A 72089-nucleotide genomic window follows, 5' to 3' on the forward strand; every position below is an offset into this window, starting at 1 on the left:
TATCTATAATTCTTAAAATAATTGTTATGCTTTTTGTGAACGTTTATCGTGAGTAATTTAGTAAAATGTTAGCGAATTCCCCGGAAGTTTGCGGGGGGTATGCTAGTTCTGAACGTCACATGCTAATGTAAAAAGCTGGTTTTTGATATAAATATGAACTTGATTGAACAAAACATGCATGTATTGTATAACATAATGTCCTAGGGTTGTCATCTGATGAAGATCATCAAAGGTGAGTGCTGCATTTAGCTGTCTTCTGGGTTTTGGTGACATTATATGCTGGCTTGAAAAATGGGTGTCTGATTATTTCTGGCTTGGTACTCTGCTGACATAATCTAATGTTTTGCTTTCGTTGTAAAGCCTTTTTGAAATCGGACAGTGTGGTTAGATTAACGAGAGTCTTATCTTTAAATGGCTGTAAAATAGTCATATGTTTGAGAAATTGAAGTAATAGGATTTTGAAGATTTTGAAAATCGCGCCACAGGCTGGCAGTGGATGTTACGTAGGTGGGACGAATTCGTCCCGCCGGTCCCATAGAGGTTAAAGTGAGTGTGGAAGAGGTGAACAAATTATTGTTGTCTATCAACAATGACAAGCCACTGAGGTCTGACAACTTGGATGGAAGATTACTGTGGATAACAGCGGATGATGTTGCCACATCTTCAATTTAAGCCTACTAGAAAGTGTGTGCCCTTAGGCCTGGAGGGAAGTTAAAGTCCTTCCGCTTCCTAAGAATAGTAAAGCCCCCTTTACTGGCTAAAATAGCCGACCAATCAGCCTGTTACCAACCCTTAGTAAACTTCTGTAAAAATAGTGTTTGACCTGATACGTCCCACCTAGCCCATAGAGGTTAACGTCTCTATCTTAGTACATACATTTCACACTTACTTCAGTAACCAGTTAGGGTATAAAGAAATAAAGACAGGTGTTCATATTTAATATAAGCAATATTTAGTATACTTATCGATGTTATGGATGAGCGCGGTTGTTTGTTCTGTTCCTCTCTCTCTCCATCTCTGTAGCTTCCAGGTATGCTGGATAAGGACCCGAGCTAAGGGAATTGGGCTTACTTTGTAGTGCCTGTCCGGAATGGCTCATTAATGTAAACGGGCATATTGGAAGACACTGTCAGTAGTGATGTAATTTTGTAAATGTTATATTGTGATGTTGTTTCATAAACGTGTTGCAATGTATATATTTTGGTATGTTTAGATAAATGGAAACTGTATGTTGAATAGGTAATTGCTTAATTAATTAGTGTTAATTGTTCTGAGGGGAGGGGCTACCCCTACAAAAGGAGCCTCTCTTTCAGTTCATGGGGAGGCATTTTGGATTGAGCTGTGGGTGGGGCAGCTTTGTTTTTAAGCTGTCCCATAAGGTATATGTTTGATGGCAGTACTGTTGTTTTGTTCCGGAATCACTATGTAAATAAACACCTTTGCACAGAAGAACTTTTGCGGCTCCGCCATCTTTTTATTTTTTATAGAGGTTAGGTTTTCCAGTTTAGCCTTCTGGCCTACTCTACGTGACATATGGTGGCAGCAGTGGGATGGCGCACCGCAAATCAGTGAATTCCAACAAGAGAGGTAAAGGAATGCGTACAGGATTGCGTTCACAGCAGCAGCATCAACTGTCATAAAAGGTCATTGAAGTTGAAACTGGGTGGAATACCATGGAATCTTCTGGTGAAGAGGTTAATTATGAGAAACTAGGAGCCCGACCAAGGGGCCAAACACAACCAGAACTGTTTGAACTACCGGTTGAGAAGAGGGACGAAGACCTCAAGCAGGAGTTTCGGGGCCTACGCCAATCTATCCTCACAGCTCCTCACCAAGCGGAACTCGTCAGTGAGAGCCCAAGATTGGGTCTGCCAACACCAGGACGACAAAGGCTCGACGCAGCAGGGACTTCAACTCCACAGCAGGATCCCCAAGCAGTAATGAGGCCAGCCCCAGCACCAGGAGACCAGTCCAGCAGTGTTAACCTGTTAGGGCTAGGGGGCAGCATTGACACGGCTGGATAAAAAACATACCCGATTTAATCTGGTTACCACTCCTACTCAGTAACTAGAATATGCATATACTTATTACATATGGATAGAAAACACCCTAAATTTTCTAAAACTGTTTGAATGGTGTCTGTGAGTATAACAGAACTCAAATGGCAGGTCAAAACCTGAGAGATTCCTTTACAGGAAGTGGCCTGTCTGACCATTTGTTGAACTTGTTTTCCATCTCTATCATTTACTAAGGATCTCTGCTCTAACGTGACACTTCCCACGTCTTCCATAGGCTCTCAGAGCCCGGGAAAAAACAGAATGTCGTCATTCCAGCCCCAGGCTGAAACACATTATCGCCTTTCTCAAGTGGCCGATCAAGAGACACTGGCTTATGCGCGTGACCCCGACCGCCCCCGCCTTTGGGATTTTTTCCTCTGTTTGCCGAAAAGGAGATTCCCTGTCGGAATATTATCGCTTTTCTACGAGAAAAATGTCGTAAAAATTGATTTTAAACAGCGGTTGACATGCTTCGAAGTACGGTAATGGAATACTTAGAATTTTATTGTCACGAATTGCGCCAAGCGCGTGACACTTCTTTACTATTTCGGATAGCGTCTGGAACGCACGAACAAAACGCCGCTATTCGGATATAACGATGGATTATTTTGGACCAAACCAACATTTGTTATTGAAGTAGCTGTCCTGGGTGTGTATTCTGACGAAGACAACAAAAGGTAATGAAATTTTTATAATAGTAAATATGATTATGGTGAGTGCTAAACTTGCCGGGTGTCTAAATAGCGAGCCCGTGATGCCTGGGCTATGTACTTAGAATATTGCAAAATGTGCTTTCACCAAAAAGCTATTTTAAAATCGGACATATCGAGTGCATAGAGGAGGTCTGTATCTATAATTCTTAAAATAATTGTTATGCTTTTTGTGGACGTTTATCGTGAGTAATTTAGTAAAATGTTAGCGAATTCCCCGGAAGTTTGCGGGGGGTATGCTAGTTCTGAACGTCACATGCTAATGTAAAAAGCTGGTTTTTGATATAAATATGAACTTGATTGAACAAAACATGCATGTATTGTATAACATAATGTCCTAGGGTTGTCATCTGATGAAGATCATCAAAGGTGAGTGCTGCATTTAGCTGTCTTCTGGGTTTTGGTGACATTATATGCTGGCTTGAAAAATGGGTGTCTGATTATTTCTGGCTTGGTACTCTGCTGACATAATCTAATGTTTTGCTTTCGTTGTAAAGCCTTTTTGAAATCGGACAGTGTGGTTAGATTAACGAGAGTCTTATCTTTAAATGGCTGTAAAATAGTCATATGTTTGAGAAATTGAAGTAATAGGATTTTTAAGGTTTTGAAAATCGCGCCACAGGATAGCCGTGGCTGTTACGTAGGTGGGACGAATTCGTCCCGCCTAGCCTAGAGAGGTTAACGTTCATCTTCCAGCATTCCTGAGGAAGGAGCCAAAGATGCCCTCATACCAGCAGGGGGAGGACATTGAAAACTACTTGCTGAGGTTTGAGCGAATGGCCAAGACGTGGCAGTGGCCGGAGGTAGAGTGGGCCTGCAGGCTTGTCCCATTGCTCACGGGCAAGGCCTTAGAGGCTTACACAGCAATGGATGAGGGGCTGTCCAACGTCTACAAGGGCTTGAAGGAAGTGCTGCTGGTGAAGTTCGACATCTCCTCGGAGACCTACCGTCAACGCTTTAGAGCTGCATCGACGCCATCGGGTGAGTCACCGACAGAGACGTACCACCGCCTCAAGGGTCTCTACCGATGATGGGTTCAACCAGAGGAGAAGACACAGGACGAGATCGGTGAGGTCATCATCCTCGAGCAACTTCTACAAGTTCTACCACACGACATTCGAACCTGGGTTCGAGAGCACGAGCCCAAGGACGGGCTTATGGCGGCCAAGCTTGCGCTGCAGTACCATAATGCACGTAAAGGGGGCCCACCACGACCTGCAGCACCCGCTCCAAGGAGTCTCCGAGACACAAGGGACATCAGAGATACCCGAGATGGTGGAGGTAACTCTGGGGGTTATGTGTCTGGGAGGAGGGAGGTAAGGGATTATGCAGTTCGCTCTGATGGGAGGGGTCTGACCTGTTTTTACTGCCGACAGCAGGGGCACAAGGCTTCAATGTGTCCGCTACGTAAATCCAAGCTCTCAGGTTACTGTTATGTGCCCAGAGAGGGGGATGGTGTTCAGAATAGACAGACTGGGGAAGGGTCAGTCTTGGTACCTGTAAAAGTGAATGGTAAAAGTCTTACTGCAATGATTGACACCGGCAGTTCCCTGTCGTTGATCAGAAAATGTAATGTACCTGTTAATGACATTGATTACGGTCACCAGACACTGATCCAATGTGTCCATGGTGACCAGTCACAGCAGCCCACAGCTGAACTCACAGTGGAGATTCAGGGTCAGAAATACCTCCTCAAAGTTGGGGTAATGGAGAAGCTACCTTTTGAGATGATTTTGGGGAGGGATGTGCCTGTACTCTCTGATCTGTTGGGAAGTGTGGGGGGTCAGCTATATGAGCAGTCAGTTTGCCAGTCTGATGTTCAGGTGTCATGTTCAGTTGTCACTCGTGCACAGGCCAAAGCTGGTTTACAACCTCTGCCTGACTTGTGTGATAGTCTGTGTGAGGGGGGAACCAAAGGGCCCAGAAAGTCACGCCGCCAGCGGCGTCTTGAGAAGTATGTGGGAACCCCTGTACCTGTTGCTGATGTGTCTGGGTTAGAAGTGCAATGGGAAGTTCCACAAAATTTTGCTACACTGCAGAAGTCTGATGCAACCTTGAAAGGTTTATTTGATAAGGCCTTAGCTGGGGACAGCCAATCTTCATGTGGGGGAATATACACAGTAGACAACCACATACTCTACCTTGGGTCAGAAGCAGATAGCAGGAAGTTAGTGGTGCCATCTACATGTAGACCACTTGTTCTCAACCTTGCACATACAGTTCCATGGGCAGGCCATCTAGGGCAACATAAGACCTATCTTAGGCTAGGCTCCCGTTTCTTTTGGCCCTCCATGTATACTGATGTACAAACATACTGCAAAACATGCCCCACGTGACAGAAAACCAGTGCTGTCCGTAGGTCTGACCGGGCTCCTCTATGTTCACTGCCAGTTATCTCTACCCCATTCAAGAGAATTGCAATGGACATTGTTGGACCCTTGGAGAAGAGTAGTGCAGGTTACCAGTATATATTGGTGATCTGTGACTATGCCACCCGGTTCCCAGAAGCCTTCCCACTCCGTTCCATAACCACTCCAAAAATAATCAGTGCTCTTGTTCAGCTCTTTTCTCGTGTAGGAATCCCAGATGAAATCCTGACGGACCAAGGCACAAACTTCACTTCACGACTGATGGTTCAACTCCACCGACAGCTGGGCATTAAAGGCTTGAGGACCACTCCCTACCATCCCCAAACGGATGGGCTTGTAGAGAGATTCAATCAAACGCTCAAGAATATGCTGAGGAAGTTTGTGGCTGACACTGGTAAAGACTGGGATAAGTGGTTACCCTTTCTGCTTTTTGCTTACAGGGAGGTGCCTCAGGCATCGACAGGTTTCTCACCATTCGAACTCCTCTATGGATGGCCAGTGCAGGGACCACTGGACCTGCTGAAGAAGTGCTGGGAAGGTTCCCCAGTAGCTACCTCAGGACAGGGGATTGTCCAGTACGTTCTCCAGATGCGGGACAGGCTGGAGCGGTACCGAGAGGAGGCTAGGGCAAACCACCAGAGGGGGACCGCAATGATGATACACAACCAGGACATCCCGTGGTCATTTTTATGGTGGGTTGCAACTTGCAGAATCCTTCCAAGGTTGAACCCACCAGATGGGGACTGTCATGACTCTCCTGACAGTGGAACATTATGACTGCTGAATATTTTTTGAAGGTAAGATGGACCCCTAAGCTCCACTCTACGTTTAATTCAAAATGCCTATTTCTTTCTAAATCAATTTTTTCAAGTATACATTCTTTCCATTGCAGGACAAGGATTGTCCTCACTTTCAAAAATTCCCAAATTGCTTCAACTTGCATTTCTGATTGACTGGCAAGTTTCACCATCCAATTATTTTAGATCTATAGGAGTGCAAGTTTCACCATCCAATTATTTCAGATCTACAGGAGTGCAAGTTTCACCATCCAATTATTTCAGATCTATAGGAGTGCTAGTTTCACCATGGGGTGAACTAGCCTAGGCAGCCGATAGCAGTGCTTCATTTTTGCTGGATCCTGCCAGCACAGGATCCAGCAGCACAGGATCCAGCAGCACAGGATCTTGTCAGCACAGGATCTTGTCAGCACAGGATCTTGTCAGCACAGGATCTTGTCAGCACAGGATCCAGCAGCACAGGATCCAGCAGCACAGGATCCAGCAGCACAGGATCCAGCAGCACAGGATCCTGCCAGCACAGGATCCTGCCAGCACAGGATCCAGCACCTCTCAGTTTTGGACTGATTCGTTCCGGAAACCATTTGCCAGGATTTGCCTCTTGAGCATTGACCACAAGTTCTCAATGGGATTAAGGTCTGGGGAGTTTCCGTGCCATGGACCCAAAATATCGATGTTTTGTTCTCCGAGACACTTAGTTATCACTTATGCCTTATGGCAAGGTGCTCCATCATGCTGGAAAAGGCATTGTTCGTCACCAAACTGTTCCTGGATGGTTGGGAGAAGTTGCTCTCGGAGGATGTGTTGGTATCATTCTTTATTCATGGCTGTGTTCTTAGGAAAAATTGTGAGTGAGCCCACTCCCTTGGCTGAGAAACAACCCCACACATGAATGGTCTCAGGATGCTTTACTGTTGGCATGACACAGGACTGATGGTAGCGCTCACCTTGTCTTCTCCAGACAAGCTTTTTTCCGGATGCCCCAAACAATCGGAAAGGAGATTCATCAGAGAAAATGACTTTACCTCAGTTCTCAGCAGTCCAATCCCTGTACCTTTTGCAGAATATCAGTCTGTCCCTGATGTTTTTCCATGAGAGAAGTGGTTCTTTGCTGCCCTTCGCCTTCTTCACAACAATTGAACCGCTCTCCTTGAAGTTCTTGATGATCCGATAAATGGTTGATTTAGGTGCAATCTTACTGGCAACAATATCCTTGCCTGTGAAGCCCTTTTTGTGCAAAGCAATGATGACGGCACGTGTTTCCTTGCAGTTAACCCTAGTTGACAAAGGAAGAACAATGATTCCAAGCACCAGCCTCCTTTTGAAGCTTCCAGTCTGTTATTCAAACTCAATCAGCATGAGAGAGTGATCTCCAGCCTTGTCCTCGTCAACACTCACACCTGTGTTAACGAGAGCATCACTGACATGATGTCAGCTGGTCCTTTTGTGGCAGGGCTGAAATGCAGTGGAATTTTGGGGGGGGAATTCAGTTCATTTGCATGGCAAAGAGGGACTTTGCAATTAATTGCAATTCATCTGATCACTCTTCATAACATTCTAGAGTACATGCAAATTGCCATCATACAAACTGAGGCAGCAGACTTTATGAAAATTTATATTTATGTCATTCTCAAAAGTTTTGGCCACAACTTTATATAGACCAAGGAGTGGCCATTGCTGTGGTGGGAGAACTAGGAGATTCAGTTTCTATAATCTCCCTCTCTCTCTCTGCTCTGATAGAAACGAGCCTGCAACTCTTATCTCTCCAGCAGTTGCACTTAATCATTTATTTCCTTATAGAATCATAGCCCCGCAGGAAGGGTGCTTGAGTTGGTGCAGCACCCGATACATTAAAATACATTTGCCTAAGTGATAGATTACTTCTGTCTGTTCAGAAAGAAATGAAATCATTCAGATTACTACACCAGGAGTAGGCCTGTAATTTAGCCAGAGAGGATCAATAGCTTATTTAAAAAAATAGCTGTGGATTGTGTGTAGCCCAATCACAAGGCATGCCTACAAGTTGGGAACATGTGGCAAATCTGTCAGTGATGCAGCTACAACAGGGCTTTCGCAATATTTCAAATACAATTGCAGGTTGGAAAGCAAATGGATCCTGCTGAAAAGAGAAGATTATTCTGTCTGTAGGCTACCAAGTTATCAACTTCCAAATAGGCCTATTGAGCGAGCAGCATTGTTAAGGTAAGGGTTAAGGTTAGGGGTTAAGGTTTAGGGTAGGAATGTCCCAAGGAACCCAGACAGCACTGACCCTCTCACAACGGGATGGAATGCATAGTATAACCTAAGATGAACGACTCAAGCCGTTTACCATAGACCCCCCCCAAGGTCTCGGTCTGTGTAAGTGTTAGCACACAGGGATACCTCTGCGGGTCAGGGGCAATAAGCAGACCAGAGTGGCCCCGCCCCGATCAGAAAACATTGAGTCGGATGTCTCAGCTTCCTCTTCCGTCTCTGGTATAAGGAGCAGCAGTAATTCCACTGAGGAATAATAACTGGAAACTGCGTCCAAGATGCCTGACCATTGTTTTCAAGGTAATCTACTCACTTTCGCATGCCGATTTATGGAACGTCTATATCCAGGTTACATCTGGTTTACGGCTGAGAGTTTCCTTTTGTGAGGTGGAGACTTCGCAAACCGGAACTCCCAATTTCTAATAGGTATGGACCCAGAACTAAATCACGCAGCTGATCAAATAACGCAAGATTTTTGTTCTGGGTTAACCGAGATTTGTTTTCTGTTCACCCCTATAATGGTTAAATTGAGGATTCAGGATGCTAGAGCTGTCTTCTACACAAAGTTCTAAGGAAACAGAACTCAGATAGCCAGGCAGAGAAGAGGGTTGTATTTCGCAGATGTGGCCGGTTACATTCTGTATTACAAAACCCTTCAAAAAGTGAGACTCTCCACCTCATTAGTCTTTCATTCAAAATTATATTATTTATTTAAAACAAAGTGCATAACTTAAATCAACAAACATGTCTGTCTGATCAACAGCTGTGGGCTCATCGAGGCAGACTTTAGGGTAAACATTGTGTTCATGTTGTTTAAATGAAGATAACGAGACTCCCAAATGATACCAAACACTAGACAGATAGCTGCTTGCCTCAGTAGGGTACATGGATGAAAACAAAGATAATATGATAACTTAACATTGTTTGTCAGTTAAAGTGGTGGCTTTTCTGAAGATAATTAAGCTACATTGTACCCTGATCTTTGATCTGTATGTGCTTAGCCAACTCCTACTTTAGTCTAGATACTGTAGATATGCATGACCAGGCTAACTATGGTAGCTGGGTATATAACAACTAAAACAGCGTAGAAACCATGCATAAAAGAAAGACAATGCCCTGAAACACAAACAACGGTTACCTGTTTGTTTGCATGTTGATCAATATAACACCAAGGATAAGTTCCCATTCAGCTTTGGGAGTATTACAAGGTAAAGCATGATTGTCCAAAGAGTAACTTCCACCAGGATGGATAAATATGTAAAAGTCGTTGCTTGGCTATCTGAAAGAGCCATGTGTGATAGTGGCACGTCAACATGCATAGCCTGGGAGAACAGGTATGTATACTCACATACTCCTACACTTATCTTATCATGAAATAGCATAACGTTAAGATAACCAAACCTAAAATGTACGCTTGAAATAAAACATCAAAAGTAAATAAAAGAAAGACTACATGATCTAATCCCTGGAAAACTGAATCAGAGTGAACAGAACCCTGAGTAAAGTGACTTCTTTCGAAAGCCTGACTCACATTTTCTTGAGGTGGTGGTCACCAACCCCTGGTCCTAGGGAGCAACAGGGTGTGCAGGCTTTTGTTCCAACCCATCGTGAACACACCTGATTCAGCTAGTCAGTTCATCTTAATGACCTAGATTAGCTGAACCAAGTGTGTTAGTGCTGGGTTGGAACAAAACCTTGCATACCCTGTGGCCCTCAAAGACCATGATTGGTAACCACTGCCGTAAACAGAAGGATTCTCTGTTGTTTCTCATCTTCCTCTTAAAAGAGTCTGGTCATCATTGATTGCAGCCCAGCCTCTTCCTCCCCTCATTATCCTCAGTGGCCCAGCCTCTTCCTCCCCTCATTATCCTCAGTGGCCCAGCCTCTTCCTCCCCTCATTATCCTCAGTGGCCCAGCCTCTTCCTCCCCTCATTATCCTCAGTGTCATTGTTGTGTGCCCAGCTTGCCTTAAGAGGGGTGAGCTCTGGTGCAATCACATCTCCATCCTAAACAAATGTGAACACAAACACACAGGGATACCAGTGTAAATTTTAAACATTGGGAAAATACTCTGTGTGGTGCAGGTAAGATAGTGATAGCTAGCTGGCTTGGCCTTGCACTGTCATCTTCCCCACACAATGTAAAAACGCTAAAAGCTTGAGGTAAAATGATATATAAAGGAAAGAGCGAGGCCTCCTGACCTGAGGTTTGGAGAAGTTCATATCCATACACCACTGGACAAAGTTCTTCTTAGCTGCCTCCATGGTCCTCTCATCAGTCTTCTTACAGTAGACCCTGATAAGCTGCTCAGCAAACCTTTCTGGCAGCAGCTTGGACACCTACAGGAACAACAATTGCCTTATATCATGTTTCCAAGCTCCAAAGATTATTGGATAATTCTAAAATAGGTATACGTAAGTGCATTGAAGTAGTGACCTGGTCCTTGCTGATCTGGTAAGCTTTGGTTGGGTCGTTCTTACAGTAGAAACGCATGTTGTTGATGGGGTTCTTCTCCTTCATACCCCAGTCCATGTTGATGATCTGATGGAGAGAAAGATAGGGGGGAGAGATGGACATGCAAAGAGATACCCATTTTCAACAGAGCAACTGGTAACAAAGGGTTACCTATAGAGAAGGCGGGGGGGATGGTATGGTAAAATGTATTCAATCAGTTCCCTGATTGAGGTGAAAAGACTGGACACTCACATGGACAACAAAGTCCCCTGGCTGCAGAGTAACATTTTGAAGGTCATTCTGAGGCCTGGACCTCGCCACACAGCCTGCCCAGTCCAGGAGCTTTTCCTGGGGGAAGAGAAGACGAGGATGAGAGGCACACAGGGGCGGAAATCACGACCCCCCCATCCTGGGAAAAATATGATTTGTCCCCCCCAATATATCACTGAAACATAACTATGTCATTTAAATAATATTCATAATACGCAATGAAAGCAATTGTGCTGATTATAGACACTTAATAGCGCGTTTTTAAGTTTCAAAAGATTGCGACACCCCCGCCCTTTGCCTCACAATGGTTTGATCCATTGCCAGTTCCTTAGCTTGCTAGGTAACAGAGAGGTCGTATCTACTGTCTGAAAGGCACTCAATGCACGTAACTGCCGTGAGGTTCATCCAGTCAATCGCGTGCACACACACTAGCTGAATATGCAGAGCTAGCGCGCAAATATTAACTATTAAGCTAGCTAGTACCAATTCCATTTATGTGGCCTCGTCAAAGATGGAATCAGCATGCAGATGATGTAAGTTACTGCTTCAAAGTCCCTGTGATAAGGTTAGCGATAAACTGAAGTCCAAACTGAACAGAACTACACTCTCTTCTACCATTGTCTTAAATATATTTAATGGTCTCGTTGCAAAAGCTAAATTGTCGCAAGGGAACTTTTATTTATTTATTTTATTTCACCTTTATTTAACCCGGGTAGCAAAGATTATAGCAAACACCACTGAAACTGAATTGGTGCTCGCTAGCTTTGCAAATTCAGCTATTGTTGGAAGCCAGCCAATATGAAACAAACTATTAAAATTACAAAAGGTTGCAGCATATGTTGTGTAAATGGTGAACTCATACAGCTGTCAACTCTTGTCATTTTAATCTGTTTCACATTTGCTAGCTACCTTTTAGATCGAAGCCCAAATAGAATGATTGAAGATGATAGAAGCCCATCTCCTACTGTAAATAACCTACACACTGTGTGTGTAGCCAGCCAGCCAGCCAGCCAGGTAGAAAAATGGCAGAAAAATAAAAGACGGACATCAGAGTATTTTTCAATACACCAAAACGCAAAGTAAGAACCCTAGTAGCCTAATATCTCAGACTAGTTGATAAAATGTTCATAAGAAAGAAATGAAATTCTAATGGAAATGTTTCACAATGATGTCATTAGGCAGAGCAGGCAACAGATGGCACACAGATAGCAGAGTTGGGGACAGATATGCAGGGACAGACTGGCAGAGACAGGGAGTCTCAGGTAAGTTTGTTGAGTCTTTGTTTGGCAACATTATGAAAGGTTCTCAATTTGTTTGACTTGTAAAATAGGAACATAATTGGAAAATGCCATGGATACCCCCACTCTCAACTTAAACTGGTGACTGAACTAAGATTTGTTAAAGGCAATGGTATTGCTGTTGTGATTAGTTGTGTAGTTTTGGGTACCGGTAGTTAGGAGTACGGCAAACACCTTATTTCTTTGGTTCCTCAATATACATTTACCATATTACAATGTAGGCTATGTGTTACAGCACTACTTTTGGTGTCCCCCTCAGGAATGGCTCTTGAGAAAATCTCATGTAATTGTCCCCTCCAAAGTGGATATCAGATTTTCGCCCCTGGAGGCACATAATATGAATCTCGTAGAAAGCTCCGCTAGTAAGCCCTGGAAGGATATCCTCTCTCCAAACACACGCACACACACACCTGTGAAACCTCCACGCGCTTCTCAGCCTGTGTCTCTCCCACACACTTGTAGAGGCGTCTGCAGGTGATGTTTTGGAGGATCTCTCTGGCCTCAGCCAGCTCAGAGGACGACGAGTACAGAATCTGCTCAATCACATGGTCTACAGGGGAAGGGAGGAGAGAGGGAGAGAGACAGGGGAGAGGGAGAGACAAGGTGATAAGGAGCGTGGGAAGATGATAGGTAATCATGCAAACCAAAGCCAGCAGTAATTGTATGGACAGGAATGTACCACACAAAAAAAACAGGTATGGCAAACCCAGCCTGTTTGGACAGCCTTGACGCATAAAACTCTCAAAGCTCTGGTTGTCTGGGTAAGTAGAACAGACCAGAGCCATTGTACACTTTATATTTCTATGGGGTTGAACGGACCAGTGAGTTTAGTGTAGGCCTCCATGTCGTCTATTGCTGTGGAGATGGTGAACATCTTTCCCCCTGAACCTTGAATCTGGATGTGGGGGTCCGCCTTGATAAAGGCCTCTGTGATCCTGAAAAAAGACAATATAACATCTCATTTTCAACATATAACATACAGCAGAAAAAAAACGAAATTTCTGAGAACCTGTATGAATGTATAAAAGATAGGAAATAAAACAGATATACAGTACCAGTCCAAAGTTTGGACACACCTACTCATTCCAGGGTTTTTCCCTTTGTTTTCTACTTTGTAGAATGATAATGAAGACATCAAAATTAAGAAATATTAAACAAATCAAAATATATTTTATATTTGAGATTCTTCAAAGTAGCCGCCCTTTGCCTTGATGACAGCTTTGCACACTCTTGGATCCTGGGGTAAACGTTGAACATTGTTATACTCAGAGTATAGGAACATTAGTTACAAAGGAGACATGAGGGGTCCATAATGAAGCTTGGGAGGGATATCATGTCTCTCAGGATTGGGTTAGAGGTTAGTTTAACATGGATCCAGATATCATGTCTCTCAGGATTGGGTTAGAGGTTAGTTTAACATGGATCCAGATATCATGTCTCTCAGGATTGGGTTAGAGGTTAGTTTAACATGGATCCAGATATCATGTCTCTCAGGGTTGGGTTAGAGGTTAGTTTAACATGGATCCAGATATCATGTCTCTCAGGGTTGGGTTAGAGGTTAGTTTAACATGGATCCAGATATCATGTCTCTCAGGATTGGGTTAGAGGTTAGTTTAACATGGATCCAGATATCATGTCTCTCAGGATTGGGTTAGAGGTTAGTTTAACATGGATCCAGATATCATGTCTCTCAGGGTTGAGTTAGAGGTTAGTTTAACATGGATCCAGATATCATGTCTCTCAGGATTGGGTTAGAGGTTAGTTTAACATGGATCCAGATATCATGTCTCTCAGGATTGGGTTAGAGGTTAGTTTAACATGGATCCAGATATCATGTCTCTCAGGGTTGGGTTAGAGGTTAGTTTAACATGGATCCAGATATCATGTCTCTCAGGATTGGGTTAGAGGTTAGTTTAACATGGATCCAGATATCATGTCTCTCAGGATTGGGTTAGAGGTTAGTTTAACATGGATCCAGATATCATGTCTCTCAGGATTGAGTTAGAGGTTAGTTTAACATGGATCCAGATATCATGTCTCTCAGGTTAGACGTTAGTTTAACATGGATCCAGATATCATGTCTCTCAGGATTGGGTTAGAGGTTAGTTTAACATGGATCCAGATATCATGTCTCTCAGGATTGGGTTAGAGGTTAGTTTAACATGGATCCAGATATCATGTCTCTCAGGATTGGGTTAGACGTTAGTTTAACATGGATCCAGATAGCATGTCTCTCAGGATTGGGTTAGAGATTAGTTTAACATGGATCCAGATATCATGTCTCTCAGGATTGGGTTAGAGGTTAGTTTAACATGGATCCAGATATCATGTCTCTCAGGGTTTGGTTAGAAGAAACCACACTTTGAAACCAAGATAAATAAAATAAAAGAATGATAGTAAAAAGCTTTGGAGCACATTGAATTAAATTCTGGGAAAAAGGCAAACTCAGCACCATAATTCATTGAAACAGATGGCTCATTCATCACACAACCAACTGATATTGCCAACTACATTAATGATTTTTTTCCATTGGCAAGATTAGCAAATTTAGGCATAACATGCCAGCAACAAACGCTGACACTACACATCCAAGTATATCTGACAAATTATGAAACGACAATAATTATACTTTTGAATTCCTTAAAGTGAGTGTGGAAGAGGTGAACAAATTATTGTTGTCTATCAACAATGACAAGCCACTGAGGTCTGACAACTTGGATGGAAGTACTGTGGATAACAGGGGATGATGTTGACACATCTTCAATTTGACCCTACTAGAAAGTGTGTGCCCTTAGGCCTGGAGGGAAGTTAAAGTCATTCCGCTACCTAAGAATAGTAAAGCCCCCTTTACTGGCTAAAATAGCCGACCAATCAGCCTGTTACCAACCCTTAGTAAACTTCTGTAAAAATAGTGTTTGACCAGATACAATGCTATTTCACAGTAAACAAATTGACAGACTTTCAGCACGCTCATAGGGACACTCAACAAGCACAGCACTTACACAAATGACTGATGATTGGCTGAGAGAAATTGATGAGGAAATGATTGTGTTGTGAGACTTCAGTGCAGATTTTGACGTTATCGATCATAGTCTGCTGATGGAAAAACGTATGTGTTATGGCTTTACACCCCCTGCTATAATGGCTTTACACCCCCTGCTATAATGTGGATAAAGAGTTACCTGTCTAACAGAACACAGAGGGGGTTCTTTAATGGAAGCCTCTCCAACATAATCCAGGTAGAAGCAGGAATTCCCCAGGGCAGCTGTTTTTTCGATCTTTACTAATGACATGTCACTGGCTTTGAGTAAAGGGTTAGGGTTAGGCTTTGAGTAAAGGCAGTGGCATGCTGTTAACCTGTTGGGGCTAGGGGGCAGTATTTTCACGGCTGGATAAAAAAACGTACCCGATTTAATCTGGTTACTAATCCTACCCAGTAACTAGAATATGCATATACTTATTATATATGGATAGAAAACACCCTAAAGTTTCTAAAACTGTTTGAATGGTGTCTGTGAGTATAACAGAACTCATTTGGCAGGCAAAAACCTGAGACATTTTCTGACAGGAAGTGGATACCTGATGTGTTGTATTGACTTTAAACCTCTCCCATTGAAAAACACAGGGGTTTAGGAATATTTTGGCACTTCCTATTGCTTCCACTAGATGTCACCAGCCTTTACAAAGTGTTTTGAGTCTTCTGGAGGGAGATCTGACCGAACAAGAGCCATGGAACGGTGATGTCCCATTAGACACCTGGCGCGCTACTTCATGTTGGGTACCCTCGTTCCAATACGTTATAAAAGGCTATGCATTCGTCCACCTTGAATATTATTCATGTTCTGGTTAAAAAAGGCCCTAATGATTTATGCTATACAACGTTTGACATGTTTGAACGAACGGAAATATATTTTTTCCCCTCGTTCATGACGAGAAGTCCGGCTGGCTTACATCATGTGCTAACGAGACGGAGATTTTTGGACATAAATGATGAGCTTTTTTGAACAAAACTACATTCGTTATGGACCTGTGATACCTGGAAGTGACATCTGATGAAGAGAATCAAAGGTAATGGATTATTTACATAGTATTTTCGATTTTAGATCTCCCCAACATGACGTCTAGTCTGTATCGCAACGCGTATTTTTCTGGGCACAGTGCTCAGATTATTGCAAAGTGTGATTTCCCAGTAAGGTTATTTTTAAATCTGGCAAGTTGATTGCGTTCAAAAGATGTAAATCTATAATTCTTTAAATGACAATATAATATTTTACCAATGTTTTCTAATTTTAATTATTTAATTTCTGACGCTGACTTGACTGCCGGTTATTGGAGGGAAACGATTTCCTCAACATCAATGCCATAGTAAAATGCTGTTTTTGTATATAAATATGAACTTGATAGAACTAAAAATGCATGCATTGTCTAACATAATGTCCTAGGAGTGTCATCTGATGGAGATTGTAAAAGGTTAGTGTATCATTTTAGCTGGTTTTATGGTTTTGGTGACCCTGTCTTTGACTTGACAAAACATTACACACAACTCTTGTAAATGTACTGTCCTAACATACTCTAAATTTATGCTTTCGCCGTAAAACCTTTTTGAAATCGTAAAACGTGGTTAGATTAAGGAGATGTTTATCTTTCAAATGGTGTAACATAGTTGTATTTTTGAAAAATTTGAATTTTGACATTTATTTGGATTCAAATTTGCCGCTCTTGAAATGCACCTGCTGTTGATGGAGTGCACCACAGGTGGCACGCTAGCGTCCCACCTAGCCCCAAGAGGTTAAGGTAAGGGTTAAGGTTAGGGGTTAAGGTTTAGGGTAGGAATGTCCCAAGGAACCCAGACAGCACTGACCCTCTCACAACGGGATGGAATGCATAGTATAACCTAAGATGAACAACTCAAGCCGTTTACCATAGACCCCCCCCCAAGGTCTCGGTCTGTGTAAGTGTTAGCACACAGGGATACCTCTGCGGGTCAGCGGCAATAAGCAGACCAGAGTGGCCCCGCCCCGATCAGAAAACATTGAGTCGGATGTCTCAGCTTCCTCTTCCGTCTCTGGTATAAGGAGCAGCAGTAATTCCACTGAGGAATAATAACTGGAAACTGCGTCCAAGATGCCTGACCATTGTTTTCAAGGTAATCTACTCACTTTCGCATGCCGATTTATGGAACGTCTATATCCAGGTTACATCTGGTTTACGGCTGAGAGTTTCCTTTTGTGAGGTGGAGACTTCGCAAACCGGAACTCCCAATTTCTAATAGGTATGGACCCAGAACTAAATCACGCAGCTGATCAAATAACGCAAGATTTTTGTTCTGGGTTAACCGAGATTTGTTTTCTGTTCACCCCTATAATGGTTAAATTGAGGATTCAGGATGCTAGAGCTGTCTTCTACACAAAGTTCTAAGGAAACAGAACTCAGATAGCCAGGCAGAGAAGAGGGTTGTATTTCGCAGATGTGGCCGGTTACATTCTGTATTACAAAACCCTTCAAAAAGTGAGACTCTCCACCTCATTAGTCTTTCATTCAAAATTATATTATTTATTTAAAACAAAGTGCATAACTTAAATCAACAAACATGTCTGTCTGATCAACAGCTGTGGGCTCATCGAGGCAGACTTTAGGGTAAACATTGTGTTCATGTTGTTTAAATGAAGATAACGAGACTCCCAAATGATACCAAACACTAGACAGATAGCTGCTTGCCTCAGTAGGGTACATGGATGAAAACAAAGATAATATGATAACTTAACATTGTTTGTCAGTTAAAGTGGTGTCTTTTCGGAAGATAATTAAGCTACATTGTACCCTGATCTTTGATCTGTATGTGCTTAGCCAACTCCTACTTTAGTCTAGATACTGTAGATATGCATGACCAGGCTAACTATGGTAGCTGGGTATATAACAACTAAAACAGCGTAGAAACCATGCATAAAAGAAAGACAATGCCCTGAAACACAAACAACGGTTACCTGTTTGTTTGCATGTTGATCAATATAACACCAAGGATAAGTTCCCATTCAGCTTTGGGAGTATTACAAGGTAAAGCATGATTGTCCAAAGAGTAACTTCCACCAGGATGGATAAATATGTAAAAGTCGTTGCTTGGCTATCTGAAAGAGCCATGTGTGATAGTGGCACGTCAACATGCATAGCCTGGGAGAACAGGTATGTATACTCACATACTCCTACACTTCTCTTACCATGAAATAGCATAACGTTAAGATAACCAAACCTAAAATGTACGCTTGAAATAAAACATCAAAAGTAAATAAAAGAAAGACTACATGATCTAATCCCTGGAAAACTGAATCAGAGTGAACAGAACCCTGAGTAAAGTGACTTCTTTCGAAAGCCTGACTCACATTTTCTTGAGGTGGTGGTCACCAACCCCTGGTCCTAGGTGACCTCTGGTGTAATCACATCTCCATCCTAAACAAATGTGAACACAAACACACAGGGATACCAGTGTCAATTTTAAACATAGGAAAAATACTCTGTGTGGTGCAGGTAAGATAGTGATAGCTAGCTGGCTTGGCCTTGCACTGTCATCTTCCCCACACAATGTAAAAACGCTAAAAGCTTGAGATAAAATGATATATAAAGGAAAGAGCGAGGCCTCCTGACCTGAGGTTTGGAGAAGTTCATATCCATACACCACTGGGCAAAGTTCTTCTTAGCTGCCTCCATGGTCCTCTCATCAGTCTTCTTACAGTAGACCCTGATAAGCTGCTCAGCAAACCTTTCTGGCAGCAGCTTGGACACCTACAGGAACAACAATTGCCTTATATCATGTTTCCAAGCTCCAAAAATGATTGGATAATTCTAAAATAGGTATACGTAAGTGCATTGAAGTAGTGACCTGGTCCTTGCTGATCTGGTAAGCTTTGGTTGGGTCGTTCTTACAGTAGAAACGCATGTTGTTGATGGGGTTCTTCTCCTTCATACCCCAGTCCATGTTGATGATCTGATGGAGAGAAAGATAGGGGGGAGAGATGGACATGCAAAGAGATACCTATTTTCAACAGAGCAACTGGTAACAAAGGGTTACCTATAGAGAAGGCGGGGGGGCTATGGTAAAATGTATTCAATCAGTTCCCTGATTGAGGTGAAAAGACTGGACACTCACATGGACAACAAAGTCCTCTGGCTGCAGAGTAACATGTTTAAGGTCATTCCGAGGCCTGGACCTCGCCACACAGCCTGCCCACTCCAGGAGCTTTTTCTGGGGGAAGAGAAGACGAGGATGAGAGGCACATAATATGAATCTCGTAGAAAGCTCTGCTAGTAAGCCCTGGAAGGATATCCTCTCTCCAAACACACGCACACACGCACACGCACACACACACCTGTGAAACCTCCACGCGCACCTCAGTCTGGGTCTGTCCCACACACTTGTAGAGGCGTCTGCAGGTGATGTTTTGAAGGATCTCTCTGGCCTCAGCCAGCTTAGAGGACGACGAGTACAGAATCTGCTCAAACATATTGTCTACAGGGGAAGGGAGGAGAAAGGGAGAGAGACAGGTGAGAGGGAGAGACAAGGTGATAAGGAGCGTGGGAAGATGAGAGGTAATCATGCAAACCAAACCCAGCAGTAATTGTATGGACAGGAATGTACCACACAAAAAAAACAGGTATGGCAAACCCAGCCTGTTTGGACAGCCTTGACGCATAAAACTCTCAAAGCTCTGGTTGTCTGGGTAAGTAGAACAGACCAGAGCCATTGTACACTTTATATTTCTATGGGGTTGAACGGACCAGTGAGTTTAGTGTAGGCCTCCATGTCGTCTATTGCTGCGGAGATGGTGAACATCTTTCCCCCTGAACCTTGAATCTGGATGTGGGGGTTCGCCTTGATAAAGGCCTCTGTGATCCTGAAAAAAGACAATATAACATCTCATTTTCAACATATAACATACAGCAGAAAAAAAACTCAATTTCTGAGAACCTGTATGAATGAATAAAAGATAGGAAATAAAACAGATACACAGTACCAGTCAAAAGTTTGGACAAACCTACTCATTCCAGGGTTTTTCCCTTTGTTTTCTACTTTGTAGAATGATAATGAAGACATCAAAATTAAGAAATGTTAAACAAATCAAAATATATTTTATATTTGAGATTCTTCAAAGTAGCCGCCCTTTGCCTTGATGACAGCTTTGCACACTCTTGGATCCTGGGGTAAACGTTGAACATTGTTATACTCAGAGTATAGGAACATTAGTTACAAAGGAGACATGAGGGATGCCATAATGAAGCTTGGGAGGGACTGAGTGCAGGGAAACCAACCGTGACAGTACTGACAAGGGAAGAAACCGCTGAAGGTTCATATGACTTAGTTCCCTGCTTAGCGAGAATGACGCAATGTTTAGAGATGAGGAGGAGACTCCACCCAAAGTGGGGTCTGAATACCACCACGGGGGAAGCCATGTCTGTGTCTGAATTACAGCTGTAACGACCCTTTGGGGAGAATTCAACTTGGTTAAGCTTCTCTAGTGTCCGTGAGTTACTTACTCTGAAAAATTAGAACCTAACAGTAGTCACCTGGACTGCAATTCAAATAAAAAAGGTGTGCCTTGTTAAAAGTTCATTTGTGGAATTTCTTTCCTTAATGCGTTTGAGCCAATCAGTTGTGTTGTGACAAGGTAGGGGTGGTATACAGAAGATAGCCCTTTTTGGTAAAATACCAAGTCCATATTATGGCAAGAACAGCTCAAATAAGCAAAGAGAAACGACAGTCCATCATTACTTTAAGACATGAAGGTCAGTCCATCATTACTTTAAGACATGAAGGTCAGTCCATCATTACTTTAAGACATGAAGGTCAGTTCATCATTACTTTAAGACATGAAAGTCAGTCAATATGGAAAATGTCAACAACTTCAAAAGTTTAACCGTCAAGCGCTATGATGAAACTGGCTCTCATGAGGACCGCCACAGGAAAGGAAGACCCAGAGTTACCTCTTCTGCAGAGGATAAGTTCATTAGAGTTAACTGCACCTCAGATTGCAGCCCAAATAAATGCTTCACAGAGTTCAACATCAACAGTTCAGAGGAGACAGCGTGAATCAGGCCTTCATGGTCTAAGCGCTGCAAAGAAACCCCTACTAAAGGACACCAATAAGAAGAAGAGACTTGCTTGGGCCAAGAAACACGAGCAATGGACATTAGACCGGTGGAAATCTGTCCTTTGGTCTGATGAGTCCAAATTTAAGATTTTTGGTTCCAACTGCCATGTCTTTGTGAGACGCAGAGTAGGTGAATGGATGATCTCCTCATGTGTATTTCCCACCATGAAGCATGGAGGAGGAGGTGTGATGGTGCTTTGCTGGTGACACTGTCTGTGATTTATTTAGAATTCAAGGCACACTTAACCAGCATGGCTACCACAGCGATATGCCATCCCATCTGGTTTACGCTTAGTGGGATTATCATTTGATCTTCAGCAGGACAATGATCCAACACACCTCCAGGCTGTGTATGGGCTATTTGACCAAGAAGGAGAGTGATGGAGTGCTGTATCAGATGACCTGGCCTCCACAATCACCCGACCTCAACCCAATTGAGATGGTTTGGGATGAGTTGGACCACAGAGTGATGGAAAAGCAGCTAACAAGTGCTCAGCATATGTGGGAACTTCTTCAAGATAGTTGGAAATGCATTCCAGGTGAAGCTGGTTGAGAGAATGCCAAACGTGTGCAACGCTATTATCAAGGCAAATGGTGACTACTTTGAAGAATCTAAAATATATTTTGATTTGTTTTACCATTGTTTGGTTACTACATGATTCCATATGTGTTATTTCATAGTTTTGATGTCTTCACTATTATTCTACAATGTAGAAATAGTAAAAAACCCTTGAATGAGTTGGTGTGTCCAAACTTTTGACTGGTACTGTAGGGCTCCCGAGTGGCGCAGCAGTCTAATGCACTACATCTCAGTGCTAGAGGCGTCACTACAGACCCTGGTTCGATTCCAGGTTGTATCACAACCGGACGTGATTGGGAGTCCCATAGGGCGTCGGGCAATTGGCCCAGAGTCGTCTGGGTTTGGCCGGGGGTAGGCAGTCATTGTAAATAAGAATTTGTTCTTAACTTAAAAAAACGTACAAAGTTATGGAAACTCGAGTAAAGTGTATTTAACCTCTTAGGGCTAGGGGGCAGTATTTACACCGCCGGATAAAAAACGTACCCGATTTAATCTGGTTACTACTCCTACCCAGTAACTAGAATATGCATATACTTATTAGATATGGATAGAAAACACCCTAAAGTTTCTAAAACTGTTTGAATGGTGTCTGTGAGTATAACAGAACTCATATGGCAGGCAAAAACCTGAGAGATTCCTTTACAGGAAGTGGCCTGTCTGACCATTTATTGGCTTTCTTTGACATCTCTTTCCAAAACAAAGGATCTCTGCGGTAACGTGACACTTCCCACGGCTCCCATAGGCTCTCAGAGCCCGGGAAAAAGCTGAATGTCGTCATTCCAGCCCCAGGCTGAAACACATTATCGCCTTTGTCAAGTGGCCGATCAGGGGACAGTGGGCTTAGGGGCGTGCACTGGTCGCCCCCATCTTTCTTTTTTTTCCTCTGTTTACCGAAACGCAGATTCCCGGTCGGAATATTATCGCTTTTTTACGAGATAAATTGCATAAAAATTGATTTTAAACAGCGGTTGACATGCTTCGAAGTACGGTAATGGAATATTTAGAATTTTTTTGTCACGAAATGCGCCATGCTCGTAACCCTGATTTACCATTTCGGATAGTGTCTTGAACGCACGAACAAAACGCCGCTGTTTGGATATAACGATGGATTATTTGGGACCAAACCAACATTTGTCATTGAAGTAGAAGTCCTGGGAGTGCATTCTGACGAAGAACAGGAAAGGTAATAACATTTTTGTTATAGTAAATCTGATTTTGGTGAAGGCTAAACTTGCTGGGTGTCTAAATAGCTAGCCCGTGATGGCTGGGCTATGTACTTAGAATATTGCAAAATGTGCTTTCACCAAAAAGCTATTTTAAAATCGGACATATCGAGTGCATAGAGGAGTTCTGTATCTATAATTCTTAAAATAATTGTTATGCTTTTTGTGAACGTTTATCGTGAGTAATTTAGTAAATTGTTAGTAAATTCCCCGGAAGTTTGCGGGGGGTATGCTAGTTCTGAACGTCACATGCTAATGTAAAAAAGCTGTTTTTTGATATAAATATGAACTTGATTGAACAAAACATGCATGTATTGTATAACATAATGTCCTAGGGTTGTCATCTGATGAAGATCATCAAAGGTTAGTGCTGCATTTAGCTGTGGTTTGGGTTTATGTGACATTATATGCTAGCTTGAAAAATGGGTGTCTGATTATTTCTGGCTGGGTACTCTGCAAACATAATCTAATGTTTTTCTTTCGTTGTAAAGCCTTTTTGAAATCGGACAGTGTGGTTAGATAAAGGAGAGTCCTGTCTTTAAAATGGTGTAAAATAGTTATATGTTTGAGAAATTGAAGTAATAGCATTTTTAAGGTATTTGAATATCGCGCCACGGGATTAGACTGGCTGTTGCGTAGGTGGGACGATTTGGTGCCACCTACCCTAGAGAGGTTAAAGCAGGTGCTTCCACACAGGTGTGGTTTCTGAGTTAATTAAGCAACAAACATGCTGGGCAGGCCATTATTTTGGCTACCATGACTATGTCCCTTTAGGATAACAATGCCTACTCGGCTCCATCATTCATTGAATCAGATGACTAATTTATCACAAAACCCACTGATATTGACAACTACTTTCATTTATTTTTCATTGGCAAGATGAACAAACTTAGGGGTGACATGCCAGCAACAAACGCTGACACTACACATCCAAGTATATGTGACAAATTATGAAAGACAAGAATTATACTTTTGAATTCCTTAAAGTGAGTGTGGAAGAGGTGAACAAATTATTGTTGTCTATCAACAATGACAAGCCACTGAGGTCTGACAACTTGGATGGAAGATTACTGTGGATAACAGCGGATGATGTTGCCACATCTTCAATTTAAGCCTACTAGAAAGTGTGTGCCCTTAGGCCTGGAGGGAAGTTAAAGTCCTTCCGCTTCCTAAGAATAGTAAAGCCCCCTTTACTGGCTAAAATAGCCGACCAATCAGCCTGTTACCAACCCTTAGTAAACTTCTGTAAAAATAGTGTTTGACCTGATACGTCCCACCTAGCCCATAGAGGTTAACGTCTCTATCTTAGTACATACATTTCACACTTACTTCAGTAACCAGTTAGGGTATAAAGAAATAAAGACAGGTGTTCATATTTAATATAAGCAATATTTAGTATACTTATCGATGTTATGGATGAGCGCGGTTGTTTGTTCTGTTCCTCTCTCTCTCCATCTCTGTAGCTTCCAGGTATGCTGGATAAGGACCCGAGCTAAGGGAATTGGGCTTACTTTGTAGTGCCTGTCCGGAATGGCTCATTAATGTAAACGGGCATATTGGAAGACACTGTCAGTAGTGATGTAATTTTGTAAATGTTATATTGTGATGTTGTTTCATAAACGTGTTGCAATGTATATATTTTGGTATGTTTAGATAAATGGAAACTGTATGTTGAATAGGTAATTGCTTAATTAATTAGTGTTAATTGTTCTGAGGGGAGGGGCTACCCCTACAAAAGGAGCCTCTCTTTCAGTTCATGGGGAGGCATTTTGGATTGAGCTGTGGGTGGGGCAGCTTTGTTTTTAAGCTGTCCCATAAGGTATATGTTTGATGGCAGTACTGTTGTTTTGTTCCGGAATCACTATGTAAATAAACACCTTTGCACAGAAGAACTTTTGCGGCTCCGCCATCTTTTTATTTTTTATAGAGGTTAGGTTTTCCAGTTTAGCCTTCTGGCCTACTCTACGTGACATATGGTGGCAGCAGTGGGATGGCGCACCGCAAATCAGTGAATTCCAACAAGAGAGGTAAAGGAATGCGTACAGGATTGCGTTCACAGCAGCAGCATCAACTGTCATAAAAGGTAATTGAAGTTGAAACTGGGTGGAATACCATGGAATCTTCTGGTGAAGAGGTTAATTATGAGAAACTAGGAGCCCGACCAAGGGGCCAAACACAACCAGAACTGTTTGAACTACCGGTTGAGAAGAGGGACGAAGACCTCAAGCAGGAGTTTCGGGGCCTACGCCAATCTATCCTCACAGCTCCTCACCAAGCGGAACTCGTCAGTGAGAGCCCAAGATTGGGTCTGCCAACACCAGGACGACAAAGGCTCGACGCAGCAGGGACTTCAACTCCACAGCAGGATCCCCAAGCAGTAATGAGGCCAGCCCCAGCACCAGGAGACCAGTCCAGCAGTGTTAACCTGTTAGGGCTAGGGGGCAGCATTGACACGGCTGGATAAAAAACATACCCGATTTAATCTGGTTACCACTCCTACTCAGTAACTAGAATATGCATATACTTATTACATATGGATAGAAAACACCCTAAATTTTCTAAAACTGTTTGAATGGTGTCTGTGAGTATAACAGAACTCAAATGGCAGGTCAAAACCTGAGAGATTCCTTTACAGGAAGTGGCCTGTCTGACCATTTGTTGAACTTGTTTTCCATCTCTATCATTTACTAAGGATCTCTGCTCTAACGTGACACTTCCCACGTCTTCCATAGGCTCTCAGAGCCCGGGAAAAAACAGAATGTCGTCATTCCAGCCCCAGGCTGAAACACATTATCGCCTTTCTCAAGTGGCCGATCAAGAGACACTGGCTTATGCGCGTGACCCCGACCGCCCCCGCCTTTGGGATTTTTTCCTCTGTTTGCCGAAAAGGAGATTCCCTGTCGGAATATTATCGCTTTTCTACGAGAAAAATGTCGTAAAAATTGATTTTAAACAGCGGTTGACATGCTTCGAAGTACGGTAATGGAATACTTAGAATTTTATTGTCACGAATTGCGCCAAGCGCGTGACACTTCTTTACTATTTCGGATAGCGTCTGGAACGCACGAACAAAACGCCGCTATTCGGATATAACGATGGATTATTTTGGACCAAACCAACATTTGTTATTGAAGTAGCTGTCCTGGGTGTGTATTCTGACGAAGACAACAAAAGGTAATGAAATTTTTATAATAGTAAATATGATTATGGTGAGTGCTAAACTTGCCGGGTGTCTAAATAGCGAGCCCGTGATGCCTGGGCTATGTACTTAGAATATTGCAAAATGTGCTTTCACCAAAAAGCTATTTTAAAATCGGACATATCGAGTGCATAGAGGAGGTCTGTATCTATAATTCTTAAAATAATTGTTATGCTTTTTGTGAACGTTTATCGTGAGTAATTTAGTAAAATGTTAGCGAATTCCCCGGAAGTTTGCGGGGGGTATGCTAGTTCTGAACGTCACATGCTAATGTAAAAAGCTGGTTTTTGATATAAATATGAACTTGATTGAACAAAACATGCATGTATTGTATAACATAATGTCCTAGGGTTGTCATCTGATGAAGATCATCAAAGGTGAGTGCTGCATTTAGCTGTCTTCTGGGTTTTGGTGACATTATATGCTGGCTTGAAAAATGGGTGTCTGATTATTTCTGGCTTGGTACTCTGCTGACATAATCTAATGTTTTGTTTTCGTTGTAAAGCCTTTTTGAAATCGGACAGTGTGGTTAGATTAACGAGAGTCTTATCTTTAAATGGCTGTAAAATAGTCATATGTTTGAGAAATTGAAGTAATAGGATTTTTAAGGTTTTGAAAATCGCGCCACAGGATAGCCGTGGCTGTTACGTAGGTGGGACGAATTCGTCCCGCCTAGCCTAGAGAGGTTAACGTTCATCTTCCAGCATTCCTGAGGAAGGAGCCAAAGATGCCCTCATACCAGCAGGGGGAGGACATTGAAAACTACTTGCTGAGGTTTGAGCGAATGGCCAAGACGTGGCAGTGGCCGGAGGTAGAGTGGGCCTGCAGGCTTGTCCCATTGCTCACGGGCAAGGCCTTAGAGGCTTACACAGCAATGGATGAGGGGCTGTCCAACGTCTACAAGGGCTTGAAGGAAGCGCTGCTGGTGAAGTTCGACATCTCCTCGGAGACCTACCGTCAACGCTTTAGAGCTGCATCGACGCCATCGGGTGAGTCACCGACAGAGACGTACCACCGCCTCAAGGGTCTCTACCGATGATGGGTTCAACCAGAGGAGAAGACACAGGACGAGATCGGTGAGGTCATCATCCTCGAGCAACTTCTACAAGTTCTACCACACGACATTCGAACCTGGGTTCGAGAGCACGAGCCCAAGGACGGGCTTATGGCGGCCAAGCTTGCGCTGCAGTACCATAATGCACGTAAAGGGGGCCCACCACGACCTGCAGCACCCGCTCCAAGGAGTCTCCGAGACACAAGGGACATCAGAGATACCCGAGATGGTGGAGGTAACTCTGGGGGTTATGTGTCTGGGAGGAGGGAGGTAAGGGATTATGCAGTTCGCTCTGATGGGAGGGGTCTGACCTGTTTTTACTGCCGACAGCAGGGGCACAAGGCTTCAATGTGTCCGCTACGTAAATCCAAGCTCTCAGGTTACTGTTATGTGCCCAGAGAGGGGGATGGTGTTCAGAATAGACAGACTGGGGAAGGGTCAGTCTTGGTACCTGTAAAAGTGAATGGTAAAAGTCTTACTGCAATGATTGACACCGGCAGTTCCCTGTCGTTGATCAGAAAATGTAATGTACCTGTTAATGACATTGATTACGGTCACCAGACACTGATCCAATGTGTCCATGGTGACCAGTCACAGCAGCCCACAGCTGAACTCACAGTGGAGATTCAGGGTCAGAAATACCTCCTCAAAGTTGGGGTAATGGAGAAGCTACCTTTTGAGATGATTTTGGGGAGGGATGTGCCTGTACTCTCTGATCTGTTGGGAAGTGTGGGGGGTCAGCTATATGAGCAGTCAGTTTGCCAGTCTGATGTTCAGGTGTCATGTTCAGTTGTCACTCGTGCACAGGCCAAAGCTGGTTTACAACCTCTGCCTGACTTGTGTGATAGTCTGTGTGAGGGGGGAACCAAAGGGCCCAGAAAGTCACGCCGCCAGCGGCGTCTTGAGAAGTATGTGGGAACCCCTGTACCTGTTGCTGATGTGTCTGGGTTAGAAGTGCAATGGGAAGTTCCACAAAATGTTGCTACACTGCAGAAGTCTGATGCAACCTTGAAAGGTTTATTTGATAAGGCCTTAGCTGGGGACAGCCAATCTTCATGTGGGGGAATATACACAGTAGACAACCACATACTCTACCTTGGGTCAGAAGCAGATAGCAGGAAGTTAGTGGTGCCATCTACATGTAGACCACTTGTTCTCAACCTTGCACATACAGTTCCATGGGCAGGCCATCTAGGGCAACATAAGACCTATCTTAGGCTAGGCTCCCGTTTCTTTTGGCCCTCCATGTATACTGATGTACAAACATACTGCAAAACATGCCCCACGTGACAGAAAACCAGTGCTGTCCGTAGGTCTGACCGGGCTCCTCTATGTTCACTGCCAGTTATCTCTACCCCATTCAAGAGAATTGCAATGGACATTGTTGGACCCTTGGAGAAGAGTAGTGCAGGTTACCAGTATATATTGGTGATCTGTGACTATGCCACCCGGTTCCCAGAAGCCTTCCCACTCCGTTCCATAACCACTCCAAAAATAATCAGTGCTCTTGTTCAGCTCTTTTCTCGTGTAGGAATCCCAGATGAAATCCTGACGGACCAAGGCACAAACTTCACTTCACGACAGATGGTTCAACTCCAACAACAAGTGGGCATTAAAGGCTTGAGGACCACTCCCTACCATCCCCAAACGGATGGGCTTGTAGAGAGATTCAATCAAACGCTCAAGAATATGCTGAGGAAGTTTGTGGCTGACACTGGTAAAGACTGGGATAAGTGGTTACCCTTTCTGCTTTTTGCTTACAGGGAGGTGCCTCAGGCATCGACAGGTTTCTCACCATTCGAACTCCTCTATGGATGGCCAGTGCAGGGACCACTGGACCTGCTGAAGAAGTGCTGGGAAGGTTCCCCAGTAGCTACCTCAGGACAGGGGATTGTCCAGTACGTTCTCCAGATGCGGGACAGGCTGGAGCGGTACCGAGAGGAGGCTAGGGCAAACCACCAGAGGGGGACCGCAATGATGATACACAACCAGGACATCCCGTGGTCATTTTTATGGTGGGTTGCAACTTGCAGAATCCTTCCAAGGTTGAACCCACCAGATGGGGACTGTCATGACTCTCCTGACAGTGGAACATTATGACTGCTGAATATTTTTTGAAGGTAAGATGGACCCCTAAGCTCCACTCTACGTTTAATTGAAAATGCCTATTTCTTTCTAAATCAATTTTTTCAAGTATACATTCTTTCCATTGCAGGACAAGGATTGTCCTCACTTTCAAAAATTCCCAAATTGCTTCAACTTGCATTTCTGATTGACTGGCAAGTTTCACCATCCAATTATTTTAGATCTATAGGAGTGCAAGTTTCACCATCCAATTATTTCAGATCTACAGGAGTGCAAGTTTCACCATCCAATTATTTCAGATCTATAGGAGTGCTAGTTTCACCATGGGGTGAACTAGCCTAGGCAGCCGATAGCAGTGCTTCATTTTTGCTAGCAGCACAGGATCCAGCAGCACAGGATCTTGTCAGCACAGGATCCAGCAGCACAGGATCCAGCAGCACAGGATCCAGCAGCACAGGATCCAGCAGCACAGGATCCAGCAGCACAGGATCCTGCCAGCACAGGATCCAGCACCTCTCAGTTTTGGACTGATTCGTTCCGGAAACCATTTGCCAGGATTTGCCTCTTGAGCATTGACCACAAGTTCTCAATGGGATTAAGGTCTGGGGAGTTTCCGTGCCATGGACCCAAAATATCGATGTTTTGTTCTCCGAGACACTTAGTTATCACTTATGCCTTATGGCAAGGTGCTCCATCATGCTGGAAAAGGCATTGTTCGTCACCAAACTGTTCCTGGATGGTTGGGAGAAGTTGCTCTCGGAGGATGTGTTGGTATCATTCTTTATTCATGGCTGTGTTCTTAGGAAAAATTGTGAGTGAGCCCACTCCCTTGGCTGAGAAACAACCCCACACATGAATGGTCTCAGGATGCTTTACTGTTGGCATGACACAGGACTGATGGTAGCGCTCACCTTGTCTTCTCCAGACAAGCTTTTTTCCGGATGCCCCAAACAATCGGAAAGGAGATTCATCAGAGAAAATGACTTTACCTCAGTTCTCAGCAGTCCAATCCCTGTACCTTTTGCAGAATATCAGTCTGTCCCTGATGTTTTTCCATGAGAGAAGTGGTTCTTTGCTGCCCTTCGCCTTCTTCACAACAATTGAACCGCTCTCCTTGAAGTTCTTGATGATCCGATAAATGGTTGATTTAGGTGCAATCTTACTGGCAACAATATCCTTGCCTGTGAAGCCCTTTTTGTGCAAAGCAATGATGACGGCACGTGTTTCCTTGCAGTTAACCCTAGTTGACAAAGGAAGAACAATGATTCCAAGCACCAGCCTCCTTTTGAAGCTTCCAGTCTGTTATTCAAACTCAATCAGCATGAGAGAGTGATCTCCAGCCTTGTCCTCGTCAACACTCACACCTGTGTTAACGAGAGCATCACTGACATGATGTCAGCTGGTCCTTTTGTGGCAGGGCTGAAATGCAGTGGAATTTTGGGGGGGGAATTCAGTTCATTTGCATGGCAAAGAGGGACTTTGCAATTAATTGCAATTCATCTGATCACTCTTCATAACATTCTAGAGTACATGCAAATTGCCATCATACAAACTGAGGCAGCAGACTTTATGAAAATTTATATTTATGTCATTCTCAAAAGTTTTGGCCACAACTTTATATAGACCAAGGAGTGGCCATTGCTGTGGTGGGAGAACTAGGAGATTCAGTTTCTATAATCTCCCTCTCTCTCTCTGCTCTGATAGAAACGAGCCTGCAACTCTTATCTCTCCAGCAGTTGCACTTAATCATTTATTTCCTTATAGAATCATAGCCCCGCAGGAAGGGTGCTTGAGTTGGTGCAGCACCCGATACATTAAAATACATTTGCCTAAGTGATAGATTACTTCTGTCTGTTCAGAAAGAAATGAAATCATTCAGATTACTACACCAGGAGTAGGCCTGTAATTTAGCCAGAGAGGATCAATAGCTTATTTAAAAAAATAGCTGTGGATTGTGTGTAGCCCAATCACAAGGCATGCCTACAAGTTGGGAACATGTGGCAAATCTGTCAGTGATGCAGCTACAACAGGGCTTTCGCAATATTTCAAATACAATTGCAGGTTGGAAAGCAAATGGATCCTGCTGAAAAGAGAAGATTATTCTGTCTGTAGGCTACCAAGTTATCAACTTCCAAATAGGCCTATTGAGCGAGCAGCATTGTTAAGGTAAGGGTTAAGGTTAGGGGTTAAGGTTTAGGGTAGGAATGTCCCAAGGAACCCAGACAGCACTGACCCTCTCACAACGGGATGGAATGCATAGTATAACCTAAGATGAACGACTCAAGCCGTTTACCATAGACCCCCCCCAAGGTCTCGGTCTGTGTAAGTGTTAGCACACAGGGATACCTCTGCGGGTCAGGGGCAATAAGCAGACCAGAGTGGCCCCGCCCCGATCAGAAAACATTGAGTCGGATGTCTCAGCTTCCTCTTCCGTCTCTGGTATAAGGAGCAGCAGTAATTCCACTGAGGAATAATAACTGGAAACTGCGTCCAAGATGCCTGACCATTGTTTTCAAGGTAATCTACTCACTTTCGCATGCCGATTTATGGAACGTCTATATCCAGGTTACATCTGGTTTACGGCTGAGAGTTTCCTTTTGTGAGGTGGAGACTTCGCAAACCGGAACTCCCAATTTCTAATAGGTATGGACCCAGAACTAAATCACGCAGCTGATCAAATAACGCAAGATTTTTGTTCTGGGTTAACCGAGATTTGTTTTCTGTTCACCCCTATAATGGTTAAATTGAGGATTCAGGATGCTAGAGCTGTCTTCTACACAAAGTTCTAAGGAAACAGAACTCAGATAGCCAGGCAGAGAAGAGGGTTGTATTTCGCAGATGTGGCCGGTTACATTCTGTATTACAAAACCCTTCAAAAAGTGAGACTCTCCACCTCATTAGTCTTTCATTCAAAATTATATTATTTATTTAAAACAAAGTGCATAACTTAAATCAACAAACATGTCTGTCTGATCAACAGCTGTGGGCTCATCGAGGCAGACTTTAGGGTAAACATTGTGTTCATGTTGTTTAAATGAAGATAACGAGACTCCCAAATGATACCAAACACTAGACAGATAGCTGCTTGCCTCAGTAGGGTACATGGATGAAAACAAAGATAATATGATAACTTAACATTGTTTGTCAGTTAAAGTGGTGGCTTTTCTGAAGATAATTAAGCTACATTGTACCCTGATCTTTGATCTGTATGTGCTTAGCCAACTCCTACTTTAGTCTAGATACTGTAGATATGCATGACCAGGCTAACTATGGTAGCTGGGTATATAACAACTAAAACAGCGTAGAAACCATGCATAAAAGAAAGACAATGCCCTGAAACACAAACAACGGTTACCTGTTTGTTTGCATGTTGATCAATATAACACCAAGGATAAGTTCCCATTCAGCTTTGGGAGTATTACAAGGTAAAGCATGATTGTCCAAAGAGTAACTTCCACCAGGATGGATAAATATGTAAAAGTCGTTGCTTGGCTATCTGAAAGAGCCATGTGTGATAGTGGCACGTCAACATGCATAGCCTGGGAGAACAGGTATGTATACTCACATACTCCTACACTTATCTTATCATGAAATAGCATAACGTTAAGATAACCAAACCTAAAATGTACGCTTGAAATAAAACATCAAAAGTAAATAAAAGAAAGACTACATGATCTAATCCCTGGAAAACTGAATCAGAGTGAACAGAACCCTGAGTAAAGTGACTTCTTTCGAAAGCCTGACTCACATTTTCTTGAGGTGGTGGTCACCAACCCCTGGTCCTAGGGAGCAACAGGGTGTGCAGGCTTTTGTTCCAACCCATCGTGAACACACCTGATTCAGCTAGTCAGTTCATCTTAATGACCTAGATTAGCTGAACCAAGTGTGTTAGTGCTGGGTTGGAACAAAACCTTGCATACCCTGTGGCCCTCAAAGACCATGATTGGTAACCACTGCCGTAAACAGAAGGATTCTCTGTTGTTTCTCATCTTCCTCTTAAAAGAGTCTGGTCATCATTGATTGCAGCCCAGCCTCTTCCTCCCCTCATTATCCTCAGTGGCCCAGCCTCTTCCTCCCCTCATTATCCTCAGTGGCCCAGCCTCTTCCTCCCCTCATTATCCTCAGTGGCCCAGCCTCTTCCTCCCCTCATTATCCTCAGTGTCATTGTTGTGTGCCCAGCTTGCCTTAAGAGGGGTGAGCTCTGGTGCAATCACATCTCCATCCTAAACAAATGTGAACACAAACACACAGGGATACCAGTGTAAATTTTAAACATTGGGAAAATACTCTGTGTGGTGCAGGTAAGATAGTGATAGCTAGCTGGCTTGGCCTTGCACTGTCATCTTCCCCACACAATGTAAAAACGCTAAAAGCTTGAGGTAAAATGATATATAAAGGAAAGAGCGAGGCCTCCTGACCTGAGGTTTGGAGAAGTTCATATCCATACACCACTGGACAAAGTTCTTCTTAGCTGCCTCCATGGTCCTCTCATCAGTCTTCTTACAGTAGACCCTGATAAGCTGCTCAGCAAACCTTTCTGGCAGCAGCTTGGACACCTACAGGAACAACAATTGCCTTATATCATGTTTCCAAGCTCCAAAGATTATTGGATAATTCTAAAATAGGTATACGTAAGTGCATTGAAGTAGTGACCTGGTCCTTGCTGATCTGGTAAGCTTTGGTTGGGTCGTTCTTACAGTAGAAACGCATGTTGTTGATGGGGTTCTTCTCCTTCATACCCCAGTCCATGTTGATGATCTGATGGAGAGAAAGATAGGGAGGAGAGATGGACATGCAAAGAGATACCCATTTTCAACAGAGCAACTGGTAACAAAGGGTTACCTATAGAGAAGGCGGGGGGGATGGTATGGTAAAATGTATTCAATCAGTTCCCTGATTGAGGTGAAAAGACTGGACACTCACATGGACAACAAAGTCCCCTGGCTGCAGAGTAACATTTTGAAGGTCATTCTGAGGCCTGGACCTCGCCACACAGCCTGCCCAGTCCAGGAGCTTTTCCTGGGGGAAGAGAAGACGAGGATGAGAGGCACACAGGGGCGGAAATCACGACCCCCCCATCCTGGGAAAAATATGATTTGTCCCCCCCAATATATCACTGAAACATAACTATGTCATTTAAATAATATTCATAATACGCAATGAAAGCAATTGTGCTGATTATAGACACTTAATAGCGCGTTTTTAAGTTTCAAAAGATTGCGACACCCCCGCCCTTTGCCTCACAATGGTTTGATCCATTGCCAGTTCCTTAGCTTGCTAGGTAACAGAGAGGTCGTATCTACTGTCTGAAAGGCACTCAATGCACGTAACTGCCGTGAGGTTCATCCAGTCAATCGCGTGCACACACACTAGCTGAATATGCAGAGCTAGCGCGCAAATATTAACTATTAAGCTAGCTAGTACCAATTCCATTTATGTGGCCTCGTCAAAGATGGAATCAGCATGCAGATGATGTAAGTTACTGCTTCAAAGTCCCTGTGATAAGGTTAGCGATAAACTGAAGTCCAAACTGAACAGAACTACACTCTCTTCTACCATTGTCTTAAATATATTTAATGGTCTCGTTGCAAAAGCTAAATTGTCGCAAGGGAACTTTTATTTATTTATTTTATTTCACCTTTATTTAACCCGGGTAGCAAAGATTATAGCAAACACCACTGAAACTGAATTGGTGCTCGCTAGCTTTGCAAATTCAGCTATTGTTGGAAGCCAGCCAATATGAAACAAACTATTAAAATTACAAAAGGTTGCAGCATATGTTGTGTAAATGGTGAACTCATACAGCTGTCAACTCTTGTCATTTTAATCTGTTTCACATTTGCTAGCTACCTTTTAGATCGAAGCCCAAATAGAATGATTGAAGATGATAGAAGCCCATCTCCTACTGTAAATAACCTACACACTGTGTGTGTAGCCAGCCAGCCAGCCAGCCAGGTAGAAAAATGGCAGAAAAATAAAAGACGGACATCAGAGTATTTTTCAATACACCAAAACGCAAAGTAAGAACCCTAGTAGCCTAATATCTCAGACTAGTTGATAAAATGTTCATAAGAAAGAAATGAAATTCTAATGGAAATGTTTCACAATGATGTCATTAGGCAGAGCAGGCAACAGATGGCACACAGATAGCAGAGTTGGGGACAGATATGCAGGGACAGACTGGCAGAGACAGGGAGTCTCAGGTAAGTTTGTTGAGTCTTTGTTTGGCAACATTATGAAAGGTTCTCAATTTGTTTGACTTGTAAAATAGGAACATAATTGGAAAATGCCATGGATACCCCCACTCTCAACTTAAACTGGTGACTGAACTAAGATTTGTTAAAGGCAATGGTATTGCTGTTGTGATTAGTTGTGTAGTTTTGGGTACCGGTAGTTAGGAGTACGGCAAACACCTTATTTCTTTGGTTCCTCAATATACATTTACCATATTACAATGTAGGCTATGTGTTACAGCACTACTTTTGGTGTCCCCCTCAGGAATGGCTCTTGAGAAAATCTCATGTAATTGTCCCCTCCAAAGTGGATATCAGATTTTCGCCCCTGGAGGCACATAATATGAATCTCGTAGAAAGCTCCGCTAGTAAGCCCTGGAAGGATATCCTCTCTCCAAACACACGCACACACACACCTGTGAAACCTCCACGCGCTTCTCAGCCTGTGTCTCTCCCACACACTTGTAGAGGCGTCTGCAGGTGATGTTTTGGAGGATCTCTCTGGCCTCAGCCAGCTCAGAGGACGACGAGTACAGAATCTGCTCAATCACATGGTCTACAGGGGAAGGGAGGAGAGAGGGAGAGAGACAGGGGAGAGGGAGAGACAAGGTGATAAGGAGCGTGGGAAGATGATAGGTAATCATGCAAACCAAAGCCAGCAGTAATTGTATGGACAGGAATGTACCACACAAAAAAAACAGGTATGGCAAACCCAGCCTGTTTGGACAGCCTTGACGCATAAAACTCTCAAAGCTCTGGTTGTCTGGGTAAGTAGAACAGACCAGAGCCATTGTACACTTTATATTTCTATGGGGTTGAACGGACCAGTGAGTTTAGTGTAGGCCTCCATGTCGTCTATTGCTGTGGAGATGGTGAACATCTTTCCCCCTGAACCTTGAATCTGGATGTGGGGGTCCGCCTTGATAAAGGCCTCTGTGATCCTGAAAAAAGACAATATAACATCTCATTTTCAACATATAACATACAGCAGAAAAAAAACGAAATTTCTGAGAACCTGTATGAATGTATAAAAGATAGGAAATAAAACAGATATACAGTACCAGTCCAAAGTTTGGACACACCTACTCATTCCAGGGTTTTTCCCTTTGTTTTCTACTTTGTAGAATGATAATGAAGACATCAAAATTAAGAAATATTAAACAAATCAAAATATATTTTATATTTGAGATTCTTCAAAGTAGCCGCCCTTTGCCTTGATGACAGCTTTGCACACTCTTGGATCCTGGGGTAAACGTTGAACATTGTTATACTCAGAGTATAGGAACATTAGTTACAAAGGAGACATGAGGGGTCCATAATGAAGCTTGGGAGGGATATCATGTCTCTCAGGATTGGGTTAGAGGTTAGTTTAACATGGATCCAGATATCATGTCTCTCAGGATTGGGTTAGAGGTTAGTTTAACATGGATCCAGATATCATGTCTCTCAGGATTGGGTTAGAGGTTAGTTTAACATGGATCCAGATATCATGTCTCTCAGGGTTGGGTTAGAGGTTAGTTTAACATGGATCCAGATATCATGTCTCTCAGGGTTGGGTTAGAGGTTAGTTTAACATGGATCCAGATATCATGTCTCTCAGGATTGGGTTAGAGGTTAGTTTAACATGGATCCAGATATCATGTCTCTCAGGATTGGGTTAGAGGTTAGTTTAACATGGATCCAGATATCATGTCTCTCAGGGTTGAGTTAGAGGTTAGTTTAACATGGATCCAGATATCATGTCTCTCAGGATTGGGTTAGAGGTTAGTTTAACATGGATCCAGATATCATGTCTCTCAGGATTGGGTTAGAGGTTAGTTTAACATGGATCCAGATATCATGTCTCTCAGGGTTGGGTTAGAGGTTAGTTTAACATGGATCCAGATATCATGTCTCTCAGGATTGGGTTAGAGGTTAGTTTAACATGGATCCAGATATCATGTCTCTCAGGATTGGGTTAGAGGTTAGTTTAACATGGATCCAGATATCATGTCTCTCAGGATTGAGTTAGAGGTTAGTTTAACATGGATCCAGATATCATGTCTCTCAGGTTAGACGTTAGTTTAACATGGATCCAGATATCATGTCTCTCAGGATTGGGTTAGAGGTTAGTTTAACATGGATCCAGATATCATGTCTCTCAGGATTGGGTTAGAGGTTAGTTTAACATGGATCCAGATATCATGTCTCTCAGGATTGGGTTAGACGTTAGTTTAACATGGATCCAGATAGCATGTCTCTCAGGATTGGGTTAGAGATTAGTTTAACATGGATCCAGATATCATGTCTCTCAGGATTGGGTTAGAGGTTAGTTTAACATGGATCCAGATATCATGTCTCTCAGGGTTTGGTTAGAAGAAACCACACTTTGAAACCAAGATAAATAAAATAAAAGAATGATAGTAAAAAGCTTTGGAGCACATTGAATTAAATTCTGGGAAAAAGGCAAACTCAGCACCATAATTCATTGAAACAGATGGCTCATTCATCACACAACCAACTGATATTGCCAACTACATTAATGATTTTTTTCCATTGGCAAGATTAGCAAATTTAGGCATAACATGCCAGCAACAAACGCTGACACTACACATCCAAGTATATCTGACAAATTATGAAACGACAATAATTATACTTTTGAATTCCTTAAAGTGAGTGTGGAAGAGGTGAACAAATTATTGTTGTCTATCAACAATGACAAGCCACTGAGGTCTGACAACTTGGATGGAAGTACTGTGGATAACAGGGGATGATGTTGACACATCTTCAATTTGACCCTACTAGAAAGTGTGTGCCCTTAGGCCTGGAGGGAAGTTAAAGTCATTCCGCTACCTAAGAATAGTAAAGCCCCCTTTACTGGCTAAAATAGCCGACCAATCAGCCTGTTACCAACCCTTAGTAAACTTCTGTAAAAATAGTGTTTGACCAGATACAATGCTATTTCACAGTAAACAAATTGACAGACTTTCAGCACGCTCATAGGGACACTCAACAAGCACAGCACTTACACAAATGACTGATGATTGGCTGAGAGAAATTGATGAGGAAATGATTGTGTTGTGAGACTTCAGTGCAGATTTTGACGTTATCGATCATAGTCTGCTGATGGAAAAACGTATGTGTTATGGCTTTACACCCCCTGCTATAATGGCTTTACACCCCCTGCTATAATGTGGATAAAGAGTTACCTGTCTAACAGAACACAGAGGGGGTTCTTTAATGGAAGCCTCTCCAACATAATCCAGGTAGAAGCAGGAATTCCCCAGGGCAGCTGTTTTTTCGATCTTTACTAATGACATGTCACTGGCTTTGAGTAAAGGGTTAGGGTTAGGCTTTGAGTAAAGGCAGTGGCATGCTGTTAACCTGTTGGGGCTAGGGGGCAGTATTTTCACGGCTGGATAAAAAAACGTACCCGATTTAATCTGGTTACTAATCCTACCCAGTAACTAGAATATGCATATACTTATTATATATGGATAGAAAACACCCTAAAGTTTCTAAAACTGTTTGAATGGTGTCTGTGAGTATAACAGAACTCATTTGGCAGGCAAAAACCTGAGACATTTTCTTCCCCTGGTTTTGTCGCACCTGGACTACTGTTCAGTCGTGTGGTCAGGTGCCACAAAGAGGGACTTGGGAAAATTGCAGTTGGCTCAGAACAGGGCAGCACGGCTGGCCCTTGGATGTACACAGAGAGCTAAAATTAATAATATGCATGTCAATCTCATGGAAGAGAGATTGACTTCCTAATTACTTGTTTTTGTAAGAGGTGTTGACAAGCTGAAGGTACCGAGAAGTATTGACATGTTGAATGCACCGAGCTGTCTGTCTAAACTGCTGGCACACAGCTCAGACACCCATACATACCCCACAAGACATGCCACCAGAGGTCTGTCTAAACTACTGGCACACAGCTCAGACACCCATACATACCCCACCAGAGGTCTGTTTAAACTACTGGCACACAGCTCAGACACCCATACATACCCCACAAGACATGCCACCAGAGGTCTGTTTAAACTACTGGCACACAGCTCAGACACCCATACATACCCCACAAGACATGCCACCAGAGGTCTGTTTAAACTACTGGCACACAGCTCAGACACCCATCCATACCCCACAAGACATGCCACCAGAGGTCTCTTCACAGTGCCCAAGTCCAGAACAGACTATGGGAGGAGCACAGTACTACATAGAGCCATGACTACATGGAACTCTATTCCACATCAGGTAACTGATGCAGCAGGAGAATCAGATTTAAACAGCTGATAAAAACACACCTTATGGAACAGCGGGGAGTGTGAAGTAACAAACATAGGCACATACACAAGATAACACTGATTTTTCGTTGTAGATGTGTAGTAGTGGAGTAAAGGCCTGAGGACTGAACACTCAGTGTGTTGTAGATGTGTAGTAGTGGAGTAAAGGCCTGAACACTCAGTGTGTTGTAGATGTGTAGTAGTGGAGTAAAGGCCTGAACACTCAGTGTGTTGTAGATGTGTAGTAGTGGAGTAAAGGCCTGAACACTCAGTGTGTTGTAGATGTGTAGTAGTGGAGTAAAGGCCTGAACACTCAGTGTGTTGTAGATGTGTAGTAGTGGAGTAAAGGCCTGAACACTCGGTGTGAATTCTGTAACGAATGTATTGTAATGTTTTTAAAATTGTATAACTGCCTTCATTTTGCCAGACCCCAGGAAGAGTAGCCGCCGCCTTGGATCCATAATAAATACAAGATACAAATACCCCCACACACAGGGCATGAGTGGTCACTGAATGGTTTGATGAGCATGAACATGATGTAAACCATATGCCATGGCTGTCTCAGTCACCAGATCTCAACCCAATTGAACACTTATGGGATATTCCACCACAATCAACAAAACAACAAATGATAGAATTTATTGTGGAAGAATGGTGTCGCATCCCTCCAATTGACTTCCAGACACTTAGAAACTATGCCGAGGTGCATTGAAGCTGTTCTGGCTCGTAGTGGCCCAACAGCCTATTAAGATACTGTGTTGGTGTTTACTCTATTTTGGCAGTTACCTATATTAAAACACCTGCTGAGGTGAGAGTACTTACATTGTCTCTATGATGTTGCCCACCTTGTGCTGGTAGGCTCTTCTATGCAGGCAGTTGCGTGTGTGGAACATGTCATACAGATTACCCACTTCCTGTATGTGGACAACACACATGGATATCACCACTAAACTAGGTTAATCCCTAACTACTTTACCAATAATGAAAAGTTGAAGGAAAACATAAATGAAGGGAATGAATGGGAGGTGTAATCGAGGGCCAAGCTGAAGCATTTACCTTGTCTCGGGTGCAGATGTGCTTCTTCCCGTCCACCTCACACACACGGGCAAACTTGAGAAAGCGACGGTAGTCAAAGTTATTTTGGATACCCAGGTGGAAGCAGTCCCTGTGGGGTGAGAAAGTGAGGGAGTCTCTGTTGGTTTTGTCTGGGTTTTCCTTTACCTGTCAAACTGTTTTTGATGTATCCATTATGTTAAAATGTTGTTTAAAAATAAAAATAAATAATAATTTCAATGTTCTTGTTGTCATTTATGTAAAAAAAAGATCTCACTAAACAAAATGTAAATGTTTATGCATTTCCTCGAGACTAGGGTTGCAAAGGGTCGGAAACTTTCCCGGAATTTTTCCATGGGAAGTTAAGCCCGGGAATTTTGCTTAAATTCATTAAAAAAAAGTTATTTTATAACAGTGAACCTTTTTTATGGGATACACATTAGGCAATTCTAGGTCTTGTGGCATATTTTGGTTAAACTATCCCCAATTCAATGGAATTGCAACCCTCTGCATGCACAGTGCATTCTTCCATCACATGTACAGCTGATTCTCAAGATCTGGTACTCTAATGAGATGCTATTGAGCCCACACTACTACACTGTCTGAGCCAAGGACTACATGCTTTCTGGTAAGTTTTGATTACAATACTGGGTGGGGTGAATATATTTTATGACAGATTATTTTTGGTTAACTAGTAAATAGTAGCCTACATCAAAGTGTGTTTAAATCATTTCTAACTTGTTAACAATTTCTGCTAGTTATTGCTACTATGTGGGTTTTAGCTTGAGCCTGTTAATTCAGCTGTTTTCATACATGTTTCATTTTAAAACATTTATCTGACAAATGAGTTGTTTAATCTAACTACTTAATTATTTATCTGTATATGGAATTGTATTTGTTGTTCTTTTACTCATGTTTTTCTAATCTTCACAGGAAAAGGCCACAGGCACTATCTGATGTGTGGAGACATTTCACTGCAGCTAATGTAGAAGGACAAGCTGTGTACATTTGCAAATACTGTTCCAAATCATATGTGAGACAGAATAGCAACAACAAAAAAATCCAGAAAAACACATGTCAAAAATGTTATAAATTGATTAGCATTTTAATGAGGGAAATAAGTATTTGACCCCCTCTGCAAAACATGACTTAGTACTTGGTGGCAAAACCCTTTTTGGCAATCACAGAGGTCAGATGTTTCTTGTAGTTGGTCACCAGGTTTGCACACATCTCAGGAGGGATTTTGTCCCACTCCTCTTTGCAGATCTTCTCCAAGTCATTAAGGTTTCGAGGCTGACGTTTGGCAACTCGAACCTTCAGCTCCCTCCACAGATTTTCTATTGGATTAAGGTCTGGAGACTGGCTAGGCCACTCCAGGACCTTAATGTGCTTCTTCTTGAGCCACTCCTTTGTTGCCTTGGCCGTGTGTTTTGGGTCATTGTCATGCTGGAATACCCATCCACGACCCATTTTCAATGCCCTGGCTGAGGGAAGGAGGTTCTCACCCAAGATTTGACGGTACATGGCCCCGTCCATCGTCCCTTTGATGCGGTGAAGTTGTCCTGTCCCTTAGCAGAAAAACACTCCCAAAGCATAATGTTTCCACCTCCATGTTTGACGGTGGGGATGGTGTTCTTGGGGTCATAGGCAGCATTCCTCCTCCTCCAAACATGGCGAGTTGAGTTGATGCCAAAGAGCTCCATTTTGGTCTCATCTGACCACAACACTTTCACCAGTTGTCCTCTGAGTCATTCAGATATTCATTGGCAAACTTCAGACGGGCATGTATATGTGCTTTCTTGAGCAGGGGGACCGTGCGGGCGCTGCAGGATTTCAGTCCTTCACGGCGTAGTGTGTTACCAATTGTTTTCTTGGTGACTATAGTCCCAGCTGCCTTGAAATCATTGAAAAGATCCTCCCGTGTAGTTCTGAGCTGATTCCTCACCGTTCTCATGATCATTGCAACTCCACGAGGTGAGATCTTGCATGGAGCCCCAGGCCGAGGGAGATTGACAGTTCTTTTGTGTTTCTTCCATTTGCGAATAATCACACCAACTGTTGTCACCTTCTCACCAAGCTGCTTGGCGATGGTCATGTAGCCCATTCCAGCCTTGTGTAGGTCTACAATCTTGTCCCTGACATCCTTGGAGAGCTCTTTGGTCTTGGCCATGGTGGAGAGTTTGGAATCTGATTGATTGATTGCTTCTGTGGACAGGTGTCTTTTATACAGGTAACAAGCTGAGGAGCACTCCCTTTAAGAGTGTGCTCCTAATCTCAGCTTGTTACCTGTATAAAAGACACCTGGGAGACAGAAATCTTTCTGATTGAGAGGGGGTCAAATACTTATTTCCCTCATTAAAATGCCAATCAATTTATAACATTTTGACATGCATTTTTCTGGATTTTTTTGTTGTTATTCTGTCTCTCACTGTTCAAATAAACCTACCATTAAAATTATAGATTGATCCTTTCTTTGTCAGTGGGCAAACGTACAAATTCAGCAGGGGATCAAATACTTTTTCCCCTCACTGTAAATGTGATCATACTTTTTATTCACAAATGCGAGTGAAATGCTCGCACTGTGGAGCCCTGACCACCCACCAACATGGCTGGTGAAATAGACATCTTACCTGCCAATGCCAAAATCTACCCGCATTTGGCAGTTGTTCATTTTAGGCCCTGAAGATAATTTAAGAAAAGTTGCCCATAGTGCACTATTTTCCTAATATACTCCAATGGTCCTATGTATTGTTACATCTCTAATATAGCTTACTCCAGAAATGATCATAGTTTCTAAAAGGGATAAACTCCAACTGGGGGACTCACCTGGCGAAGTAGTCCCACTTGTCCACGTCGATGCCGTTCCTTTTGTTGGCCACAATCTCATAGAGGAAGGACTTCTTCTCTGGTCGGCCCTTATATGGCCACTGTGAAGAGAAAAAGAACAGACTCAGAATCCTGTGAGAACCGAGCATGAAACTCCAAATTAAATTCAACCCGTAGACAATTAACTGCTAGAAAGCATAAATAAATCATATTCATGAAGTAATATTGATTGATGTTTGTTGACTGATTGATGCTGATAGATGATTGTAACGTTTACCGCCCCAGCGGTGAAGGTTTCAGTGAGGAGGCAACAAGGGTCAGAATGGCATGCTGCCGGATTTCAGGCGTTGATTGAGGTCTGGTTTCATTTGAGAGCTCTACTATGATTTGATTTATTCAGTTTACCCCCAATTTATATTTTCTGTTTTGTTATCGTCATCTTTGGGCCTCTTCACCGAAACTTCTACCGCTCGGGCGGTCTCTGTTACCATCGGTGTCAGAAGTGGGGAAACGAACCCACGCCTACATGATTCTTAAATTGATTGATTGACTAACCGGCTCACTGGCTGGCTGATTTACTCCCTGGCTGAGAAGGACAGTGTTCTGTGGTCCAGCAATCTGCTCCTTGATGAAGACCAGGTCATCAGGAAGGACCAGGCCATGCTCCTTCATCACCGGCTCTAAGGCGTTCTCACGCACCAGGTGGTCAAACATTGCCAGGGACGCCTCCTCGTGCTGCAACACACACAAGGTGAGCGTACACACAAATACAGGTGACCTGCACATTTTTGAGCAAACACAGGAAGATATAGACACAAACATCAGACATGGAGAGCGAAAAAGAAACAGAATGAGGAAAGAAAGGTCTTACCTTCCACTTAGATTCTGGACGCACTTTAGGGATGAACATCCCATCAAACATATGGGAGAAAGGACCATGACCTGGAGAGTGAGAGATATCACATTTATGAGACAGTAAGATTGAAAAAAGTGTGTATATATATATATATATATATATATATATATATATATATATATATATATATAGTGTGTGTGTGTGTGTGTGTGTGTGTGTGTGTGTGTGTGTGAGACTCACCCAGGTCGTGACAGAGACCGGCGATCTGGACACACAATATGTCTCTATGGGAGATGAAGAGCTCTGGTTGTCTCTCATTCAACTCCTGGACCAGCAGACCTGCCAGGTAACCCACCCTGAAACACACAACCACAACAACCATAACAACCATTTTCCAACTCATGAAACCTGCTAGGTAACCACTGGGAACTGAGAGCTTAAGGAAGAGGCTGAAAAGGATTTTTCTGTTGTGCCTGTTCAAATCAATGACAAGACAAATTTCTTCAGCCTCCTGAGGTTGAATATTGCGCCTTCTTCACCACGCTGTCTGTGTGGGTGGACCATTTCAGTTTGTCCGTGATGTGTACGCCGAGGAACTTAAAACTTTACACCTTCTCCACTACTGTCCCGTCGATGTGGATAGGGGGGTGCTCCCTCAAGTCCACGATCATCTCCTTTGTTTTGCTGACGTTGAGTGTGAGGTTATTTTCCTGACACCACACAAACACTTTGAATGCAGGGTAGCGCCTCTAAAACCACATAGACTAAATCCCAATTTGCGCATTACACTCTGCATCATGGATTTAAAAAGGTGTACACACCCTCTATAGGTCAAGCCCACACACCTTTAAACTATGAAGTGCTCAGGCACCCACACTTGTACTCTATGCTAGTGCAAACTTACACACACTCCTACATACCCTATGGAGTGTTCAGGCACCCACACTTGTACTCTACGCTAGTGCATACTCACACACTCCTACATACCCTATGGAGTGTTCGAAGCGGTTGTGGGAGGCTCCAGGGAAGACGAAGTATGTTCCTCCCAGCTGCTTAATGTGGCGGAGCCTCTGGAACTGAGGGGTGTCGATGATACAGACCAACAGAGGATGCATCTCTATATGTCCATGGATGGGGTCAATAAACACCTACAGGAGACAATAATACATCTTAGTGCTGATACTACTATTCCTCTATTGTTCCCTCTCTGGAATAGAAAAGGGTGCATCTCTAGTTATGTGGCCGTGGGTAGAGTAGGGTCATTACACTTGCAATAGAATTGAAAAACATTATAAAACAGGGAATAGAGAACATGATGGAATAGAAAAACAGCTATTACTCAGGGTGTTTTACTTCTTTCACCATAATAAATAAATAAATTAAATGAAGTACAATGTGGTTGAGGTGATTTTCTCTCCCATGGATTATTCTCTCTCTCTCCCTGTCCGTCAGTCTCTCTATGTGGGCTCAAAGTCAATGTTTCCCCTTTTGCTAATCATTTTCAGGATGGTCAAACGTTTTCAGTGTAAACTTAAATGACTAAAACCAGATATAAAGTATGTAGAAAAGACAGTGGAGCAATATTGTTTTTTAATAAGATCATATTTAAGAACTAACAATCACCAAAATAAAAAATAGACAAATCAGGGAGAATCTGAAATGTTGGGGCCTCCATGTATTTTGTTATAATGTTTGAGTCACTCAGATAGCATAAGAACAAGGCATAATGTTAACTCAGCCCCATGGCAAAGTGTGTAGAATTGCAGGATATTAACTTTGAAACTGCAACTTTTCTCTCAGCACAATGACAAATATGTAGAACAGCAGGAAACTAGCTTTAAACTTTAAAATGGTATTTCTGACCCATAGTAAAATGTGTAGAATTTCAGAAAATTCAGATTAAAAGAGCAACACTTGGGCTCTGCAGCCAAAAGGGCCTCTAAATCCTCTATTGTGTCCCCTGTGCTCTGCAGCCAAGAGGGCCTCTAAAACCTCTATTGTGTTACCTTGGGCTCTGCAGCCAAGAGGGCCTCTAAAACCTCTATTGTGTTACCTTGGCCTCTGCAGCCAAGAGGGCCTCTAAAACCTCTATTGTGTTACCTTGGGCTCTGCAGCCAAGAGGGCCTCTAAAACCTCTATTGTGTTACCTTGGGCTCTGCAGCCAAGAGGGCCTCTAAAACCTCTATTGTGTTACGTTGGCCTCTGCAGCCAAGAGGGCCTCTAAAACCTCTATTGTGTTACCTTGGGCTCTGCAGCCAAGAGGGCCTCTAAAACCTCTATTGTGTTACCTTGGACTCTGCAGCCAAGAGGGCCTCTAAAACCTCTATTGTGTTTTCTTGGGCTCTGCAGCCAAGAGGGTCTCTAAAACCTCTATTGTGTTACCTTGGTCTCTGCAGCCAAGAGGTCCTCTAAAACCTATATTGTGTTACCTTGGGCTCTGCAGCCAAGAGGGCCTCTAAAAACTCTATTGTGTTACCTGGGTCTCTGCAGCCAAGAGGGCCTCTAAAAACTCTATTGTGTTACCTGGGTCTCTGCAGCCAAGAGGGCCTCTAAAACCTCTATTGTGTTACCTTGGCCTCTGCAGCCAAGAGGGCCTCTAAAACCTCTATTGTGTTACCTTGGGCTCTGCAGCCAAGAGGGCCTCTAAAACCTCTATTGTGTCCCCTGGGCTCTGCAGCCAAGAGGGCCTCTAAAACCTCTATTGTGTTACCTTGGGCTCTGCAGCCAAGAGGGCCTCTAAAACCTCTATTGTGTTACCTTGGGCTCTGCAGCCAAGAGGGCCTCTAAAACCTCTATTGTGTTACCTTGGGCTCGGCAGCCAAGAGGGTCTCTAAAACCTCTATTGTGTTACCTTGGTCTCTGCAGCCAAGAGGTCCTCTAAAACCTATATTGTGTTACCTTGGGCTCTGCAGCCAAGAGGGCCTCTAAAACCTCTATTGTGTTACCTTGGGCTCTGCAGCCAAGTGGGCCTCTAAAACCTCTATTGTGTTACCTTGGCCTCTGCAGCCAAGAGGGCCTCTAAAACCTCTATTGTGTTACCTTGGTCTCTGCAGCCAAGAGGGCCTCTAAAACCTCTATTGTGTAACCTGGGTCTCTGCAGCCAAGAGGGCCTCTAAAACCTCTATTGTGTTACCTTGGTCTCTGCTGCAATCTGCCACAGCTTCTTCAGGCAGTGCAGAATCTGCAGCCGTGTGCCAAGAGGCCTGAGGAGAGAGAGAGAGAGTCAGTTCATAATCATGACACCAAAATCAGAACATCACAATCCTCAAGAAATTGACTAAGAGAAATATGTCACAACAAATCAACCAAAATTAGAAGGTGCACATTAGATTGGAACACGGAAATGACCCCACCCCATACTGAAACCACACCACACATACCTTATGCCCATATTCTCCAGATGTGTCTCTGTGAGGTATCGTAACCCCACTCCTGTTATCTGTTGCTCTGTGTGGGGGAAAACCAAACAAAAAGGACAGATCATCTTTCCTGTGTGCAAGTCTACCAACCTTCTTCTTCATCAGATGAATTCAGTTATTTGGCTGGAACAACCTTGATGCTGGGCACTAACAGATACCATAGAGAAAGTAAGGAGGGTAGATTGTGATGGGGGATGGATGGGTGGTTACTTAGCCCAATAATGGATTAAAGAAGCCTTATGGTCGGGGTGGGAAATGTACTTTTTGGTCTACCAACAGTAGTGGCTGGTGGATGCCCAAATTTTACCAGACACATTTTGGGGGGCAAAATTCATAAAGAAATCACAGAAAATGCATGCACATGTTTTGTAATGTTAAAACACTTACTGAATGGTTGTGAAATTGATTGAAAGTGATTTCAAAGAAAAGAGCGCAACAGATCGAGACAGACAGTAGTGGATATCAGTGTGTGTTCCAGCCGGCAAGGTCTCCATATTTCACTCTCTTGTTTGAACCTATGCTGCACCCCACCCCATTTTCACCACCGTAATGTTGAAAATATTCTCTTACAGAGCTGACACACACACACACACACACAATGGGCTTTGGATCCCAAAAATATTCTCAGAAATGCGCTGTGTGACCACCTGCCAATGTGGATGGAAATATTAGACCTTCTACCTGCCAATGCCAAAATGTACTAACATTTAGCTGGTGGCTGGTGTTAATTTCCCACCCTGCTTATAGTCCAAGGACCTTATATGTTCAGTTTAAAAGGTTGAATTGGCTCTGGAACCCAAAACAGCCAAATACTCCATCTAAACGTAAATCGATTCTCGATTGCGATACGGTTCTAGAAACATAAATCACATCAAAATAATTTCACAACTGAAAAATACAGACTTACTGTACACTGTTTTAACAGAGTTGCAGCAGGCAGTACTTTCATATCACATCAAAATACAGAGTTACTGGACACTGTTTAATACAGACTTACTGGACACTGTTTAATACAGACCTACTGGACACTGTTTAATACAGACCTACTGGACACTGTTTAATACAGACTTACTGGACACTGTTTAATACAGACTTACTGGACACTGTTTAATACAGACCTACTGGACACTGTTTAATACAGACTTACTGGACACTGTTTAACACAGACTTACTGGACACTGTTTAACACAGACTTACTGTACACTGTTTAATACAGACTTACTGGACACTGTTTAATACAGACTTACTGGACACTGTTTAACAGAGTTGCAGCAGTATTTTTCAGTAACAAGATGTTTGTGGTGTCCGTCTTCCGGTTACACACAGGTGTTTCGAGACACAGCTAGCTAATTAGCACAGGTAGACTATTCTGTTGTAGTCTGATGGCTGATGGGGAAAATGGTGGAAGTGAATGCTGAGTTTGAATCAAGCAGCACGTCGAGCAAAGGTTGATGAAGATTAATGTTCTGAATGGACAACAGTAGTGTCAAACTGGAACAAAAAAAGAAATTGTCAAAAATTGGAGTGAAGGATACGTCTATGAATGGTAACGAATCGCTTCCTGTTGGGATGCGTTTGTTGAGTAAGGATGCATACAGTATTTGGGAAACCCACTTGAGGTGTTGAAAATAGTGAAGTGTGTGCTGGGAAAAGTCAAGACTGTCAGAGTGACCAAGAGTGGTCTTATTTTGATTCATTGCAGTGGGCCTTAATAAAATAATCCGGACAACAAAAGTTTTGTACTTTGAACTTCGGAGTAGAGAGCCCGTCAAAGGAGTCATCTCAGGGGTGACGACAGATGTTCAGATTTAATACCTGAAGAGAATTCCTGGTGTGGTTGGTGCCTGGAGTCTGACTAACTGGGTGAATGGAGAAAGAGGAAAGACACAGGAGCTCCCCAGAGCTGAGTACCGGCACCTCAAATGTTCTATTGCTTGAGCTCCTCTTCCTCTTATAGAATATCAGCTCAAAAGTATAGTGGAGCTCCTGCACCTCAATATAAACAGTCCCAGCACCCAAAATGAGTACCAGAACCTATTTCAGTCCAAGTCAAGCACTGATAAGAAGTAATCTGGTAGGCATATTTTATAATGAAAGGAAGAGAGCTGGAAAGATTTTTAAAATACATTGAGGAACTATTGTAATTCTCAATGGATGTAAAAACAGACGTTTGTTTGCTTGCTATTTGAGGTGAAGAAAACATTACTTTGAGAAGCTCCACAGGTGGTGGTGCGATAAGCAAATCAGAAATACTATTAGTTCCCCAAATGTGCACATGTATATGGGTTAGGGTTAACCCACATGTATATGGGTTAGGGTTAACCCACATGTATATGGGTTAACCCACATGTATATGGGTTAGGGTTAACCCACATGTATATGGGTTAGGGTTATCCCACATGTATATGGGTTAGGGTTATCCCACATGTATATGGGTTAGGGTTATCCCACATGTATATGGGTTAGGGTTATCCCACATGTATATGGGTTAGGGTTAACCCACATGTATATGGGTTAGGGTTAACCCACATGTATATGGGTTAGGGTTATCCCACATGTATATGGGTTAGGGTTAACCCACATGTATACGGGTTAACCCACATGTATATGGGTTAGGGTTAACCCACATGTATACGGGTTAACCCACATGTATACGGGTTAGCCCACATGTATACGGGTTAGCCCACATGTATACGGGTTAACCCACATGTATACGGGTTATCCCACATGTATACGGGTTAGGGTTATCCCACATGTATACGGGTTAGGGTTATCCCACATGTATACGGGTTAGGGTTATCCCACATGTATACGGGTTAGAGTTATCCCACATGTATACGGGTTAGGGTTATCCCACATGTATACGGGTTAGGGTTAACCCACATGTATACGGGTTAGGGTTAACCCACATGTATACGGGTTAGGGTTAACCCACATGTATACGGGTTAGGGTTAACCCACATGTATACGGGTTAGGGTTAACCCACATGTATACGGGTTAGGGTTAACCCACATGTATACGGGTTAGGGTTAACCCACATGTATACGGGTTAGGGTTAACCCACATGTATACGGGTTAGGGTTAACCCACATGTATACGGTTAGGGTTAACCCACATGTATACGGGTTAGGGTTAACCCACATGTATACGGGTTAGGGTTAACCCACATGTATACGGGTTAGGGTTAACCCACATGTATACGGGTTAGGGTTAACCCACATGTATACGGGTTAGGGTTAACCCACATGTATACGAAATATGGCCGTGTGGGAACCCTATCCACAACCCTTTTTTTTTTAAACAATTATTTCTCCCTGCTATGCTTCCAAAACCGTACCGCAAGCGATGCATGTTAATGTTCAGACCAGTAGTATACTGGAGGTGATGGATTTGTTACTGTGTAGTTAAATGTTTTTGCACCAAAGAAAACAACAATACAGATAAAAATGAATAAATAAACGGTGTGCAGGTGTAGTTAGAAGCTCAGGGGCTTGTATAAAAACCACACCACCAAAAACTATATACAATACGTACAGTTGAAGTCGGAAGTTTACATACACCTTAGCCAAATACATTTAAACTCAGTTTTTCACCATTCCTGCCATTTAATCCTAGTAAAAATTCAGTTAGGATCACCACTTTATTTAAAGAATGTAAAATGTCAGAATAATAGTAGAGAGAATGATTTATTTCAGCTTTTTTTCTTTCATCACATTCCCAGAAGGTCAGAAGTTTACATAAACTCAATTAGTATTTGGTAGCATTGCCTGTAAATTGTTTAACTTGGGTCAAACGTTTCAGGTAGCCTTCCACAAGCTTCCCACAATACGTTGGGTGAATTTTGGCCCATTCCTGACAGAGCTGGTGTAACTGAGTCAGGTTTGTAGGCCTCCTTGCTTGCACACGCCTTTTCAGTTCTGCCAACAAATGTTAATTAGGAATGAGGTCAGGGCTTTGTGATGGCCACTCCAATATCTTGAATTTGTTGTCCTTAAGCCTTTCTGCCACAACTTTGGAAGTATTCTTTGGATCATTGTCCATTTGGAAGACCAATTTGCGACCAAGCTTTAACTTCCTGACTGATGTCTTGAGATGTTGCTTCAATACATCCACATTTTCCTACCTCATGACGCCATCTATTTTGTGAAGTGCACCAGTCCCTCCTGCAGCAAAGCACCCCCCACAAAATGATGCTGCCACCCCCGTGCTTCACGGTTGGGATGGTGTTCTTCGGCTTGCAAGCCTCCCCCTTTTTCCTCCAAACATAACGATGCCCATTATGACCAAACAGTTCTATTTTTGTTTCATCAGACCAGAGGACATTTCTCCAAAAAGTATGATCTTTGTCCCCATGTGCAGTTGCAAACTGTAGTCTGGCTTTTTTTAATGGCGATTTTGGAGCAGTGGCTTCTTCCTTGCTAAGCGGCCTTTCAGGTTATGTCGTTTCCCCCAGCATCTTCACAAGGTCCTTTGCTGTTGTTCTGGGATTGATTTGCACTTTTTTCGCACCAGAGTACATTCATCTCTAGGAGACAGAACGCGTCTCCTTCCTGAGCGGTATGATGGCTGCGTGATCCCATGGTGTTTATACTTGCGTACTATTGTTTGCACAGGTGGTACCTTCAGGCGTTTGGAAATTGCTCCCAAGGATGAACCAGACTTGTGGAGGTCAACAATTTTTTTCTGAGGTCTTGGCTGATTTCTTTTGATTTTTCCCATGATGTCAAGCAAAGAGGCGCTGAGTTTGAAGGTAGGCATTGAAATACATCCACAAGTACACCTCCAATTGAGTCAAATGATGTCAATTAGCCTATCAGAAGCTTCTAAAGCCATGACATCATTTTCTGGAATTTTCCAAGCTGTTTAAAGGCACAGTCAACTTAGTGTATGTAAACTTCTGACCCACTGGAATTGTGATACAGTGAAATATAAGTGAAATAATCTGTCTGTTAACAATTGTTGGGAAAATTACTTGTGTCATGCACAAGGTAGATGTCCTAACCGACTTGCCAAAACTATAGATTGTTAACAAGAAATTTGTGGAGTGGTTGAAAAACGAGTTTTAATGACTCCAATCTAAGTGTATGTCAACTTCCGACTTCAACTGTAGTTGGCCTAGCTAGGGTACTATAGTTCAAAGGACAATGTAAATTAGTCTTTAGGGTAGTGCGAACGGCCCAGTACATCACTGGGGCCAAGCTTCCTGCCATCTAGGACCTCTATACCAGGCGGTGTCAGAGGAAGGCCCTAAAAATGGTCAAAGACTCCAGCCACTCAAGTCATAGACTGTTCTCTCTGCAACCACATGGTACCGGAGCGCCAAGTCTAGGTCCAAGAGGCTTCTAAACTGCTTCTACCCCCAAGACATAAGACTCCTGAACATCTAATCAAATGGCTACCCAGACTATTTGCATTGCCCCCCCCTCCCCTCTCCACACCACTGCTACTCTCTGTTGTCATCTATGCATAGTCATTTTAATTAACTCTACCTACATGTACATACTACCTCAACTAACCGGTACTGTTATTTTTTTACTGCTCCTCTTTATTACTTTTATCTCTTATTCTTATCCGTATTTTTTTAAACCGCATTGTCGGTTAGGGGCTCGTATGTAAGCATTTCACTGTGAGGTCTACTACACCTGTTGTATTCAGCATTTCACTATGAGGTCTACTACACCTGTTGTATTCAGCATTTCACTGTGAGGTCTACTACACCTGTTGTATTCAGCATTTCACTGTAAGGTCTACTACACCTGTTGTATTCAGCATTTCACTGTGAGGTCTACTACACCTGTTGTATTCTGCATTTCACTGTGAGGTCTACTACACCTGTTGTATTCAGCATTTCACTATGAGGTCTACTACACCTGTTGTATTCAGCATTTCACTGTGAGGTCTACTACACCTGTTGTATTCAGCATTTCACTGTAAGGTCTACTACACCTGTTGTATTCAGCATTTCACTGTGAGGTATACTACACCTGTTGTATTCAGCATTTCACTGTGAGGTCTACTACACCTGTTGTATTCAGCATTTCACTATGAGGTCTACTGCACCTGTTGTAATCAGCATTTCACTGTAAGGTCTACTACACCTGTTGTATTCTGCATTTCACTGTGAGGTCTACTACACCTGTTGTATTCAGCATTTCACTGTAAGGTCTACTACACCTGTTGTATTCAGCATTTCACTGTAAGGTCTACTACACCTGTTGTATTCAGCATTTCACTGTAAGGTCTACTACACCTGTTGTATTCAGCATTTCACTGTAAGGTCTACTACACCTGTTGTATTCAGCATTTCACTGTGAGGTCTACTACACCTGTTGTAATCAGCATTTCACTGTGAGGTCTACTACACCTGTTGTATTCTGCATTTCACTGTAAGGTCTACTACACCTGTTGTATTCAGCATTTCACTGTAAGGTCTACTACACCTGTTGTATTCAGCATTTCACTGTAAGGTCTACTACACCTGTTGTATTCTGCATTTCACTGTAAGGTCTACTACACCTGTTGTATTCAGCATTTCACTGTAAGGTCTACTACACCTGTTGTATTCAGCATTTCACTGTGAGGTCTACTACACCTGTTGTATTCAGCATTTCACTGTGAGGTCTACTACACCTGTTGTATTCAGCATTTCACTGTAAGGTCTACTACACCTGTTGTATTCTGCATTTCACTGTGAGGTCTACCTACACCTGTTGTATTCAGCATTTCACTGTAAGGTCTACTACACCTGTTGTATTCAGCATTTCACTGTGAGGTCTACTACACCTGTTGTAATCAGCATTTCACTGTAAGGTCTACTACACCTGTTGTATTCAGCATTTCACTGTAAGGTCTACTACACCTGTTGTATTCTGCATTTCACTGTGAGGTCTACTACACCTGTTGTATTCAGCATTTCACTATGAGGTCTACTACACCTGTTGTATTCAGCATTTCACTGTTTTTTTTTCAATTTGATTTGATTTTAGCAATTACTCTGCTGCTGGGTCAGCAGCATCATGTGTATGTAGCTAGTTAGAGAAGACATGCAAAACAGTGATCAGTCAAATATCATGTGTATGTAGCTAGTTAGAGAAGACATGCAAAACAGTGATCTGTCAAATATCATGTGTATGTAGCTAGTTAGAGAAGACATGCAAAACAGTGATCAGTCAAATATCATGTGTATGTAGCTAGTTAGAGAAGACATGCAAAACAGTGTTCTGTCAAATATCATGTGTATGTAGCTAGTTAGAGAAGACATGCAAAACAGTGATCTGTCAAATATCATGTGTATGTAGCTAGTTAGAGAAGACATGCAAAACAGTGATCACAACAATCGAACCTGTGAATTTCTCCTCCCATGCCCCGAGACCTTCCTGACGCAGGTATCTGCAAGTGTCCTCGACATCCCACTGCCTTAAGTCCCCGTCCCGCGACAACCCGGTATAAACGCTCTGCTCCGGGGTTTTGAAATGGTCACTGTCAGCGGTCGGTAAATCTTCTCTGGAACGCTTTCGCTTATCCATATTGATCGGTAATAGAAAAGCGCCGGTAACACAATAAAGCAGTACTCTCGATCACTACTGTAAGTCGCTCTGTCTGCTAAATGACTAAAATGTAAATGTCAAAAATGGTAAACCACACCTTCTTCTTTGGGATTGGGTTGGCGGATCGTAGCCAACTTTTAGGCGCATACACTGCCACCTAATGTATTGGAGTGTGGAGCCAGTCACAGCCTACCGACATGAACGTCCGGTAATACAAAATTGGGAAAAAGGAAAATGACCCTGCCAACTATTAGCCCTCATGAAACTCTCCACATTTCACTATTTAAAATATTCTGCAGTAAAACCTTGCAATACCAAGTATTTCTCTACAGCTGCCACCACAACCTCTATTTCTGTGACCTACATTCTATTTCAGCAGTTAACAACTATGAATACTAAGAAACCCACTTTACTGAAGCACATATTATTCCTATCCCACTCTATTGGTCTCTGCCTACTCATCCTATCAGGATCCCTCACCCTGTACCCATCTTCCTCTACCACTCTCTTCACATTGTTACTCAATTTGAGTCATTTGTGACTCACAACCTGGATTCGGACTTATGTAGCAAATTTAGAAATTGTGTTTTTTATATTGGATCATTTATATTGGATCATTTATATTGGATCATTTATATTGGATCATTTTATATTGGATCATTTATATTGGATCATTTATATTGGATCATTTATATTGGATCATTTTATATTGGATAATTCCGACGATACCCCCGGACAGGGCCGGGGGTATCGTCGGATGGGGCCACAGTGTCTCCTGATCCCTCCTGTATGCCTCCAGTATTTAGGCTGCAGTAGTTTATGTGTCGGGGGGCTAGGGTCAGTCTGTTATATCTGGAGTATTTCTCCTGTCTTATCCGGTGTCCTGTGTGAATTTAAGTATGCTCTTTCTAATTCTCTCTTTCTCTCTTCATGGTCCTAGGACCTGAGCCCTAGGACCATGCCTCAGGACTACCTGACATGATGACTCCTTCCTGTCCCCAGTCCACCTGGCCGTGCTGCTGCTCCAGTTCCAACTGTTCTGCCTGCGGCTATGGAACCCTGACCTGTTCACCGGACGTGCTACCTGTCCCAGACATGCTGGAACCCTGACCTATTCACCTGACGTGCTACCTGTCCCAGACCTGCTGTTTTCAACTCTCTAGAGACAGCAGGAGCGATAGAGATACTCTCAATGATCGGCTATGAAAAGCCAACTGACATTTACTCCTGAGGTGCTGACTTGTTGCACCCTCTATAACCACTGCGATTATTATTATTTGACCCTGCTGCTCATTTATGAACATTTGAACATCTAGGCCATGTTCTGTTATAATCTCCACCCGGCACAGCCAGAAGAGGACTGGCCACCCCTCATAGCCTGGTTCCTCTCTAGGTTTCTTCCTAGGTTCCTGCCTTTCTAGGGAGTTTTTCCTAGCCACCGTGCTTCTACACCTGCATTGCTTGTTGTTTGGGGTTTTAGGCTGGGTTTTTGTACAGCACTTTGAGATATCAGCTGATGTAAGAAGGGCTATATAAATACATTTGATATGATTTGCTTTGAAAGTTGATAAACTCGTTTTGCTCTCTGAGCGCACACTTGATGCTCTGACTGATGATTTATTTACCTCTGGATAACATGAAAACAGCCTAACCAGCTCTGCTGGCAACAACTTCATTACGCTTTTTTGCAGATGTTTACTGACACCGGCCATATTCAATGGGTATATTCAATGGGTAAACAATGAACCTAGCTAGGTAAACAACGTGTAAGATCACACACGTCACATAACGAGCCAGCCAGCTAGTTAAGGGAAACTGACCTGACCTCAACCCCCTTGAGGCATAATCCAAAGATCTCCACCCGCTTCCCCTAACACATTCCACAGCCATCTGTCTCCTACAGATACCATTAACTTCTGATGTAAAAACCAGTCTCTTTCACTCTTTTATATCAAATCAAATCAAATTTATTTGTCCCATACACATTAGCAGGTGTTAATGCAAGTGTAGCGAAATGCTTGTGCTTCTAGTTTTCGACCGTGCAGTAATATCTAACAAGTAATATAACCTAACAATTCCACAACAACTACCTTATTATACACACAAGTGTAAAGGAATGAATAAGAATATGTACATAAAAATATATCAATGAGTGATGGCCGAACGGCATAGGCAAGATGTAATAGATGGTATGGAGTACAGTATATACATATGAGATGAGTATTGTATGAAAACATATAAAGTAGCATTGTTTAAAGTGGCTAGTGATACATCTAATTACATCAAGATGGCAAGATGCAGTAGATGGTATAGCATACAGTATATACATATGAGATGAATAATGTAGGTTATGTAAACATTATCTAATATAAATAATATAAAGTGGCAAGTGATAAATTGATTACATCAATTTTCCCATTATTAAAGTGGCTTGAGTTGAGTCAGTATGTTGGCAGCAGCCACTCAATGTTAGTGATGGCTAACACACCTCTCTATCGCTCCTGCTGTCTCTAGAGAGTTGAAAACAGCAGTCTGATGGCCTTGAGATAGAAGCTGTTTTTCAGTCTCTCGGTCCCAGCTTTGATGCACCTGTACTGACCTCGCCTTCTGGATGATAGCAGGGTGAACAGGCAGTGGCTCGGGAGGTTGCTGTCCTTGATTATCTTGAACTTATAAATCCATTTGAAGATAGAATTCTCCCCCTTCCCTCCATCTAGGAAGTCTATTGTCCATCTACCTGCTAGAACAGCGGGAACGTTTCCCTAGTCAGAGCCATTATAAATGCAATGCCCCTTAGTGTTGCTAGGTGCTACCCAGTGTGGCGGGGGTCAACCCCCTCTCCCTCCTCCCTTCCCCATGGGCTAGGTCTGTCTTCTGTGCGCGGAGCCCATCCCGTGCCCCCTGCTCTCGTGCCTTGAACCTCGCTCGCTTTCAGTGGATACAGCTGGAGAACTGAAATCCCATTGTGCTATCTCAGTGGATACAGCTGGAGAACTGAAATCCCATTGTGCTATCTCAGTGGATACAGCTGGAGAACTGAAATCCCATTGTGCTATCTCAGTGGATACAGCTGGAGAACTGAAATCCCATTGTGCTATCTCAGTGGATACAGCTGGAGAACTGAAATCCCATTGTGCTATCTCAGTAGATACAGCTGCAGAACTGAAATCCCATTGTGCTATCTCAGTGGATACAGCTGGAGAACTGAAATCCCATTGTGCTATCTCAGTGGATACAGCTGGAGAACTGAAATCCCATTGTGCTATCTCAGTGGATACAGAACTGAAATCCCATTGTGCTATCTCAGTGGATACAGCTGGAGAACTGCCAGCCACTCGGGAGCCATGACCAATATGACCAATATATATTGTCATGCTAATAACAGCGTTAATAATATATCTGTGGGATTATCCAACAGGCTTTTATATCATTCTAAATTAATAATAATAATCGCTTTGTTTTAAATAATAACAATACTTTGGAGATTTCGTTTTTCAAATAATGTAAAATGAGCGAGGAAAAAAGCCAGTCTTGAACATGGGGTGAGACATTGTTACTAATTTGTAAATAAAGGCAGTTTGTTATTTAGAATGATTTATTTCTGTTTTTAGAAGGAGAGAAACCAAACACCAACATTCATCTCATGGGTCTCCCAGTCGAGGCCGGCACAGGTATTGAACCAGCATCTGTAGCAACACTGCAGTGTCTTAGACAGTTGAGCCACTCAGGCGCTGTACAACGCGACCGGTCGGGAGTGGGCTACAGTACTACAGGAAGAGCAAAACTATCCTAACAAAATAAAATAATAAAAACCTTAGTGTAACAACAGGTTTAGTAAGTAATACTGAAGTGCTGCACATTTATCAGTTTCTATTTAGGGTTATGTTGCCCATTCATTGTCAGTTAGAGACACAGTAGGACCCAAAAGCATAATCAGGTCTCTAACTCCCCCTTGTGGTGGTCTGGAGCAATGAAGTGGTGACGCAGGGTACCGTACTAAACCACAAATTAACTCCAAGTCCGGCAGCATAATTGCAACATTTTTAGTGGAGCAACCACTGTATGCTCACTTACACCAACAGATGTACACACAGACATGTTGTTGAGCTGTGTATTTACTGTCACTTTGTGCATCTCTCTTTCAGATCTGCCATGTACTCCACCACTACCTGACAGCCTTACCCAGAAGACACTGGGCCTATCAAGACTGACACAGCAGAGATGGATGGCTGACAAGGAGAAATAAAACATGCACACACACACATTATCCACAATGTAAATACATTGAAATGACTTGTTTATTTAATGTTTGCTCTGTTTTATTTTAGGATTGTAGATATCTACTCCTTCATATCCATTCTCAATATCAACATAATTACCCTAAATATCTATCAAATCAAAGTGTGATTGATAATATTGTAGAAGAATATTGCTTAATGTGTACAGTTTGAGGAAATTCTATGCTTTTTTCTGAGTTGAAAAACATGCCTCCCTCACACACACACACACACACACACACACACACACACATTAGACACAATGTAAATACATTGTTTATTTTATGTATGCTCCATTTTATTTGAGGATTGTGCGCATTAAAGTACCTTCACAGTTAAAGCAACAGTTTGGTTTATTGGATATTTCTCTGATTAAAATGAATGGTTAGCAGTTGGCAGACCTGCAAACCTCTGGGAGTGTGTGCTGGTTTTGTCATCTGGAGCTGAAAGAGGGCCCGATCAGCCCTCACATATGTACAGGGTTCCCAGGAGTTGCAGGAAAAGATGTTTGTCTTGCAAAAGTATTTTTTATGTGCCAAGGCCATTCCCTGGCTACCCATCCACATCACTCAGGCCAAACTGATGTTTGTTCACCACAATAAATGAACACTACCGTTCAAAAGTTTGGAGTCACTTAGAAATGTCCTTGTTTTGAAAGAAAAGCAATTTTTTTTGTCCATTGAAATAACATCAAATTGATCAGAAATACAGCGTAGACATTGTTAATGTCGTAAATGACTATTGTAGCTGGAAACAGCAGATTTTTAATGGAATATCTACATAGGCGTACAGAGGCCCATTATCAGCAACCATCACTCCTGTGTTCCAACGGCACGTTGTGTTAGCTAATCCAAGTTTATCATTTTAAAAGGCTAATTGATCATTAGAAAACCCTTTTGCAATTATGTTAGCACAGCTGAAAACTGTTGTCCTGATTAAAGAAGCAATAAAACTGGCCTTCTTTAGACTAGTTTAATACATACAGTTGAAGTCGGAAGTTTACATAAACTAGTTTTAATGACTCCAACCTAAGTGTTTCAACCACTCCACAAATTTCTTGTTAACAAACTATAGTTTTGGCAAGTCGGTTAGGACATCTACTTTGTGCATGACACAAGTAATTTTTCCAACAATTGTTTACAGACATATTATTTCACTTATAATTCACTTTATCACAATTCCAGTGGGTCAGAAGTTTACATACACTAAATTGACTGTGCCTTTAAACAGCTTGGAAATTCCAGAAAATTATGTCATGGCTTTAGAAGCTTCTGATAGGCTAATTGACATCATTTGAGTCAATTGGAGGTGTAGCTGTATTTCAAGGCCTACCTTCAAACTCAATGCCTCTTTGCTTGACATTATGGAAAAAAATCAAAAGAAATCAGCCAAGACCTCAGAAAAAAATGTGTAGACCTCCACAAGTCTGGTTCATCCTTGGGTCAATTTCCAAACACCTGAAGGTACCACGTTCATCTGTACAAACAATAGTACGCAAGTATAAACACCATGGGACCATGCAGCCATCATACCGCTCAGGAAGGAGACGTGTTCTGTCTCCTAGAGATGAACGTTCTTTGGTGCGAAAAGTGCAAGTCAATCCCAGAACAGCAGCAAAGGACCTTGTGAAGATGCTGGAGGAACAGGTACAAAAGTATATCCACAGTATAACGGGTCCTATATCGACATAACCTGAAAGGCCGCTCAGCAAGGAAGAAGCCAACACTGCCATAAAAAAGCCAGACTACAGTTTGCAACTGCACATGGGGACAAAGACTGTACTTTTTCGAGAAATGTCCTCTGGTCTGATGAAACAAAAATAGAACTGTTTGGCCATAATGACCATCGTTATGTTTGGAGGGAAAAGGGGAGGCTTGCAAGCCGAAGAACACCATCCCAACCGTGAAGCACGGGGGTGGCAGCATCATGTTGTGGGGGTGCTTTGCTGCAGGAGGGACTGGTACACTTCTCAAAAAATATGGCATCATGAGAGAGGAAAATTACGTGGATATATTGAAGCAACATCTCAAGACATCTGTCAGGAAGTTAAAGCTTGGTTGCAAGTATGTCTTCCAAATGGACAATGATCCCAAGCATACTTCCAAAGTTGTGGCAAAATGGCTTCAGGACAACAAAGTCAAGGTATTGGAGTGGCCATCACAAAGCCCTGACCTCAATCTTATAGAACATTTGTGGGCGGAACTGAAAAAGCGTGTGCGAGCAAGGAGGCCTACAAACCTGACTCAGTTACACCAGCTCTGTCTAAGGAATGGGCCAGAATTCACCCAACTTATTGTGGGAAGCTAGTGGAAGGCTACCCGAAACGTTTGACCCAAGTTAAAAAATTTAAAGGCAATGCTACCATATACTAATTGAGTGTATGTAAACTTCTGACCCACTGGGAATGTGATGAAATAAATCATTCTCTCTACTATTATTCTGGCATTTCACATTCTTAAAATAAAGTGGTGATCCTAACTGACCTAAGAGAGGGAATTTTTACTAGGATTACATGTCAGGAATTGTGAAAAACTGAGTTTAAATGTATTTGGCTAAGGAGTACGTAAACTTCCAACTTCAACTGTATGTGTGGGTGCCTCTCTCTCCCCCCCTCTCTCTTTCTCCCTCTTCCCCCTCTCTTTCCCTCTCTTACTCTCTCTCTCTCCCTGTGTGTATGTGTCTCTGTATATATGTGTGTGACCTTATATTCCCAAGTCTTGTCTTCTTTTCACAATGTATTGTGATTTCAACTCTCTTACCCTTTGTATGTTTATCTGTGTCCAATAATGTTTCTAGTCCTTGTGCTATTACAGTGTTGGGCTTTTGTCTTGTTGTGTCACTATTATGTTATTGTCATGTGTACCTACCCCTAACTCTAACCCTTCATCACTTTAAGTCCATCCCACTCAACCCCTCACCTTTACCTGAACCCCTCACCCCAAAACCAGTTTCCTGCCACACGGCATAGCAACACAACGGACCAATCAGAATGGCCCGCACCACCTGGGCTACGCCCACCTAGCACTAGGGGAGCAGTACACCTCTCCACTCTTCTCATAACTTCACAGAGGCACAACAGACAACACATCTCTCCACAAATTCAACGAGGACTGTGACGGGGGCAAAGAGCACCACACTACACCTTCTCACATACAGACACACATTTTTACAGTCAGGAACGGTTAAACCCCCAGTAACGACTTTTTGCACTTTTTTGCATTTTTCTTTTCTATCTCCCTGCTACCTGATGAAACCGAGTTAAGGCAGAAATGCGTCGTGGACCCTCTTAGTTCCGTTGTGCAGCTGTAAGGAAGGCAGGATCCGCAATGGACTTCAGGAGGGCCTCTTTTTGGCTACTTTTTTCTTAATTAGAAATGTATTATCTCCTTAATTTGAGTTTTACATAGCTCCACACACAACGGCGAAGGACGAGACGCGGCGGAGCTGGGCCCCCAGCACCTCAACACTCCACGCTGAACAGGTTCCACGAGGGATAACACACATGACCAACAGCACTACCACTCCATCACATCAATTCAACCGACTCTACACTTCACTCAACAAGCTGTACGACAAGGGGCGGACGTAACGGCAGGACCCCATCGTCATTAGCCACCGTGGGAGCAACAAACGCGCATGCTGAGGCGACAACCCTCCTGTGTCTCAACACCATATCGACCAACACCCTCCCACCTACCCACTCACCAATCTACCAATGAACCCCACCACGTGGACACCCCCAACACCTCAAGAAATCCACTCTACAACCCACCAACAAACCCTACGACCGTTAGGACCTAAACACTCCTCCAACCTTCGGTCCCTTGACACCTGCCAACGGGCTGAGCCTCCCTAGCAAATCAGGCCCATCCAAATCTTAGCACTAAAGGTTGCAAACTATGTTAAAGAGGTGGCCTTCCAAATATGCCTATGGGACTGGATGGAGGGTCTTCCCCTCTCCAAATCTACCCTTCAACCACATCTTTAAGGCCTTCACGCGACCCTCACCCCCGCTGCTCCGAGGGGCCCAGAGTTGAAGTGCACCTTGGATTCATGCATGGGATAAGACGCTCTATCAAAGAGATGCTGCCCTACGCAAATCCGTACCACCAGACACTCTCACCGAAGAGTATGCAGGGCTTGACTAGCGGCCAATGACACGCATTCGCTCCCGGCAGAGCTACCCTGTAAGCCACTGGCCTGCTGATTCAGTACCTTGACAGAGTGAGTCGGGAAGTTCAGCCAGGCGAACCGCCAGCACCGGCTGGTGCTGCTTGATGTCTCCGATGGAGTGTTGGTGAAATGGACTCAGCGCCTCGAAACCTGGTTGGGGCCTCGGAACCTGGAAGGGAGACCAGGTGCAGTGTGACGGGGAAGAGGATCCGTCAGATATTAAAAAAAAAACTGCTTCGTCGGACACTCTGCGGACACCCGGCCCCGTCTCACTCATACTGATCCTACAAGACTTGAACAACATAGCGACAATAACTCACTGGCTAAGAATGACACCCTATGGGGACCCACAATCCTGGAAGGGAGTGGCCTCACTAGTTCTTGCCATCTGAACCACTGAGTACGAAGGACTGACACTTGGGGTGGATGCATGACAACCGTAGAGGAGGTTATACTTCCTGGGTTTTTGTCTGCTCAAACTCTCAAGGCCAACTGACTGACATGCTTGGGATGGACACATGGCAACCGACTGGGAAGCTGGGTTCCTGGAAGGGAGCAGCCCTCTATGGATTTTGCCTGGCCCTAAACCAAGTATGTATCTACGAGGACGATGGACAGAGCTCAAAGAGTGAATGTATGACAACCGTAGAAAAGGTTCACCTTCTGGGTTTTTGTCTGCTCAAACCACCTGAACTCAATGACGGATCATATCGGTATGGACACATGGCAAGCAACTGAGACACTAGACCCGCACACGGTACGCAACTCAACCATGTTGCCTGATCCTACACCAAGCACGCCGCGACAGCACCAGCTAGATGTGAATACATGGCAATCGCTTTATAGTAAGGATCCTGGAAGGGAATTACTCTTAAACGAATTGACGAACGAAAACATCCAGGACCTAACGACAGACGAACACGGGGTGGACACTTGGCTAATCAGCAGGAGAAGATGGTTCCGAGGGCGAATTTCTCTCTGATGGCCTTTTTTTCACCACCGTCGACACTTAGACACATAGGAGGACTTCCCTAACCTATCCTAACCCTAACCCCACCCTTATCCTAACCTCAACTTTACCCCAACCCTAACCTTATCCCTAACCCCAACCTTAACCCCAACCTTAACCCTAACCTTAACCCCAACCTTAACCCCAATCCTAACCTTAACTCCAACCTTAACCTTAACCCCAACCTTAACCTTAACCCTAACCTTAACCTTAACCCCAACCTTAACCTTAACCTTAACCCCAACCTTAACCCCAACCTTAACCTTAACCCCAACCTTAACCTTAACCCCGACCTTAACCTTAACCCCAACCTTAACCCCAACCTTAACCTTAACCCCAACCTTAACCTTAACCCCAACCTTAACCTTAACCCCAACCTTATCCCTAACCCCAACCTTATCCCTAACCTTAACACTCTCTGCAGAACTCTGGACCAGGCACTGACTCCTGACCTGGGCGAACAGCCCACACCTATTCTTAACCCTTTCCTGATTCTGGGTCCGTGTCCCTATACCCCCCATCCTATCCCTGTCCTCCACCCTCAGACCTTTCCCAGACCCCCTGTTCCTATTCCCCCAACAGACACAGAACCCCAGATTATACCGATCATCAGCACCTTCTCTGACGTAAACAGACTCCTTCAATCCAGACTCAAAGCCGCTTTCACCCAAACACAACGTACATTGCCCCCACTCCAGGAATTTAGACCCATATCAGCTTTCCGCAGAAACCCCAACCTAAGGGATCTCTTCATTTTTGCACAATTTTCCAATAAACCCACTCCTAATCTACCCATTGAACAACAGTATTATAGACAACTTTCACACATTCAAAATCCACATGCACAAACCTCCAGTCCTATCTCACAACTCATGACCATTCAAAGCACCAATATTGTCTACGCCATAACATGCACACTATGCCATAACATTTATATAGGAGAAACCGGTCACACAGTTTTGACAACCCTCAAACAGCACCTCTACACAATTGGAAAAAACATATTACAAACACACCTGGTCCAACATTTTCAAACCCACCCGGTCCAACCTTTTCAAACCCACCCAACCACCTCCCTCCGTATTACCGGTCTGGAGATGAAATCCACCTGGACCACAGGCCAGAGGAAAGCGGCCGAATCCAGGTGGATTTCCAAACTTAATACTTTGGCTCCACTTGGAATGAATATCAAGGAATCAAGGAATGTATTCAAGCTACATTGAATGACATGTTGATGCATGTAATATCCATCATAAAACAATATATAGACATATACTATATAGGCAATGTATCTATAGACCCATTTTTTGTTTACAAACAGACGTCATGTTCAAGTGATGTGTGGCATCCCTGTACCAAAAAGCTCTGTAGCAGGACAGATGACGCTAGACGGGACCTTGACAATATTAACAGTGAGTGAGAGATGACCATGAAATCATGCAAAACTGACTGCTATAGCTATGTTGAACACAGCTATTATTCTTCTGGCTTTATCAAGCTCTAATTGGGATGTTTTTACCTTGCCTCGCTGGCTTACTAGCTAGGTAGGCTAATGAATCCTCTGATGACATCTGCGATGTTGTAGATGATTACCATCTGATTACTTGTTTGTTAACTTGACGAGATGCATTTGAAATTGCATGTGATTGTATCCACTGCTAGGTTAACAAAGATTCTTCTGAGTCCAACTGTGCACACAACTTTTCATGACTGTAATAGAGTACATGTCAACAAAACTAAAACAAGTCATAATGGATCCAGTAGTCAACACTATGAACCAAGTGAGAACATTACACAGTAGTTAAATCTATGAACCAAGTGAGAACATGACGCAGTAGTCAAAGCTATGAATCATGTCAGAACATTACACAGTAGTCAAAGCTCTAGAACTGATCCAGTAGTCAAAGCTCTAAAACTGATCCAGTAGTCAAAGCTCTAGAACTGATCCAGTAGTCAAAGCTTGAGAATTGATCCAGTAGTCAAAGCTAGAACTGATCCAGTAGTCAAAGCTCTAGAACTGATCCAGTAGTCAAAGCTCTAGAACTGATCCAGTAGTCAAAGTTCTAGAACTGATCCAGTAGTCAAAGCTCTAGAACTGATCCAGTAGTCAAAGTTCTAGAACTGATCCAGTAGTCAAAGCTCTAGAACTGATCCAGTAGTCAAAAGCTAATTACCAAGTCAGAATGCTACAACTCTTCATAATAAAAGTATGAAGTTGAGGAAGACTATATTTTAAATATTTTAATGTTATGTTCTGTGCCTTTTCAGAATGGAGGGCGTATAAAATAGCATTGTCCCTTTATAGTTAAAGAGATAATCATATCAATTAAATTGTGAACAAGATCAGTTCTAAATGAACAGTTTCAGTAGGGTTAAGGTTTAGGGCTGGGGCGGGCAAACTATGGCCCTCGCTCCGGCAGAAAATTATTATTTTGGATTAGAAAACCCCTCCAGGGCCTCCCGAGTGGTGCAGAGATCTAAGGCACTGCATCACAGTGTTGCAGTGTCACTACAGCCTGGGGTTTATCGCGCTCTAGCATCTCTCTGTGGCGGGCCGGGCACCTGCAGGCTGACTTCGGTCATCAGTTGAACAGTGTTTCCTCCGACACATTGGTGCAGCTGGCTTCCAGGTTAAGCAAGCAGGTGTTAAGAAGCGAGGTTTGGAGGACGCATGACTCGGACTTCACCTCTCCCGAGCACGTTGGGGAGTTGCAGCGATGAGACTAGATCGTAATCACGAAAAAGGGAGCTATAAATTACGAACATATATAAAAACAATCCAGAACACTTGAATGTCGAAAACTAGATTGAAACTATGTAGAAATTATAATGGACCTATATATTTTCAAATAACTGCACTTTTTCTGGCCCACAAATTGATTTTGATGAACAAATTGGTAAAAAGAAATCTGTGCTGCCCTCCGTTGAATTTCTAAATCCTGATGTGGCCCTCGAGCCAAAAGGTTTGCCCACCCCTGGTTTAGGGTTCGGCAGATGATTAGGTTTTCGGTAATACCAGAGTGATATTGTGTACTGAGAGGTTTCTGTCTTGCTGTTAGTGCATAGCAACAGGAGCAGCATAGTCATTTTGGGGTTGGTGTGGTGATGGTGTTGTGGTTTGGGTGGTGGTTTGGGTGGGTGGGGGGGGTTGGTGTGGTGATGGTGGTGTGGTTTGGGTGGGGGGGGTTGGTGTGGTGATGGTGGTGTGGTTTGGGTGGGGGGGGTTGGTGTGGTGATGGTGGTGTGGTTTGGGTGGGGGGGGTTGGTGTGGTGATGGTGGTGTGGTTTGGGTGGGGGGGGTTGGTGTGGTGATGGTGGTGTGGTTTGGGTGGGGGGGTTGGTGTGGTGATGGTGGTGTGGTTTGGGTGGGGGGGGTTGGTGTGGTGATGGTGGTGTGGTTTGGGTGGGGGGGGTTGGTGTGGTGATGGTGGTGTGGTTTGGGTGGGGGGGGTTGGTGTGGTGATGGTGGTGTGGTTTGGGTGGGGGGGGTTGGTGTGGTGATGGTGGTGTGGTTTGGGTGGGGGGGGTTGGTGTGGTGATGGTGTTGTGGTTTGGGTGGGGGTGGTTGGTGTGGTGATGGTGTTGTGGTTTGGGTGGGGGTGGTGATGGTGGTGTGGTCTCTGTGAGACATTGTCTTGGTCTGTAGTGCTCCTCCTCCCGCTCCTCTTCAACTGGCAGTGATCTTTGTCCAGGATGGGGATATTCTCTTTCCACTGGGGCTGGGTGTGGGGCTCTGTCCTGCAGTTGTGGTGGTGGTTAGGGTGTTTAGGAGGGGGGTTTGTAGGGTGGTGGTGGGTATGTGATGGTCTGAGAGGTGTTTCTTTCTCCTCTCTGCTCTGCGGGCTGGGGGTGCTCGTCAGCCTGGTTGTCATGGGAACCCTTCCTCTTCATCGCAGATGGTTTATTAATTCTCTCTCCATCCTCCGATTAAAAAACATAATAACAATCATACTCATCGTCATCATTATCATCATCATACACGGACAAATGAAAATCATTGTAATGGGCAGTAATTTTTGATATGTGTATATTATAAATGCATTACATACGACTTGTAAGAAGACTATGCACTTAGCCTGTTAAAATGTTTATCTAACTCAATTAAGATAATTAGCAATATGCATGGTTGAGTTACAGTAACAGAACACTATAGTTACAGTAATAGAACACTATAGTTACAGCAATATAACACTATAGTTACAGCAATATAACACTATAGTTACAGCAATATAACACTATAGTTACAGTAATATAACACTATAGTTACAGTAATATAACACTATAGTTACAGTAATAGAACACTATAGTTACAGTAATAGAACACTATAGTTGAGTTACAGTAATAGAACACTAAGGTTGGAGTCATTAAAACTTGTTTTTCAACCACTCCACAAATTCATTGTGAACAAACTATAATTTTGGCAAGTCGGTTAGAACATCTACTTTGTGCATGACACAAGTAATTTTTCCAACAACTGTTTACAGATTATTTCACTTATAATTCACTGTATCACAATTCCAGTGGGTCAGAAGTTTACATACACTAAGTTGACTGTGCCTTTAAACAGCTTGGAAAATTCCAGAAAATTATATCACAGCTTTAGAAGCTTATAATTGGCTAATTGAAATCATTTGAGTCAATTGGAGGTGTACCTGTGGATGAATTTCAAGGCCTACCTTCAAACTCAATGCCTCTTTGCTTGACGACATAGGAAAATCAAAAGAAATCATCCAAGACCTCAGAAAAAAAATTGTAGACCTCCAAAAGTCTAGTTCATCCTTGGGAGCAATTTCCAAAATGCCTGAAGGTACCACGTTAATCTGTAAAAACAATAGTACGCAAGTATTAACATCATGGGACCACGCAGCCGTCATACCGCTCAGGAAGGAGACGCGTTCTGTTTCCTAGAGATTAATGTACTTTGGTGCAAAAAGTGCAAATCAATCCCAGAACAACTGCAAAGGACCTTGTGAAGATGCTGGAGGAACAGGTACAAAAGTATCTATATCCACTGTAAAATGAGTCTTATATCGACAATCTGAAAGGCCGCACAGCAAGGAAGAAGCCACTTCTCCAAAACGCCATAAAAAAGCCAGACTACGGTTTGAAACTGCACATGGGGACAAAGATCGTACCTTTGGAGAAATGTCCTCTGGTCTGATGAAACAAAAATAGAACTGTTTGGCCATAATGACCATCGTTATATTTGGAGAAAAAAGGGGGAGGCTTGCAAGCCGAAGACACCATCCCAACCGGGAGGCACGGGTGTGGCAGCATCATGTTGTGGGGGTGCTTTTCTGCAGTAGGGACTGGTGCACTTCACAAAATAGATGGTATCATGACGATGGAAAATTGTGGATATATTGAAGCAGCATCTCAAGACATCAGTCAGCAAGTTTAACCTCTATGGGCTATGTGGGACGCAAGCGTCAACAAAACAAACCCAATCAACAAAAGGTGAAATATCAAGAGCGCCAAATTTGAAAACAATTAAATGTCATAATTCAAAATTCTCAAACATACAACTATCTTACACCCTTTGAAAGATAAACATCTCCTTAATCTAACCACGTTGTCCGATTTCAAAAAGTCTTTACGGCAAAAGCATAAAGTTAGATTATGTTAGGAGAGTACATTGACAATAGCTGTGTGTAATGTTTTATCAATTCAAAGACAGGCGTCACCAAAAGCAGAAAACCAGCTAAAATGATGCACTAACCTTTGACAATCTCCATCAGATGACACTCCTAGGACATTATGTTAGACAATGCATGCATTTTTTGTTCTATCAAGTTCATATTTATATCCAAAAACAGCATTTTACTATGGCGTTGATGTTGAGGAAATCGTTTCCCTCCAATAACCGCCAGTCAAGCAGCACAACAAATTAAATAATTACTATTCGAAAACATTGGTAAAATATTATATTGTCATTCAAAGAATTATAGATTTACATCTCTTGAACGCAACCGGATTGCCAGATTTAAAAATAACCTTACTGGGAAATCACACTTTGCAATAATCTGAGCACTGCGCCCAGAAAAATACGCTTTGCGATACAGACTAACCGCCATGTTGGAGAGATCTAAAATCGAAAATACTATGTAAATAATCCATTACCTTTGATTCTCTTCATCAGATGTCACTTCCAGGAATCCCAGGTCCATAACAAATGTAGTTTTGTTTGAAAAATCTCATAATTTATGTCCAAAAAGCTCTGTGTTGTTAGCACATGATCTATGCCAGCCGGACTTCTCGTCATGAATGAGGGGAAAAAAAATATTTACGTTCGTTCAAACGTTGTGTAGCATAAATCATTAGTGCCTTTTTTAACCAGAACATGAATAATATTCAAGGCGGACGTTTGCATTCTCTTTTAAAACGTTTTGGAACGAGAGTACCCAACATGAACTCGCGCGCCAGAGTCTAATCGGCCACCACTGTTCCAAGGCTCTTGTTCGTTCAGTTCTCACAGTATGAGACTCAAAACACTTTCTAAAGACTGGTGACATCTAGTGGAAGCCATAGGAAGTGATCAAACATTAATAAGCCCCTGTGTGTTTCAATGGCATATGCTTAAAGGTAATTCAACAAATCAGGTATCCACTTCCTGTCAGAATTTGTCTCAGGGTTTTGACTGCCATATGAGTTCTGTTATACTTACAGACACCATTCAAACAGTTTTAGAAAATTCAGAGTGTTTTCTATCCAAAACTGAACAATAATATGCTTATTCTAGCTTCTGAGTTGGTGTAGGAGGCAGTTAAAAATGGGCACATATTTTTTTCAAAATTCTCAATACTGCCCCCTAGCCCCAAGAGGTTTTAAGCTTGGTCGCAAATGGGTCTTCCAAATGGACAATGACCCCAAGCATACTTCCAAAGTTGTGGCAAAATGGCTTAAGGTGTCACGTCCTGACCAGCAGAGGGAGCAATTGTATTTG

At 43.0% G+C, this 72089-nt stretch overlaps 3 protein-coding genes across 3 annotated transcripts; all 3 read right to left on the reverse strand.

The window, feature by feature from the left end:
- Window positions 1–8866: 8866 nt before the first annotated feature.
- Window positions 8867–15784, reverse strand: LOC145875871 (deoxynucleoside triphosphate triphosphohydrolase SAMHD1-like). The gene is made up of 6 exons (XM_082971678.1): window positions 13028–15784; window positions 12619–12758; window positions 10893–10988; window positions 10623–10727; window positions 10388–10525; window positions 8867–10192 (listed from the first exon to the last, which is right to left on the reverse strand). The coding sequence occupies exons 1-6, from the start codon at window positions 13080–13082 to the stop codon at window positions 10091–10093; spliced, it is 636 nt and encodes a 211-aa protein (XP_082827804.1). The 5' UTR covers window positions 13083–15784; the 3' UTR covers window positions 8867–10090.
- Window positions 15785–17734: 1950 nt separating this feature from the next.
- On the reverse strand, window positions 17735–22908 carry LOC145875872 (deoxynucleoside triphosphate triphosphohydrolase SAMHD1-like). The gene is made up of 6 exons (XM_082971679.1): window positions 19979–22908; window positions 19570–19709; window positions 19350–19445; window positions 19083–19187; window positions 18848–18985; window positions 17735–18652 (listed from the first exon to the last, which is right to left on the reverse strand). Exons 1-6 carry the CDS (start codon window positions 20031–20033, stop codon window positions 18620–18622), a joined length of 567 nt encoding a protein of 188 aa, XP_082827805.1. The 5' UTR covers window positions 20034–22908; the 3' UTR covers window positions 17735–18619.
- Window positions 22909–32386: 9478 nt separating this feature from the next.
- On the reverse strand, window positions 32387–55802 carry LOC106591291 (deoxynucleoside triphosphate triphosphohydrolase SAMHD1). Its single transcript, XM_082971677.1, has 16 exons — window positions 55482–55802; window positions 48100–48166; window positions 47853–47922; window positions 45707–45867; window positions 44960–45075; window positions 44735–44805; window positions 44419–44598; window positions 43864–43964; window positions 41041–41149; window positions 40807–40898; window positions 36548–36663; window positions 36139–36278; window positions 34413–34508; window positions 34143–34247; window positions 33908–34045; window positions 32387–33712 (listed from the first exon to the last, which is right to left on the reverse strand). Exons 1-16 carry the CDS (start codon window positions 55663–55665, stop codon window positions 33611–33613), a joined length of 1848 nt encoding a protein of 615 aa, XP_082827803.1. The 5' UTR covers window positions 55666–55802; the 3' UTR covers window positions 32387–33610.
- Between the last annotated feature and the right edge of the window lie 16287 nt (window positions 55803–72089).

This window comes from Salmo salar, unplaced genomic scaffold, assembly GCF_965601325.2.
Source record: "Salmo salar unplaced genomic scaffold, fSalSal1 ptg000378l, whole genome shotgun sequence".
Lineage (NCBI taxonomy): Eukaryota > Metazoa > Chordata > Actinopteri > Salmoniformes > Salmonidae > Salmo > Salmo salar.

Coding starts and splice junctions, on each gene's coding strand:
- LOC145875871 (XM_082971678.1), bottom strand. CDS start 13,082: ATGTTCACCATCTCCACAGCAATAGACGACATGGAGGCCTACACTAAA. Junction 10,989..12,618: donor AGCGCGTGGAGGTTTCACAG/GTGTGTGTGTGC, acceptor CTCTTCCCCCAG/GAAAAGCTCCTGGACTGGGC. Junction 10,526..10,622: donor ACCAGATCAGCAAGGACCAG/GTCACTACTTCA, acceptor TTGTTCCTGTAG/GTGTCCAAGCTGCTGCCAGA.
- LOC145875872 (XM_082971679.1), bottom strand. CDS start 20,033: ATGTTCACCATCTCCGCAGCAATAGACGACATGGAGGCCTACACTAAA. Junction 19,446..19,569: donor TGCGCGTGGAGGTTTCACAG/GTGTGTGTGTGC, acceptor CTCTTCCCCCAG/AAAAAGCTCCTGGAGTGGGC. Junction 19,188..19,349: donor CAGAGGACTTTGTTGTCCAT/GTGAGTGTCCAG, acceptor TCTCTCCATCAG/ATCATCAACATGGACTGGGG.
- LOC106591291 (XM_082971677.1), bottom strand. CDS start 55,665: ATGGATAAGCGAAAGCGTTCCAGAGAAGATTTACCGACCGCTGACAGT. Junction 44,599..44,734: donor GTCCAGAATCTAAGTGGAAG/GTAAGACCTTTC, acceptor TGTGTGTTGCAG/CACGAGGAGGCGTCCCTGGC. Junction 34,248..34,412: donor CAGGGGACTTTGTTGTCCAT/GTGAGTGTCCAG, acceptor TCTCTCCATCAG/ATCATCAACATGGACTGGGG.